General features: G+C 31.3%; 1 protein-coding gene across 1 annotated transcript; it reads left to right on the forward strand.

Annotated features, from left to right (window-relative positions):
* Positions 1-5,001: 5,001 nt before the first annotated feature.
* LOC113380676 (lipase 3-like) lies at positions 5,002-35,648 on the forward strand. Its single transcript, XM_026619827.1, has 11 exons — positions 5,002-5,256; positions 6,265-6,379; positions 6,705-6,949; positions 18,251-18,467; positions 18,527-18,644; positions 18,717-18,813; positions 21,696-21,845; positions 21,928-22,083; positions 22,147-22,231; positions 34,445-34,587; positions 35,499-35,648. The coding sequence occupies exons 1-11, from the start codon at positions 5,002-5,004 to the stop codon at positions 35,646-35,648; spliced, it is 1,731 nt and encodes a 576-aa protein (XP_026475612.1).
* Positions 35,649-72,089: the final 36,441 nt, after the last annotated feature.

Below are 72,089 nucleotides of genomic sequence, written 5' to 3' on the forward strand. Positions count from 1 at the left end.
TAGAGACATACCGATTTTAGAAAATTCAACATTAGCCACTTTTGCCGACGACACTTCAATACTCATCAGGAATCAAAACGCATCTAAAGCATCTGAACAAACTCAAAGATATTTAAATATTTTACAAAAATGGTTGGAAAAATGGAAAATTAATGTTAATGAAGATAAATGTGTACATGTAACGTTTACTTTACGTCATAATACATGCCCCACAGTCTACCTAAACAGTCCCAAAATCAGATGTGGTAAAGTACTTGGGTATGCATTTAGATAAGAAATTAACATGGAGACATCATATTAATAAAACAAAGAATCAAATTAAACAGAAAATGGAAGAACTATATTGGCTAATAAACCAAAACTCTGCAGAGAACAAATTACTATTGTATAAGTGTGTAATGAAACCAATTTGGATGTATGGCGTAGAGTTATGGGGCACTGCTTCAAAATCAAATATTGCAATAAAATATTGCAAGAATGCAAAATAAAATTCTAAGATCAATTTTAAACGCACCATGGTATGTGACGAACTTTATTTTAAAATCGAAATGAAACTGAAAATGTTAACAGTCCGGCAAACTTAATCCATAGAAATAAATTAGAGACCCACACAAACCCAATAGTTGCAGACATCTTACTACCGCATGACAATAGAAGACTGAAAAGGATATGGCCATTCGATTTTATGTAAACTAAGTAAGATATATCACTGGATTATCTTATATAATATCATACTTATTTAAATGTACAGTTTAGCTCATAGAAATTATTTTTGTATTTCTGATTGTTAAAATAAAGTGAAAAAAAAATTACCTAAAGTTTAAATCTTAGATAACCGTTAGATATTTTATTATTTAGTTGTTTCTAATTAATTAGTAACAAAAATTTGATTTGATTATTTTTAACTATATTTTGTCATAATTGAAAAATTTAATAATCGCTATTGAAATATAATTTAATCAGTTTATTAAATATCTAAAACACTTGGTAAAAATTGAATCAAAATGTTCGCGCCAGAATCTCGTTAGATATCGCCAGACGACATTTGTCAGAATCAGACAATATTTTAGTCTCTGGCAATCCCTAAAGAAAAAGATTTTGGATGTAAACGCTAATCATGCGGGGTCTTGCGCTGGCTTGTCACGTAAGCCGTTTTACTTGTGTTTTCCACAGTAGTTTTGTGGTATATTTCCGAGTATTGAATATTATTTTATTAAATAAATACATTATTAATCGCAGCCAGTGTTACTTATTTGTGTTCTTGAAGTTAATTTCTTCCTCAGCATCCAATTTCAAGGTATCTGAGAAATCCGAACTTCAAGCCGCCATCCGACTGGGCCGCCGACCAAGCAGAGAACAACAAGTATTTTTCAATTATACAAAATCCTCGGAATAGCTGTTGATATTAGCTGACAATAGGCTATTCCGAAAAGGTCTAACCAACCCCATCCGTAACATTGGTCCTTCGACGCCTCATCCCAATTTTGATTAGAATTTATTGAATATATTAAGGAAATAAAATCCAAGATGGCACCTAAATTTGACGTGGGTGCAGAGATTGACCGATTGACAGCTAAAAGCGAAATGTATTATTCAATAATGCAAGAAACCTATGACATTTATCAACAAATTACCAATACTTCAAGTAAGTTAAATTTCTTGAAAATTTATACTTTATTGAGAATGCACGAGAACAATGCATAAAATTAAGCGACGAAATTAACAAATGAAGGCATTTAGAGGATCCGAGTTTTGTACCTGAGTATGCCGACATAAAGGCCTTGGAAACTTTGTACGCAAAGATCAAGCATGTAGAAACAATGTTAGATAATCAGAATATTAGTAATTTGTCAATACCGGACAGTGTTCCAAAACATCATTTACCATCCATAGAAGTTCCCAAATTTTCCGGCCATATACAACCTTGGCCTTTATTTTATGAAACATTTAAAGCATTAATTCATAAAAATACAAGATTAGATAACGTATCCAAATTTCATTTTTTAAAAAGGTGCGTTAGAAGGTTCGGTATTAAACATTTTTCATTCCATACTACCAACTGCAAATAATTATTCTATTTTATAGGAAGCACTATTAAAAAAATACCAGAATAAATGATATTTAGCCACCACTTACTTCAAACAGCTCTTCGTTTAAAACCATTACATCTTCACAAATAGATATATTTCTACAGCAATTCGATGCAGCTGTCCAAGCCCTTTGACAATTAAACATTCAAGATTCATTTGACTTTATGATAACATCTATGAAATTCTCAAAACTCGATCCCGTTTTGCAAGAGAAATTTGAATATTCTTATCAAGGAGAATTTCCTAAATACCAAGATCTCCTCCAATTTCTCCATAAGTCGCAACAAGCAAAAAATCAAATTTATGGTATGACAAGTAGAACTAACAATTACACATATGATACGCAAAAGGATAAAAATTCTTAGGATATATGTGAGGAACAGCATCATACATTGTTGCATACTGATGAGAATCTTGCAAATACGAATCAGAGTAATCCGTCGAATTCGAAATCTAATAATACAGTTTTATGCGTTTTCAACAACAACAAACTGGCACATAATGTAACCATATTGCCAACTGCGGTAACCAAAGTTTTCACAGAAAATGAAAATATTTTTTTACGTGCGATAATTGATTCAGCAAGTGATAGGCATTTTGTCACATTAACTTGGTGCTTAAAAGCTTATTCACAAATTAAACCAGTTTCAGTCAAAGTGATTGGATTAGGTAATGCACCACAAAACGTGATAGGATTGGTCAACTTCACTTTAAAATCCTCAATCAATTGCCAGCATGTGCATATGTTGTGCACGAAATTGTGAGAAAACAACCACAAACCACGATTCCAGTTTCATCAATTCAATCATTCTTGAAGTACCTCTTAGCGGATCCGATTGGGTTATATAATTATGGGTTCGATATCAACTTTACTTCAACCTTCAAGTACTTTTATGAAATATTATTAAAACTAAGTACTTCCATGCAATATTATTAAAAATGCATGACGTCCTTTCTTATATACTATGTCTCCATATAACGCTTCACTTTCGATCAAAATGCAGCCTTTGGTGTTTCCAGAACTACCCGAACACTTGATCCGACCTAAGAATTGGTTATGTTTTGTGGGATTATTGAGAACGAATTTATTTATACTTTGTCTTCTCGAAGTATTAATATTTTCTGTAAGAAACAAAGAAAAAAAAAACACTCTTCATTCCTTTCGTCTTTTATTAAATTCAGAAGAGTTTGAACGTCATTTCAATAAATTATTTGTTTCTCGTAATATTGGATAAAGACTCAAAGGTTGATGCCTTGTTGAGCTCAGTGTTGTTCCTCAGCTCCTTGCACCTTGATTGGCTTTGTCCGATTTGCCTGCTCCATTGGATGCAAGGAAGAGTAGAAGTTTCCTAGGTGTGATCGATAGTGGTGAATTTTATGAAGTCTTCGAGTCTTTAGTATCCAAGTTCTTGGTAGGGGGAGATTTTAATAGCAAACACACTTTTAATAGCATTGGGGATCCAGGCTAATAAATCCCAAAGGAAGACAAATGTTTATTGTTATTCAGCAACAAAATTATTTGTGATCCCAGAAAACAGCCTGATTTATTGTTTTTTTTTATAACTAACGATATAAACCCATCTTACGCAGAAGTACATTCTAGTTATGATCTTTCTTCCAAACATTCGCCAATAATAGCCAGTATCAGATACACTTTTTCTAATTTCTCTCGCAATCCAAGATTTTGCAATAAAAAGACAAACTGGGAAATATTTCGTACTAGAGTTGTTAACAATATAAATCGTCAAACAAGGCTGAAAACCGAGACAGAAATCGAAACTGCAATCGAATTACTCAATAAAATTATTCTTGAATCATCGTCTCATTCAGGTATATCCTTGAAGATTAAGAAGTTAATTGCCAATAAAAGGAAGTTCAGGCAAAAATGGAAAAACAGACACACACCCTTAGACAGAAATATTTTTAATAATTTAAACAATAAGCTCAAAACTAAGCTTAAATAATTAAATTATATTGGCTTCGTCAACTACGTGTCTTTCCTCAATCGCTTCGATAATTCTATTCAGCGTCCCATTAAGTCTAGAAATAAGCCGTGCATCAGAAATCCACCTATACGGAATGAAACAGCCGGTTGCTGGGCAAGAGATAACAAGGAAAAAGCAGAACTTTTTGCTAAGTATCTTAGTTCAGTTTTTCAACCGCATGCAGCTGAATCTAATATATATATAACTTGTATCCACAGTCTCACTCACCACATAATTCTGTCAACTTCAAGAAAAAAAATTACTCTCTGAAGAAGATTGTTTTAGTAATTGCTAAACTGAATAGTACAAAATCTCCTGGGATTGACAATATTTCATCCAAAATGTTAAAAGAATCACCAATTAAAGCGTATATTTTCATAACTTACATATTTAATTCAATGCTGAGATTGAAATACTGGCCTAAGTTTTTTAAAATATCCGTTATTGAAATGATACCGAAAAACGGAAAAGATACAAGTATGGTTACGTCCTACGGACCAATTAATCTTTTACCCATTCTGTCGAAGGTTTTTGAGAAACTATTGCTTGAAGATATAGTATCCGAATGTAATATATTACCTTGTCATCAATTTGGATTTCGCAATCAGCATTCTACGATCCAACAGTGCTACAGAATTGTGAATTCAACTCACAAAACTTTCGAATCCAAAAAATATTGCTAAGCAGTGTTTCTCAATGTAAGCCAGGCTTTCGATAAAGTATGGCATGAAGGCCTTTTAACAAAAATTTAATGGTTGCTGCCGCCTTGCTTTCATAAAATTTTGGAATCGTACTTAACTAACAGATGATATAAAGATAGAAATAATTGTAAATCTTCAACACTTTTACCCATAAAATCGAGTGTTCCGCAAGGGAGCGCTTTAGGTCCTTTTTTGTACCTCACATATTCAAGTGATTTTCCAACCATGACGAGCTCTACGACTGCTACTTTTGTTGACGATATTGCGATTTTGGCTAGCAATGAAAATCCTACTCTTGCTTCTAATATCATACAAAATCATCTCAATGAAATAGAAACCTGGACAAAGAAATGGCGCATCAAAATTAATGACACAAAGTCAACTCATTTTACCTTCACGCTTAATAAGCTAACTTGTCAAACTGTGTACATAAATGAAAGACAAAAAATACCAATCTTTCGTTCGTCAGCTACCGAGCAGGTAAGACCTCCCGGTAAATATTGTCAAGTGTACAAGTTGAATAGTTTATGTGAAATTACGCAATGCTTATTATCTAGTTCTAGTGAATTCAGAAAAACATACACTAACATCAGTGCAGTGTTTTAAAAAGTCATAACAAATGTTACTCGTAAGGGTATACATTTTGTACAATCGTACAGTTTATAAATATATTAGAACCAACAGAAAATTATAATATAACAGAACTTCAATGTTCACTACCACTAGTAGAAACGAACGAAGTACTTTATTATACTTCACACACCAATAGTGAATTTGTTCAACGACATCTCGAAAGAATAAAACATAATACGCAATCAACAGAACCTGCACACAAATGAAAACAATATGAAACTAGACTCTGACCCCTCAACTCTGAGGCAGACACACAAACCGTTCGTTATCAAATGCAATAAACAACCTTTGAACTCTGCTGAATCTTCGAGGCAGGTACCAAAATTTATTGTTAAACATAAAAAGTAAAATAAAAACATTGAAAATAATGCGGAATTAGTCAGTGAACCTTCTACTTCGGGACTGATTTCTAAATCGTCCACTGTAAATAACAACAAACAAAATATGAATCATATTGAAAACAATTTGGAATTAGATACCAAATCGTTAGCTGCTTGTCAGGTAGCCAATCCGTCCGCTTAAATGCAGTTCACAAAATCTTGACAGCAATCAAGAATGGAAAGTTGCTATGAATAAAAAACGACACCAAAGTGAATCATTATCTAATAATGACACTGCAAAGAAAGTGACCTCCAAGGATTATTGGATCAATCCGACTCCCACAAAAAATTATAGTAAAGTTTTAGCAAAAAATACCGCCTTACCGTCAGAAACTCGAAAGAAAAAAAAACACAATCCAGCAGGCCTCCTCCAATATTTATCCATAAAGTAGGAGTTATCAAACCGCTAGTGCAATTCGAAGACGAAGCCCAGAAACAATATAGCCTAAAACTGATCAGTTCTTCTCATTCTCAGGTAAAAATCAATCTGGAAAATAGCAAATCTTTACAAAATTCTAAAGGTACTAAAGGAGAAAGATACACAACTACACTCATTCCAAGAAAAAAGCAAACGAACGATCAAAATTGTGGTAAAAAATCTACGTTACAGCACGGACACCAAATTGCTTAAAGACAAAATTGAAGAGTTAGGTCACAAAATAGTTCATATCGCAAACATAAAAAGCATAATTTCAAAATATCCTTCGAATATGCCTACAGTTGAATTAGAAAAAAATCCGAAAAATAAAGACTTTTATTAAATCGATTACTTATACAGAACTAAAGTGCAAATCGAATCTAAGACGTTTTCAATATACACGCTGTCAAAGGTACGGCCACACAAGAAATTACTGTCTCCGCACCCCAAGACGCGTGAAATGTGCTCAAGATCATTGTACAAAATCGTGTAAATAGGAAAAAAGGTCGATCAAGTCAAATGTGCCCTTTGTGGAGAGGATAACCCCGCCAAATACAAAGGCTGTAGCATCTATAGAGAACATTTCCAAAGAAAATATCCTCCTTTACGACAAAAATCCACCACGATTCCAAACTCTACTTCAAATCATATCCTAAGACCAGGATTAACTTTCGCATTGCCAGAAACAGTGCAACACTACCCGAAGACGCAACGAACACAATCAACAACAACATCGGCTACAGTAATAACACTGATAACAATACAAATAATATAACAAACGACCTTACCGAACTAAAAAATATGGCAAAATTATTGACAGAACAAATGTGCACAATGCTTAATTTACACACGACTATTTTAAAAAATAACAAATAATAATGTCTATACAACTAAAAATTTGCTTATGGAATTCGAACGGCTTGAGCAATCATGTCCAAGAACTTAAATATTTTCTATCGAACAATAACATAGATATTATGTTAATTACAGAAAATCAGTTTTCAAAATCTTTCGAAAGCCTTGGAAATATGTTCATTGCTGGCGGAGATTTTAATGCTAAACACACATTCTGGGGTTCGAGATTGATCACCCCGAGAGGCCGACAATTATATAATGCGGTTAGTAATAATGACCTCAGAGCATTTTCAACGGGTAAGCCCACTTACTGGCCAGGTGATTTAAACAAAATTCCAGATCTTATTGATTTTTTCAATCCTTCTATACTCGACTCAAACACCGGCCAAAATTTCAAGTTCTATCACAAATAAATTCACATATTGGAACCTTTTCTAAAAAGAGGTAGAAAGCAATATAACTTGTAATATTCGTCTGAAAAGCGAAACTGATTTGAATAATGGACTAAAAAACTTTACAAATATAATTCTTGAAGCAGTCAAGACATCAACTCCACAAATGGATCATTCAAACAACCACTCCCTGCCAATTGACATTAAAAAAACTATAGCACATAAAAGAACACTACTAAAAATTTGGCAAATCTGGTAATTTGCCAATCACCCGAAGACAAACAAAAATTCAACGGAGCGTGCAAGGATCTCAAAGTATTAATAATAAATTATAAAAATGATTCTTTTAAAAATTATCTGCATAATCTTTCAGGATGCAGTGATACAAATTATTCTCTCTGGAGAGCGACCAAAAAACTAAAACGACCCACTATACCTATTCACCATTAAGAAAATCAGATGGTTCTTGAGCAAGAAGTCCTAAAAAAAAACTGATGAATTTGCCGAACGTTTACGCCTCACTTTTCAGCCCTACCCGAGTACATGCGATCCAAATGAAACTACGTTTATCTACGAATTTCTACAGAACACGCCGTTGACTGTAACCCAGCCTGTTTAACGATTCACAGTAAATAAAGTAAAGCAACAAATCCTGAAAGCCAATGCAAAAAAATCTCCAGGACTAGATAAAATTTCTATCACCTTGTTGAAAAAATGACCCGATCAAGCTATTAGAATGATTACAATAATTTTCAACTCAATACTGAGGCTAAAAACTTTTCCCCAGGTATGGAAAATAGCAAAAATCATTTTAATTACTAAACCAGGAAAGTACCCTCATCTCCTTTCATCTTACAGGCCGATCAGTTTGCTGCTCTGCATTTCAAAACTTTTTGAAAAACTGATCCTTTGGCGAATCAAAGTTATCCTGCAGGATCAAGATTTAATTCAAAGCCACCAATTCGGGTTCCGCGACAAACATTCTACTATAGAGCTAGTCCATAGGATTGTAAATATCCCGCAGCTTTCTAAGATCTCATGAAGGCATTTGACAAAGTCTGGCACACAGGCCTAATGTACAAATTGTGAAGATGTCTTTCAGATACTTTATTACAACTGATAAAATCCTATCTACAAAATAGAATTTTTTTGTCAGTATAGCTAATACAAACTCAAATATCACTAATATATATTCTGGGGTGCCTTAATTTATACAGCAGATTTTCCTATCTCTACGGACGCAAGTGTAACCACATTTGCTAATGATACGTGTATTATGCCGTAAACAAATTCTATTGACAGCATCGTGCAATCTTCAGCAACATCTCAACAAAGCTGAAAAATGGTTTTCACTGTAGCAAATACAGGTCAACAGCTCAAGATCGGTCCATGTAACATTCACACTACGCAATCAAATATGCCCTGAGGTTGAACTTCAATACAATGATTCCTTCCAAGGAGTCGGTGAAATACCTTGGCATCCACCTGGACAGGAAATTAAATTGGAAAATACATATAATTAATAAAAAACAGCAATTAGATTAAATCTTTAAAAAAATTGACTGGCTACTAAATAAAAATTCTGAACTCTCAGTTTACAATAAACTGTTAATATACAAATATTAAACGCTCCTCGCTACACCCCCTTCATGAATCATCCATCAAGACACAGGCTTGCTCACAATAAAGGAACAAATTTCAGTGGTTGCTTCTAAACACAAAAATAGGATTGACGTACATCTCGATGAATTGGCCAGCAGCTTTTACCTGGATGGTCAGCCCACCAGATTGAAAAGAAAGTTGCCACAAGACCTTATATATAGTTATATTTGAATATTTGTTGTTTTTTGTTTGCCTTTCTTTTTTTTTTTTCTTTTTTATTAATATGTATTATATATACCTAGTAGACACGCCGCTGGGTGTTGCTACTATCTTCTGGTTTATATTGTAAGATATTTATTGTTAGCAATCTCAGCTTAATGTTAATGCTCATGTAAAACAGATTGCAGAATAAATTAAATAAAAAAATACCAATCAGAGACACAGCTAAGTACTTGAGTATTCACACGGATCGCAGATTAACCAGGAAGCCGCATACCGCGGCCAAAATAAAACAAATTATACTTACAATTTCAAAATTAAATTGGCTTACTGGTCGAAAATCAAAATTATCATTAGATAATAATCTTCTAATTTATAAGACGTATGGAATCCAACTGTGTTGATGTTGTAGTGATTCAAATGTGGGACTTGTTCAACGATTACAATCTAAAACACTAAGGACGATTACTGATGCCCCTGTTAGCAACAAAATCATACATGATGACCTCAACAGCTCTTTTGTAGTGGATGTCATCAAGAATACCAATACTAGACATCATACTAAAATTCACGATCATCCTAAAGCAACTTTGGCTCATCTGCTTGATAATCCACCTATGTGAAGACTACGCAAGAAACAGCCTATAGACTTAATGTAAAAATTGTTTTCCATAGTCAATTGCTTATTGGAGCAATTACTACAATTTGTTATTTTCATTTTTTATTTATTTATTTTCAATCCATTTTTATTAATTTATTTATTATTATTATTATTATTTTTATTTTTTTGTTTATTTCTGTGATTATTTTTATTATTTTTATGTATAATTTAGCCATATAACTCACAGAGTATGTAAAAAACTCTGATTGTTATATAATATGAATGAATAATAAAAACTGTTTTAAATGTTTCTTTTACATTTCTACATTTAAATGAATTTTTGGATAGGAGAAGAAAAATGTACAGCTTTCTAATGATGCTAATTTATAAGCAGTCGAAAGTGCCGTACTGGTAGGAAATGGAAAATGAAAAATTATTTTCACCTTTTCATGCACTAACAAATAATCTTTTCACATTATTTGTTATGAACAAAGACAAGATCAGTGTAAATAGAATGACATTAACATTTTTTTGATATCTTTTATATTTCCAGCAAAAAGTAAAATTGAAAAGGGTGCCACTTTTACATGTTTTCATTAATATCTCGGCCAAATGATGAGATAGGAAGTTGAAAATTGGTATATTGTATTTTTTCGAAAAGACCTATAAAATGGTATCAAAATCATTTAAACACCAGGGTGAGGCCGATTCTGTATGTAAACACGTCCTAATCCTTTGTTTAAATTTAATTTTATTCTTCACAAATGTGTTTTTAATGAAAAACTAATACAATGAAATGTTATTACGTCAAAATTAGCAACATTATGCAAGAACATTGCAAAATTTGTTTTTGTTTCGTGCAAAATAATAAAATTGTAATTATGTAACGTGCTTTAAATCTATATCGTGTTGTAAACAATATCCGAGTCCAAGTATATATTGTCTATAAACTAATTTTTAATTAAATTATATATATATATATATATATATATATATATATATATATATATAAACTAGTTTGGTGCGTTTTCAGGTTTCTAGAATAAATTTTGTTTATAATTATTGGTATTTACATACGCAACAATCAACAAATAACAAATAGCGCAAAAATAATTCTATAAATAACTAATTTTTTATGCATATTGATGAAAGAACAAGCAATTATTATAACAGTGATAAAAAATAACATTTCTTTGGTAAAGAAATTAAAATTGTTAAGGAAACAAAGTGCTAATTCCTTTTCTTGTCAGCTTGATATCAAGCCGTAGAAATTTAAATTTTTGCTTAAAATTCAATTTTGTACAAATTGCATAAAAGTTTTTTCACTTATATTAAATGGTTTTAAAGATTTGTGGAAATAATTTAATGTTTTTGTGTAGGTAGAAATATAAAAGAGTTTATTGGACCTATAGTGTAAAAGGGGCTTTTGCAAGACGTTATTGAAGTCTTGATATAATTATTTTATCAGTGAGGAAAAATAACAATTCATTGGTAATGAAATTAAATTTTTTTCTAATTTTATTCACCTTAATTAATAAAAAAAATTCACTTCTGTCAGCTTGATATCAAGCTGTAAGCTTATTAGTTTTTACTTAAAACTAATTAAATTAAATTTGCTTAAAACTCATTTATTAATGCATATAATTTCTGACAAAAATAAGTTGTATTCTGCCTTCCCTGTCAGCTTGATATTAAGCAGTAAGAATATTATAAATTAGTTTTTGTACAAGGCGCACACAAACTTTGTTTTATGAAATTAAACGTTTTTGTGTAGGTAGAAAAAGAAAAAAAAACTAAATTGGATCCATAAAGGGCAAAAAGGGGATTCTGCACAATGACACATTGATTGAAAATTAAAGGTCTGGTTATGGAAAAACATATGATAAATATATCTGTTAGAAAAAATAAAATTTGTTTGGTAATGAAATTAAACATTTTTCTAATTTTATTTACCTTAAGCAATGAGAAAAAAAAGTTCTATTTTTTCTTATCTGACAGCTTGATATCAAGCGACAATAATATTATAAATTAATTTTTGTACAAGTTATATAAAAGTTTTATCTACTTATAAGAACTGATTTTAATGATTCTGTGAAACTAAACTAATACTCTTGTATAGGTAGAAACAAAAAGGAAATCCGAATTGGACCAATATTCGGACGTCAATTAAGGAAATTTGAAGGTCTGAAAGGTTTACAGGCAATTGGCGAGTTATACAAAGAGAAAATTCACAGAAATTGAAATTTTATGCAGAAGGAGTTAGGAATGTAAAAAGTGGTAAAAAAATTGGTAAATAAAATATGGTGCCCACACAGAATCCACCAATAATAATACTTTTTTGCCAAAAAAGGTATAAATTATTCGTTAATCTAAAATCACATTTTGTTTAGTTGAATAACTGAAATAATGTGTTATTAAAATCTCTGTCTACTCGTATTTAAATAACTGAATATTTTATATTAAAAAGCTTTATGTATCTGAATACTAATATTTAATTTGTCATTATAATAATCTGTTCATTTAAATAACTGAATATAGATTATTCAGTAAACTTTGTCTATTGAAATTATTCAATACTAATTATTATTAATAACTATAAATTATTTATTTACACCAAAAGTACCAAATAATGTATATTTATTTAAAAATTGAAATTTTTTGCTATTAAACAAAGCTTAGTATGTATATTTATTAACTTCATGGGGTTAAGATATACTAATCGCAAAAAAATCGAAAATATTTTTTTTTGCATATCTTTACGTTTTAAGGTCTTCTAAACATTTTGGCTTATCTTAAAAAAAAGGATAATGTGTGTGTATGTATGTGTGTGTGTGTGCGGATGCAAGTTTTCGTCGCCGATTTCGAAAACATGGATCAACTAATTTAAAATCGCGATTGATTTGAAAAAAGTTCAATATTTACAAATTATCAATATTGTTCAATATTAACAAAAAATAATTTTTTTAAAAAGGTCAATTCTTTCAGTTTTTAAAAATCACAAACATCGACTTTTTTCAGAGTTTTCTGTCTTTTTTAAAAATATTAATTTTTGGCACGGGAAGATCCTTAAGGCAAGATACCATGCACCACCACTTTATTTATTTATCCATAAATTTTATCAATTCGATCAATTACTATAATTGTAAGTGGCATTTTAAATCAAGCTGCAAAAAGTGTATGTCCTAAGGCCTTCATTCCAAACACAAATTATTTTATATAATTGTACCACTTTTCTGTGAGCCGATAATATTTAAAGATAAAATTAGCAAATTGGCAAATTAGCAAATTTTCTGACAAAAACAAACATTTATAAAAATTATTGCATCCTTCAATTACTTTCTTATAATCCATCTCTGATAACATACAACAATTTCAAGGTAAGTTTCAAAGGTTTCAAGTTCAAGATTTCATTAATAAACAGAAAAGAAAAATACGTAAATAATTGTTGTAAACATCATCATTATTAAATTATTATATTATTACATCAATGTAAAACGAGTATATTGTTTATAACAATTTATTATTATATATATAAGGAGAGTAGGAATATGAAACGAATCAGTCGAATCGATAATATGGATAAATAAATATTTTGTTTAATAACAAAGAATTTCAATTATTTAAATAAATAGGCAATATTGTTGTTTTTGGTGTTTTTAAATAATTTCAATAGACAAAGTTTTCCGAATAATACAGTTATTTAAATGGACAGATGTTTTAAATAACACATTATTACAGTTATTTAAATAAATAGACAGAGATTTTTAATAACAAATTAAATTGTAGTTATTCAGATGAATGAAGTTTTTTTAATAATTAATTTCAGGTAAAAAATAGACAGAGTTTTTTTATAAACAAAAGACAAATGAAGTTATTTGAATATAAATATTTAATTCTTTAAAAAATAGACAAATTGCTCAAAATGTAAAAACAGCAGTACATTGTTATTTTTTGTGCTTATAAATAAAAATATATAAAGTCAACGGATTGTTGATAAAAAAATTGGATTTTAACAAATTTAATACAGTTTACTGATAATTTATAATTTTAAATTGTAAAATATTTTTTTTAATAAATTAATAATATTAGCAGCATCATAATAATAAAAATCAATAACAAATTTGAAGATTTTTTTCTTATTACTTAAGTTAATATTTATTTAATTTTAAACGTATTTATATATTTTAATTAGGTGTAAATATTTTATAATATAATTGTGAAACCTTCAAACAATTTTATAAATATTAATGTAGTATTAAGAAGATTAAATTCAAACTATAAAAATTAGTGAATAGTAATAAAGTCACAACTTTTACCTGTAGTTTATAAATAAAGCCATTAGTTTCAAACAAGTATAAATAATATTAGAAAAATGTTCACTAAAAATAAATTAATTAGTTGTTTGAATATATTTTGTTGTTTAATGTGGTTTTTGCCTGAAGCAATGTCCTTATACACCAAAACAACGGTAAGTAATTTTAATTTACAGGAATATATAAAATTAAACAATATTGTTTATTGTTTGTATGTGTGTGTATATATCATATATAAAATTATCGTGTCACAAGGTTCGTTCCCCGAAACGGCTTTACCGATTATTACCAAATTTGATATGCGTATTCAGTAGGCCTGTGAATCGGTAACTATCTATTTTTCATATTCCTAAGTACTAAGGGTAGTTCATCACCCTTAATTTTTTTTTGTAAGTTTTGGACATTTTTTTTGTTTTTATTTTTTTATAATGTGGCTTTAAAAATACATACAACACTGAAAATTTAGTTTTTCAACCAACCCTTATTTTTCTATAGCCATTTTAGTAACACAATATATTTTTATCATTGAATATTTTTGATATAATTTCAGTTCAGGTTATTGAGGTTGAAGAAAAGCAGAAATTTTACTTTAAATTACAATTTATTTGTTCAAGGTTTGTCCTCCCCTAACATTTTTTTTAAATTTTTGACCAATTTTTTTCTTTGAACTTTCTATAATTTGAAATTGAAAAATACATTGAACTCTTTTTACTATGAAAAACTAATTATTTTTATCAAGAGTTGTCCACCCTTATTTTTTAAATTTTGGAATCAATTTTCTTTTAGTTTTAATTTCCCCTTATTTGACATAATTTTAGTTGAGATTTTTTTGAGCATATGAAAATGGTTAAATGTTACTTTAAAACACAATTTATACACATTTGACACATTTTTTTCATTACGAGATCATTTTTTTATTATAATTTTTAACTTCCCGTAGGGCAAGTTATAGTAATCGCAAAAAAAAAAATGAAAATGAAAATTTTTATATATCTTTACGTTTGAAAGGTTTCTGAACATTTTGGCATACCTTAGAAAAAATGGATGTATGTGTGTGTGTGTGCGTGTGTGTGTGCGGATACAAATTTTCGTCGACGATTTCGGAAATACCGATCAACCGATTTAAATAATTCAAAAAACATTATTATTCGATTCGTATTGATAAGGAGATGTGCTGATTAGTTTTTGGCGAAGGCAGGTCTAGCCGTTCCGAAGATACGGGACAAAAAGTGCTAAAAACGGTAACTCAGTTTTTAAGAGATCGGAGCGTCCGATTTTAATAATTCAAAAAACATTTTACTTGTATTGACAAGATGAATAACTGATCAAATTTTCATGAAGGCAGGTCTAGCGGTTTCGGACATCTAATAAACAAAAAAAAAAGGCATTTGGCGGTCAAAAATGATCATTAGACATATGCACATCAGATTATCAGATATTTTATAGAGATTTTAACAATAAGTATCAATTTTGTTTACATTCCTATGGGTTCCGTACCCATGTTTATTCGTTAGATGACGACCCGGCGCTTACGCGCTTTGACATTTTGTCTCTATGCAGTTAAAGCAGTACAATTGCTTTGAAAAAAAGTTCAGAATTTCCAAAATATGTCAAAATGAAGAAAACATTTTTTTTTCCAAAAAAATTGTTTTTTTTTTCAAAAAAGGTAATTATTTGTCAAATTTCTAGTTTCTCAAAAATTTAATTTTTTCGAAGTAAATTTTTTTCAAAAATGTTAATCATTTTTAAAAAAATAATAATATTTAGTACGGGAAGTACCAGCAATTTGCCTTAAGGCTAGATGCCATGCGCACCACTAGTTTAATGCGGAATTAAAAGATTACATACATTCTTTTTACTTCAAAATACTATTTATTTTTATCAAAGGTTGTCCACCCTCAATATTTTTTTTAAATTCATTTGATTTTAATTTTATTTAATTCAAAATTGAAAAATAAATGGAACTCTTTTTACTTCAATAAACTATATATTTTTATCAAGGGTTGTCCACCACAAACTTTTTTTTAACTTTGAAGGAGAAGTTTATGTTTTCATAAAAAATCCGAATCGCTAATTTTATGTTTCCTCGACGTTTCAAGCCAATCTGAATCGAATGAGACCAAATTTGGAAAAAGTATGTGTGTGTGCGTGTATGTGAACAGATTTTTTGCCGTAAATCAACGTTTTCTCAAAAACGGCTAGACCGATTTCAAAAATTTAAAAGCCATTCGATGTATTTCGACGAGGACTAGCAGTTTTGTGCAACGATAGGCCAAGCCGTTTTTTTATAAATAGCAGAAAAGAGAAAAAAATATCTTATAGATATAGATCATATTAAAATATTACGCCCCTACGGCAACTCATTTAACTTTAAAAATCCGTCAAAGTTTGCAAAAATTAGTATCGTTTTTTTGGCATTTGTCAAAATTAGACCTTTCATCGACGTTTCTCAGTTTTGTGCGACGATCGGCCAGGCGTTTCTTTGTAATTTGGAAAAAAGTGTTAAACTTTTCGTCCACTTTTAATATCATACTACCGAATCAATTTTAAAAAATCAAAAACTGTTCGAAAGATATTAGTTGGGAATGATACTGATTAGTTTTAGGTGAAAATCTATCAAGCCGTTTTCTTGTAATTAACTGCTGAAAAAAAATTTAAGCCGATTTTTATGGAATTTTTTTTACTGAACTTACTGAAATATAACGCCTTACGACAAGTAGTTTATTTTTAAAAATTCATCAAAGTTTTAGAAAATGAGTAGTTTTTTTGACGTTTGTGAAATTTAAAATTAGTCGATTTACTTGGTATAACGATAGAGCACTTGACCTTAATAAACATACTAAACCATTAAAGTCCTACGAAAACTGGTTCAATTATAAAAATAGTTGATTTTTGAAAATTTGCTTTTAGAAAATACTTCGAGTTAACGTGTTCGTTCGTTTGGAATATGTGTAAAAAATCTACTCGAAATACTTTTAATCACTCATAAATTAATTTAATTTATATTGATTAATTCGATTATTTACACATGTTGGAAAGTTCATGTATCTTGCCTCAAGGCGAAACACCAACTAGTTAAATTTTAGAATCAATTTTTATTTAATTTTAATGTTCATAATTCGGAATTAAAAAATGTACACAACTTTAAATTTTCACCCTCCTTCCGCAAATCTCTATTTCATAATAGCCATTTTAGTAATCGAATAATTTTTCACCACGCTTCCAATCAGTGAGCGTTTCATTTACCGAATATTTCATTTATATTATTTTAACCTTGTGACAAAGCATTAATTTTACTTAAAAAAACAATTTATTTTTATCAAGAGTTGTTCACCCCTCCTACTTTCTCATTGTACAAATATTTTCCGATGTGCACAAACAGTTGACACAAAGATGATAAATGGTTTTGCAAAGAGAGCAATTTTTGCAAAGAATTAGAGATTGAATATTAAAATCTGAAGATACAACTGTTTTTGATAGAAAACTATAGGTACCATATAAACCATATAAATTGATATGGCAAAGCTGTAAATTTTCCCACAATCTAATTTTTTTTCAATCTCAGTCAGTTCGCTGGGAATGCTACATAAGAATATAATTTAAAAATGAATTATCTTATTTTGATTCGTAATTCAAAAATATATGAAATAATAAAAACACGGCATTGCATAAAAATGCGCCTGATCGCCCGGCAAATATGAAGATATTTTCATAATTTCTAATACCAAGAACAAGCATAAAAAAACGTTACCATGACAACGCTATTTTATGAGCTCTGTTACGGCAGAGCTCCCATAAATGTGCCAATTCAATTTAAATAGAATCAGTTTTGAGATTACGTTGGCTCTAGCAAAGACTAATAAAGAACATTTATATGTGACGTGCTTTGCAGTGGGTAAACTATTCATATATTTTTTGTTAGCTGCTCTTTTTACTTATGCACCGCATTTGCAATTAGTTAGTTATTTTCGTACTAAACATTTAACACCAGGAATATGTTTTATGGCAAAACAACAATTACCAGGCCAGCTCACAAAATCTTATTAATTTTTTATTTTTAGGCTGACTTTATACAAGAATTCGGTTACCCTGTAGAACAGTATAACGTGACAACAAAAGATGGTTATATTTTATCTCTGCACAGAATACCGCGTTCACCAAAAAATGATCCTTTCCTAAAAACTTTTCAAAATTCTGACAATAAAGTGGTGCTGTTGATACCAGGATTATTTTCAAGTTCTGCTGATTTTGTCCTGATGGGACCTAACAAATCATTAGGTAAAATGATAAATGCAATTTTCTTTGAAAAGTATTTAAACAGATTTTTTATGTTTTAGCTTTGTTTTTATCAGACCATGGTTATGATGTCTGGTTAGGCAATAATAGAGGTAATAAATATTCGCGGATGCACCAAACTTTGGATCCTGATAGTAATCTTGAATATTGGGACTTCAGGTATAATAGTCAATATAGAAACTACAATTGAATATATAAATAAATTAATAAATGATATTAATTTTAAATTAGTTGGCATGAAATGGGAACAGAAGATCTGCCGACAATTATCGATTTTGTTTTGAATGTTACTGGGCAGTCCAAGTTGGATTATATTGGGCACTCACAGGTAATAAGTAAAATAGAATATTTTGCCACAAGTTTATCCATAACTATGTGTTAAGAGCTTTGATCCTGCAACCATAATGTGCCAATTACTATTTCCGTCTCAGGCAGCTTGATATCAAGCAGTAATTAAAGCTATTTCACTCAAAATTATAGATCTAAATATGCTTTCAAGTGAATATCACTATTAATCTAATAATAGTATCATCGCAAAGAAAATGGATAAAACAAGTTTACTTTCCAATATGTTAAAAATTTATGTCAAATTGCCTTTGGACGCATTTTTTTTGAGTAGATGTTTTGTGTAAAGAATGTCATTGTCGTAAAGTAAATCTTGGTCAGAGTGATTCACGATGTCCTGCCGCTGTATTATGCGCTGCCAGACCTTCGTCTTGTGCCCATATTATGCCATCCAGCAAAACCTTGGCTTGATCCTTTGCATCAATGACTAGGTTCGGCTTGTGATTGGTCCATATCATTCATTTCGTCATCTTCAAAGGATAGGACTTCAAAACAGGCATCGACTTCTTCAAGGTTCAAGTATTAATTTACTATGTTGTTCTGGTTTTCAAATTTCGTTGTTTAAGTTTAAGAAACAATTATTTTTCCTGCGGTTTTGGCAATAGCGGGTGACTAGAATGTGTCTGAAGAGTTTTCAGTCCTATCCGTTAAATTAGATCCGTTAAATTGAAGCTTGGGCCGAGAGGTGAGAAACAAATTCTTAATGGGTATTTGAATTATACACCCAAGTCTCGCTATACGGCCGCTCTTTATACGGCCTTTCGCTATAACGGCCCTCTTTAATTAAGGTACGTTTTTGATATACGGCCTAAAATGTTTTGCTATAACGGCTTTTTTTCTCTATGTCAATATATGGTTTTTTTTTTTTGTATTTTTTGTATAGCGAAGGAAATGCTTTTACGCATCCCAGACCGGTCTTCTGCCTGGGTATGTCGGACTCTATACCGCCCTGGTATAATACCGACTAAAACTTCCGCTTTGCCCTTGCCTCTGGTCCCCACGGAAACCGCCGTTAGGCATTACTTCGTGGGGGGAGGGTCTAGAATGATATAAATTCCTAACTTGTTAAATCAATGTTATAAATTCATTAACATTATACTTATCTTTTAAATGGGCGAAGTCCCATTCGCCCTTTCTCTCTCTATAGGACGCAGGTCCATTAAAACGTCTCTCGCAAATCTGTCTATGGCGTTCCAAGCAGCATCACTTGTCAGCATCACTTCAACAACATTACCTGGGGTAATTGTGCGTCTCAATGTCTCCTCCACATCATCCCGTAGAGTTTACTTCGCCGTGCTTGCGACTTAGCCAGACTTTGATGTTAGGAATGAGACGATGCGTCCATCTGCCCTTTACTGCGACATCCCACAGACGCTGCCATCGGTCAATGCTGTTCTGCCGTTATTCTAATCTTAACTTTTCAGGACTCAGTTGTTGTTGACTTTGACGCACACTGCTTCCGCCGATATTGTGCGAAATGCGCAAGCAATTCTTATAGCACTGAGACGGTATAAGGGCCCTGCCATTCTCCTCGATTTTTGAGATTTAAGAGCATCACCCCATATGGAGATACCATATGGCAGCACAGAAGTAACAACTGACGATAGTAATATCCTTCTGGTTTGTTTAGGACCTCCAATATTAGGCATCAGTCGATAACTAACTAACTATTGACGCCTTAGCACTAACGTGTCAATATATTGTGTAATCTCGGTTTTGTGCTGGATCTACTTGCAGCTGATAGGGAACCCCTTTCATATGAGGAACTCATTCAGTTGCAAGCAGAGCCGGCAATTGATGAAGATACAGAATCTGTTGTATCCAAACAGCTAACATCAAAAATCATGTCGAGCGCTTTTTCATATTTTGAACAAGGAATAAACATCCTCCTTGAAAACGATCCTGACGTCGAACGTAGCGCTAATGTGTTTCGAGAAATTAACTCAGCCATTAGCTGTTATAAATCACTAAAGGAAGAAATAGACAAGAAGGCAAGACAAACAACTTTAGACAAATTTTTCAAACCACCAGTGCAAAATGATTGTGACAGTAATCTGTAGGTTTTAGTTGTTTCATTTTTATTTAAAAATTGTGTAAATTTATAATTTTTGTTCTTGTTATATGTTTCTAATTTAAACAAAATAAAAAAATAAAATGCATTTTGAATGATAAACCATATTATATATTTATTAAATTTGGAACCGATCCCATTGAATTTGTATGAATACGTATTAGAATAATTGATTCGTTATACGGCTTTTCGCTTTACGGCCAAGTCCCGCGGAACGTATCTAGGCCGTAAAGCAAGGTTTGGGTGTACTAAGTTCTTGATTAATAGGTAACACAGCAAAACCATCATTACTATGCCTTCTGCTTATGTTTCCTAGAGGCTGGGCTAGAGAAGGTTTTCCTATCGGCAGGTAAATTTTGATCCGCTATGTCGTTATCAGGCGCCGAAGGCTTGACTATTAGTTTACTAATAGTGGGACCAAAAGAATTTGTAGGCTGTTTCTTTACATTTGTCAAACTACGTAAGAGTAATATGCAGCGTGTCCGCGACTTTTAAAAGTGCTCCTAATTGATCTAGAGTAATGTTCACTTGGCCCCGATACATATAATCCATCATTGCTTTAAGTTTCTGGTACTCAACATTCTTCAATATAAATATAGGGTATTTGCCATATTAAAGCCTCAACAGAGAAACAAAACATGGGCTGCAGGCAGATAAAACTACTTTGTGCGTTCTCATGTACTTTTCTTCAGCCGCTAATGTACAATCCACTAACGTTCATTATTGTTCCTACTTTCAAACGTATCAAACAATATTTTACAAGACAAATACTCAACTAATTCATTATTTTTTAGGGTACATGTGTATTTTTCGTGATGGCATCGACAAAACCTGAATACAATCAGAAAATCAGATCAATGCATGCCCTGGCTCCGTCCATCTTCATGTCGCACATGAAAAGCAACGCGCTGAACTGGGCGAACGTTTTAATGGACACAGTACATGTGAGAAAATATTTATGGTTGCTAATAATTTATCTACGACACCTACAAATGTTATATTTAATACTTATCATCGTACTTTCAGGCTACCGAAAATAATTCAAGAGAGATGTTGCGTTATGATGGACGCATCAGTGTAAGTCTTCGAAAATTTTGCATAATGAGTAAGTTTTCTACGAGAATGTGTTATGAGATTATATCAGACATGATCGGACGCGATGAGGAACAACTGGATCTCATTGTGAGTAAAATATAAATATATTCTATAAATAAAACAGTGACTAATCTTTGTTGGTACTTCTAGGGCATTATTCCATTAATTTATCACAATTCGCCTGCAGGATCTTCTACAAATCAGATATTACACTTTTGGCAAAATTATAATACAGGTAGGCAAATCGATTTTTAGTCAGAAACTACTGTTTGAATCTTTAGGAAAAATAAACAGTTCGTTATTTGAATCCATAAGTAATAATTATACTTGGTTTTCCAGTTTTCCAGTTACAATTTAATGTGAATGTAGCCTCTCAAGGACTACATTTAATTAAAACCAACAGTTTAAAATATATTCCACAAGAAAAATACATCACAAAGCATAAATTGTTGTCTTGCCAAATATTGAGTCAAATTTAAAGCATATTTCAAGCAACAAAGCTCATTCGGTATTGAGTTCTCCAAGTGAACAGATCGTGGAATAATCGAAACAAATTTAATTCTTTCAAAATGGGCTCGCCCATAGGTAAGCGGTTAAGAGCGACGGGACTTGTTTCAGAGGTCCCGGGTTCGATACCCACTTCGAGCAGCCTGTTGTCAGGCAACAGTGACAACGATTTTCACTTGGAAATAGAAATAGCAATATGTTTCCAAGTGAAAATAGCCCTCACCCGGCATTGTTGTACCATACTTGCCCTTTTACAGAGATTGTAATAAAAATTTATCATACAGAGATGTGACAACTGTTTGGGTTGCCATCTGTAATAAAACAAACGTAGTTTGTAAGATATTAATCACAACAGCTCATAGAACCCAAAAGTTCTGATCGCTGTTCAAATAAAATTAAAAAAAAATCTTTTAAAATTACATAATGGAATCAGGGCCATACGGCAAAACCGATGGCCAGTCGGACGACATAGACAGTGTGTATAAAATCGGTTTAAGTGTAGCAGGCGATACGAGTAAATTATTAACATCGGAAACGATAAAAAATGCTATTAGCTAAATTAATAATATGGAAAGTGATTTAACTAAAGTGAATAAAAAAGAAACTAGTGGGGTGTATGGCATCGTGCCTTAAGGCAAATTGCTGGAACTTCCCGTACCGTAACAAAATGTTCGAGGAATACTGAATGTTTTCAAACAGATTATTATAAATATTGTAACATTATTGTAATTATTTTCGATATACAAAAAAAAAAAAAAAAAATTATAAAATTTTTTTTTTCAAAATCAATTATTTTCTTAAGACAAGCAGAAAGTCCTTTGAATCATTTAAATCGGACGCTTAGTTCTCTCAAAAACTTTTTACATATTTAGCTCCGTATCTTCGAAATGGCTGGGACTCCCTTTGCCAAAAACTAAAATAATAAACCCTTCTACTAGTCATTACTAATTGAATGTTTTTTAAATCATTCAAATCGGATACTCCGTTCTCTCAAAAAGTCGATTTCTATTTTCTGCACTCGTTGCTCCGTATTTCCGAAACGGCTGGACCTGCCTTCGCCAAAAACTAATCAGCTCTTTTCCCTATCAATAGGAATCGAATGTTTTTTGAACCATTCAAATCGGTTGATCCGTGCGCCCAAAAACGTGACTGGAAATTTGTATCCATACATACATACACACACACACACACACACACATACACACACACATCCATTTTTTCTGAAGTATGCCAAAATGTTCAGAAACCTTCAAAACGTCGAGAAATGTAAAAATTTTCAATTCCGATTTTCGGCCCATTACAATAACTTACTCTACGGGAAGTTAATAAATAGTAAAACAATAAAACAGTTAATGATAGTGTAGCTAATAAAAAAAATAATACACAAAATTGGGCAGAAGAAATGGAAGAAGGCGAAAATAATAATGATCAAAATGTAAGTAAAAATGAAAATAATGATAAAAATAATGATATGAACTCAAATATAAAAGGCGATAATTACAAAACAATGAAGTACTCCGAGAATGATATGGGTCCATTTACCATATATGTTGAATCAGTAGACAAAGATAAAAATACAGTACATCAAATGACATTAGGCGGAATATTATTTAGCAGTTTACCTCAATATAAAAACGATATTACAGAAATAAAATCCATAGGCATTAACAAAATTAAAATTACGTTTAATACATATGACGCAGCCAATAAAATAATTAATGAGAAATTATTAATGGAAAAGAAATTAAAAGCATAATTACCTATTTCTATGTTGATTAGGAAGGGTGTTATATATGACGTCGGCACCGAAATGACTGAATCAGATATTATGGAAAATATATAATCAGAAATTCCTGTTCTAGATATCAACGCTGTCGTTGCATCTATCAAGCTCCAGTTACATGTATATGCTGCTGTCGAGCGATGGACGAAAAAATGGCGCATTGTTATTAACGAGAGCAAATCTTGCCATATTACATTTTCTTTAAACAAACTAAAATGTCATGAGGTTTACTTCAATTGCCAGAAAATTCCACCAGCTGAAAATGTTAAATATCTGGGAATATATTTGGATCGAAAACTTTCATGGAAAACCCACATTATGGCTAAAATAAAACAAATGAAACAGAAGATTGCAGACCTGAATTAGCTAATGAGGCGCATATCAATCCTATCGCTTGACAACAAGCTACTGATATATAAATCTGTAATAAAGCCCATCTGGACCTACGGTATAGAGCTTTGGGGTTGCGCCAGCATGTCTAACATTGTTTTAATGCAACGGATGCAATTCAAAATCTTAAGGCAGATCACCGACGCACCTTGGTATGTAAGTAATAAAATCATCCATGACGACCTCAATATTCCTTTTATTAAGGATGTAATTAGTAGCATAAGTTCAATCCATCATTCCAAGCTAGAAAACCATCCAAATCATCTTATAGCACCTCTACTTATGACTCCGTCTACTAGAAGGTTGAAGAGAAAAATTCTTTTGGACTTGACATAACATAGTGAGCTGTTCATTGGAACAGTTTCATGAATTAATTAGTTTACATTATAATTTTACCTTTAGTTTTAATTATGTTATGAGTTGTAATTATTATTATTTTTTTTCTATTTTTATTTTAATTTATTATATATTATTGTAATTATATCAGCTCTGTAACTCATAGAGTCATTCTGAATCTGATTGTTATAATTAATAAAATAAAAAAAATAAAAAAAGATATTAAAAGAATAAAAAAACAAAACAATGCTTTAAGTACCAACAAGGGTATGCGTGATAACGTTCAGAGGTCAACGTTTACCTAACCGTGTTTCGATATACGCTGTCAAATACAGGGTCGAAACATACAACAAAGTGACACAATGTTTCAAATGCCAAGGAATGGGCCACGTGACCAGTCAATGTAAAGGTAAAGCGAGATGCAGCTATTGTGCACAAGAACACAGTTTCAAGGATTGTGTAAATAAAGAAAAGAATCCGGTTTGTGCGTTATGCAATGGGGAGCATCAAGCCATTGATAAGAAGTGTCAAAAATATTTGTATCATGTTGAAATTAGAAATATAATGAACGAAAATAATATAAGTTTAAAGAAGCCAGAGCATTTATGAACAACAGAATATATGCCAACGTTATAAGTCCGGACATAGAAACTAGAAGCAAAATGAAATTTCCTGAATTGCCCAATGCGCAGCTGGAAAAACATGTAGTAATAAATCAACAGCCAGTAACCACGAAGCCTTCAGTAGCAATATCTAAACAGACATATAGAAATAACAATTCCATAAACGCAACAAATGATAGTGATAACAACAAAACAATTGAAAATATGCCCAGTACACAGGAGTGAAGCAGGTACAAATTTAAGTACAATATTAATACAAAACAAAAATCTTCCTCATATGAAAATAGTGAGAGAGTTGAAATACCATTTGATAAGTTAATTGAAGAAACAATTCAGAACATTAAAAAGAAAAAAGATTATACATCAAGAATTATGAAAGAGTTAATTAAAGATATGAATAGATGACAAAAATGATATAAATATTATAATATACGAGTATATATTACAAATATATATATTAGATATATTACAAATAAATGTCTGAAAAAATAAAAATACTACAAATTAATTGCAGATCTGTTACAGCTAATAATGCCAGTATTGAACATTTCCTTTATGAGAATGAAATTTCAATCGCGGCTTTCACGGAAACATGGTTTAAACTTGAATATTAATACTCTTTTTTCAGAGGATATCGAACGTTTCGCAAAGGCAGGGAAGATGGATATGGAGGAGCAGCAATCATTGTGAGGAATTTCCTTCAGTCAACAATAATGAGAATATACAAATATGCGCTGCCATTATTAAAACAGATATTCCATTTTGCATTCTTTCAGTATACTGCTCTACTAAAACAGAATTAGATTTTTCAGATATCAAGGACACAAACTCAACAATCAACACGAGTTTTTAATTACCGGCGATTTTAATTGTCATCATATGGCATGGGGTAGCAAATACAATAGCAGGGAAGGTAATATGTTATATGAAATCATAGAGGACAACGCAATACTAATTCTTAATGATGAACGTCCAACTACAGTAGCAAATAAATACAGGAGTACTACGAACTTAGATCTAACACTGTACTCAGGAAATTTTATAGATGCAACTAAATGGGATGTATGCCAAGAAGTATTGGGATCGGATCATTTGCCTATAATAATAACTTTGGAGATAAAGGCCTTCAGTCATAAGAACGCGCCCTACAAAAAAGTGGAATATAAAATTTGCTAACTGGCAGGGATTTTCCCGAGAAATTATGAAGTACATCCAAATAAGGCAAATCTCAGAAGATATAACAGCAAGATATAAACGTATGATACAGATTACCGAAAAATCTGCTGAGAAAAATATAAAACAATATAAAGAAATAAAGAGACCGATTTTTAGGCCTGCCATATCAAGGGATCAAGATTGCGAAAAGCCATTTCAGATAGAAGAAGAACATATAAAAAGATGCGTCAGCACTGTAATTACGAAAACTTCATACAATACCAAAAAATCAATGCACGCACTAAAAGGTTTTTAAAAAACAAGAAAAAAGAAAGTTGGCTGAACTTTATTAATTCCATCAATAAGAACATGAGTACCGCAGTAATTTGGAACAAAATTAAACACTTTAAAAATAAAAATAACATTATAAACACAACACAAAAAATTAGAAAAGAAATTGGGCAATCGTAAAGAAAATATAGGAGTACATTGTGAAGAAAACGCACTGACAAGGAATTTCAAATTAGAAGAATCAGAAGATGCATTAAAAATGAGGAAAAATACGTCTCCTGGATATTATAAAATACCGCATACGATGATAAAAAATTGGACTACGGAAATAAAAATTGAATTACTAACTGTATTCAACCAAATCATAACAAATAATTGGATTCCCGAAGAGTGGAGGAAAATTATAATAGTTCCATGTATCAAGCCACACAGAATACCAATGGAAATAGACTCATATCGACCCATTTCCTTAATATCATGCATCGCAAAAACTTTTGAAAGAATTATAAAAGAGAGAATAGATAGATATATTGAAAATAAAGAAGTCTTAAATAATTCCATGTTTGGTTTCCGGAGAGGGAAAAGTACGTTCGACTTACTGATTAACAAATGATATACATGTATCCAACTCGTATAATCATTATATGTTGGTAGTCTCGATGGACATAGAAAAGGCGTGTGATAATGTAGATCACAATATACTGGAGAAAAAAATTAAAACATTTGAATTTACCACACAAATTAATTAATGTGATAATTAATTTACTATTTTTTATACAATTATACATTCGAACCGACTCCGGTTTAATTGAGTCTAGAGTTATGAACAAAGGTCTCACTAAAGGTTCAATATGGAGCCCCATCTTATTCAATATATACATGGCAGACTTTAAAGTAGTAACAGAACTGAATATTAAAAAAATGCAATATGCAGATGACATTTATCTGTATGTATCTTGTCCAACTATAGATAGATGTATTTCATCGATGAACAAAGCCATCAAGGAAAGCAGAAAATGGTTATTGGACAATAACCTGAATTTATCACACGATATGTTTTCTGCAGCTATCTATACCAGGCATAGAAAAGAACATACTATCAGACAAATAAGGATAGGATGCCAGGAGATGCAAATAAAAGAAAATATTGAAGTACTGGGCATCAATTTGGATAGGAAAATGAATTTTAAAAAGCATGAATGAATTTTAAAAAGCAAGATGATATATTAAGCAATTGTGAAACAGGATTAAATGTTTCACAAAAAAAGTTGGACAGGATTCAATATTCGGCGATAAGAACATGTTTGGGGGCATTTCGATCACCTCCAACGAATGCATTAAGGGGTTAGGGGTACTTGCAGGCACGAAAAAATGAGTGTTTTCAGTATTTTTTTTTGTTATTAAACGATGTTTTTCTACAAAAATATTAATACAGCATTATTATACAATGTTTTGACTTGATGTAACAAAAATTTCAGAAAAAAAAATCAATATTCCCAAAGTTATAGCAGTTTTTGTTGACCCTGTTTCGAAGAACGGTCCTGGCGGTGACCATCATAACTCCTTGGAGATTCATCTAAAATCAATCAAATTAAAAAAATAGTTTTATGAATAGTTAATCCCGGGCCGAATCGAAGGTTTTCTTTTTTTTGCAAAAATTAACAAAATGGCAGCATCAGAAAGAAAAAATCTAGATTTTTGGGTAAAAAATCAACAGTTAATTGGTCTTAAAAAATTCAAATTTTTGAAAAAATAAAAATCCTTCGATCAGGCACGAGTTTATTATGTATTCTAAAAGCTGTATGAATTTCATTAAAATTTACTAAGTGGTTTTCGAGTTACAGTGGTCACCGTTTCAAAAAACATAGTTTTGAGAAAAACGCGTTTAAAGTTTCACATTGGATTTACGTACAGAAATTCGAATTATTGAATTACTTAAACCGAGTCATCTATATCTGGGCCATATAATAGTTTATCAGTAATTGTGCAAGTTTCCAAAATTTCCATTTGCTGTTGCCTACAAAGCATTCTGGCCTCCTGAGTGTTCTCGTTGACGCGCTGATTTGCCACTTTCACACGTGCAGCATCCAATTTTTCAGCATACCAATGGGAATTATACCCACAATTAGGTTCAAGGGTATCCATAATAAATAATAGTAATTAGGTATATGCATTCAGCAATTTGTACGATAGTAAAGCCCGGTGCACACGACGCCAGTATTCCTTGTAATATGATTTCTATCGTAACAGGATTTCTAGCGAGCAAGAATTTTGCGCCAGATTTTCACTTATTTTATGATTAATATTAATTTCGTACATTTTCAAATAGATTATTATAAATATATACTGTGAATTTCACAATTTATATTTTATAGGTCTAAAATACACTAATGCTTATAAGTGTACAAACAGAGAATTGTATGAATTGTAAACAAAAACATGTACGTATCGCATCTGATTAGAATTAAGTGAAATAATAATAATTAAAAGATAATAAAATGCTTCAGTTTAAGGGACACAACTAGTGTGAAATTCTCAAACTGTAGTCGAATTTTCATATTTTTTCATATTTCGATAGGTTATACCTTTAAAAATAACATACCAAAATTTCAAATCGATATCTTAAATAGTTTTTGAGTCACAGCCATTTAAAGAGTATATAGTATAACGATCATTTTATCTTTAAACGCGTTTTTCTCGAAACAGCATTTTTCGAATTTGCTGCAGCGATTACTCAAAAACAAATGATCCGATCACTATCAATTTTTTTGTACATGCTTTATATATAGTTCTCGTAAAATAAACTATCGATTTTTTGATAGGATCAAAAATCGAATTTTGGAAGTCCAAAAACTTTTTTATAAAAAACGCCGCCATTTAATCAATTTTTGATTTCTGTTTTATCATAGTTCATTTTACAGACAACATTATCTAGTTTAACGATTTTTTTTTTTGGATTTGATCCACGTAGAAGGCCGGAATCACTGCAGCAGTGAAAGGCCTTTTTTGTGCCGTTGGAGATATACGATAACTTAAAAGATATTTAGTTTTTTTCTTCAAAAATTTTGAGATGTGCTGATTAGTTTTTGGCAAAGGCAGGTCCAGCAATTACGGAGATAAAGAGCAATGAGTGCAGAAAATTTAAATCGAGTTTTTGAGAGAACGGAGCATCCGATTTGAATGATCTAAAAACATTCAACTAGTAATGATTGGGAGAAGTGGTAATTAGTTTTTGGCAAAGGCAGGCCCAGCCCATTTCGAAGATACAGTGCTAAATGTACAAAAAATTTTTTTTGTATATCGAAAATAATTCAGATTTTTATTTTAATTCTGTTCTAATATACTTTAAACAAATAATTTCAACTTTCCAATTCAGTTTATATAATTCTTATAAATATTAGACAATGTACAATATTTATAATAATCTATTTTAAAACATTTAATATTCCTCGATCATTTCGTTACGGTACGGGAAGTTTCAGCAATTTGCTTTAAGGCACGATGCCATACACCCAACTAATTTTTTTTTAATTTTGAGTGTTTTTGCAAATTTCGAAATTTTTGAAATAAAACGATTTGAATTTTTTTGTAATTTTTTGGAAATTTTGAATTTTTTTGATATTTCAGATAAAATTACGAAAATTTGAAAAAAATGCATATTTAAATTTTTTCGGAAATTTGAATATTTTAAAATTACTGAACTGCCTTTCCTAAACTAATCATTTATTCACGCCGCTCAACGCCGCTATATATACACAATAGCTATTTACAAAATAAAAACTAAACGCTTCCAAAATCGAAGTAAATGAATCAAGTACGCATTGATATTTTCATGTCAAAATACAGCTTTTCTATTGGACACTGAAGGTATCGGCCACGAGATCGTTCATCTATCGCCGACATAGGACATGCTTTATTCGTAAAATACGGCAGGAATTTGCAAGGACTGAAGTTGTTATGAAATCAAATTCCGACGTTGTTAAGGCAACGGTTTTACTTAGAAATTATGATGAGTATACCGCCGTTGTGAATGCGTGAAATCTAGCAGGCCAGATCGCAAATTATGTCGCGCAAGATCGTAAATTATGGTTTATCATGTCGTTCCTAGGGTAACAAACAAACAAAAACTGTCCAGCATGAAAACTGGCGTCGTGTGCACCGGGCTTAAAACTAGTATTCACGGTTTCTAGGTATATTTTTTACACTAGTTGGTTGAAGGGTTTAATTTTTTCTGATTATGGATTTAATCTTGAACTACTGAATCTGAAAGTAAATTATCGGATAAAGTAAAATTGAGATCGCCGTAAATCGGTTTGAAAGCTTTTAAAATATCAGGAGGTGAGGGAGAATGATCTTGAGTATAAGTATCGAGCTCTCCACTTGCGTCAACGCGCTAGTAAGAGTCCAATAACTCAAAAAGTAATCATCGGATCAACTTGAAATTTTCAGAGAATATTTTCAAGATGTTACCCTTAATGAAAATGCAAAAAAATAAAAATCGATTTTTCAAAAATCCCAAGTACCCCTAACCCCTTAATAGCTGAAGCAGGTGAATTTCTACTAAGCATTAGAAAGCAGATCCTATCAAATAGATTCTTAATACAAAAATATAATGGAGCATGTGATGATATACCCAAACAATTAGAAGTATTAGCGAGGCTACATTTTACCAATCCATTCTGGAGATATTACATACGAAAAGTATGTAATCTTATATATAAAAATGGAGCTCTCTTTCAAATGTCCGAATAAAACTCGAAAACGGCTGAATCGATTTGGCCAGTCTTAGTCTTGAAAAATTCGTGCCAATCCAGAGAAAGTCCAAAAGGTGAGAAATTATTTCAAATCCGCGTAGAAACTTTACATTTTTAATTTGAAAATTTTTGTAGAAGTTGACAGATGATGTTCGATTACGTTGGATACGATGTTTTACGCGAATATTATTTATTTATGATAAATTTGTAGTAAGTAGTTTTATTTATATACAAAAACGTTAGTAAACGGGCCGTAAGTGTTACTAGAGACTCAAAATATAAACTTTTTTGATATGTTAATATAAAAATGCACTTTTTTGAATATTTTTCTCAAACACGGTGCTCTGAAAGATCTCATTGGTATAATTATATACTTATTGGTATTTATAAAACATTTTCTAGGTTATATTATTTTTTATTTATCTTATTTAAATTCAGAACCTAAATTTGGTATCGATCAAATGGACATTTTGTCGAATAACATTTTTCCAGTTATAATTTCCCAGAATTTATCGCAAAATAGATATTAATATATGAAGGTCCGGGATTAAAAAGGTCCACCACCGATGTGCCAAAAATCAGTAAAGTTAAGCATTGTTTAACAACAATATTTGAAAATAGAGGAAAAAAGATGTACAGCCAGCTACAAACTCGATTTGAAAACGATAATCTTTGAAATTGCGGAGATAAACGGTAATCTTTGAAAATCCATAATAAAAGTATTTTTTTCCATTGGTAGTTTTAGCATTAGTTAAAAATGTAATTATTTTGTAAAATACCTTTAAAATTATAATAAGGCTTTAAACCTTTTGCCACCTGCCCGTTACAAGTTACCCCGCCTATAGGATAAAAAGGTCTAGATAACAAATTTTTGGAAGACATAAAAAAAGCACATTTCTACAATGATGAAGTAGAAGTCAGTTTACTGAACGTAGTCAGATAATTGTTCGTTTGATATGTCTTATTTGTTGTGATATAATTGTTATGGTTCATATTTGCTCAAAGTCAAATTGGACCTTTGTGCCTCGCCTTGCTCTACTTATATACTTTTTATTAAATTTACTTTAATTCATTCATTTAAGTCAAAGAAGAAATACTTAATTCATTTTCTATCTCTCCTCGCAGAAATTTGATTTTTTTTTATTAACTCAGTAGAATTATTTACAATTATAAACAAAATCCTGAATCCAAAAAGAATATGAAAGACCTGAAACGTAATCAATAAGTCGAAAGACCAAAAAAAGACTTGGATAGGATTCTACCATGTTTTCTATAGAAAGTGTATAAAACTTCCAGACAAAATATAGACAAACTGATGTGGTTTATTGTTTTGATAATATAGCATTCAAACAACACATTCTTATGCACTAAAAGTATTAATATTTTTGATTTTCTAGAAATTGTTTAGAATATACCTTACCTAGCAAAACAACGTTTGCCGGGTCAGCTAGTAATGAATGAAAAGATGCCAATTTATCACCTTGCTAATGAATACACATCAATAAAATATTGCATAGTAATGGATATGGATTTAACTCACTTGATACTTCTAAATGATACCGCAAAAAATAAAGAATTTCAAAATAATGTGGCTAGAAGATGGCTAGGATATATACACATTTACACAGACGGATCCAAAGTAGGGTACAGTTGTGGTTGCGCTATATTTGTGCCATATCACAATTTTAGCAAGAGAATTAAACTACCAAATTAAGCGTCTAATTTCACAGCAGAAATGGTGGTTATATACTATGGTGTAAATTATGCGTGGGAGAAAAACATGACGAAAACAATTATATTTAGTGACAGCAAAGCATGTCTATCAGCGATAGCGAATCCAAATAGAAGATCAAATGACATGATAATAGAAATCATAAATAAAATGAATGCAATAAATAATGGCATAAATTCCTTAATATTAACTTGGATCAGGGGACATTCAGGTATCACAGGAAATGAGATTGCTGATATCCTTGCAAAAGAAGCTGGTCAAATTGGAGTAGAATGTGAAAAAATACCTGCTTTGGAGCTGAAAAATTTAATTAAAGAGCGGAGCATAGATGTGTGGCAAAAAGACTTCTCAACGTTAACAAAGAGCAAGGGTATAATTTATGCTCTGACAAAAAAAAAGGTATCTCAAACAACCTGGTTCAAAAATGATACAAGCAGTAGGAATTTCGTATCAACAATTACAAAATTAAGGCTGGGGCATACAATGTGCAAGATTTATCTCTGGAGGTCTGGAGACGAACCGGAGACAATAGATCATATATTCTGGGAATTCAGAATGTATGAGAATTCAAGAAGAATTATGTATCAGAAATTGCAAAAAAAATATTATATTTCCAGCAAACACACAAATCTTAATATCTAGTAATAATGTGGATTTATATAAAATTTTATATAGTTTTATAAATAATAATAAAATTAATGTATAAATACACAAAAATGTAAAATTATAACTGGCGTGATGATCGCAAGATCCACAGCCATGTTAAATAAATAAAATAAAAAAGCAACAAATAGTAGCTTTACATTGATACATTTTTCCTTTATTTATGAATTTAAATAACTTAATTTTTTATATAAGTCTATTTATACCTTTCTAGGAAAGTTCAACATGTTCGACCACGGTTTGGAAAAGAACAAAGTGGTCTATGGCCAGGAAAAGCCACCGAGCTATAAATTGAGCAATGTTTTATGCAAAGTTTATTTATATTATGGTGAAAATGATCTCATGACTGGATACGAGGTAAACAGAACATGTATATTGAATCATTAATTAATAAAAAACAGCCAGGCTTATCTTTACCAAAAACTAATCAGCACGATTCACAATTATATAACATCCTATTAGTTGCAGATTTCTAAATTCACGGTTATTTTATTTTAAATAATTTAAATATAACAATTGCATTATATATAGGTAAAACCTTAATAAACTTGTAATTAAGTTTGAAGTTTAGTCATCCCTTAGTGTAATTTATTGGTTACATTTTTTTATATCTGGCTTTATTTTGATAAAATTCATCTTTATACAAATGTATTTTGAAAAACCAGTAAAAACTTAATATAATTGTCTACAAATCTGTATACAACTTTAATATATTTTCAAACAAAATTGAATAAAAAGAATATTGTGATTTTGATATTTAGTTATGCATTAGTGGGCAATATTGGTTGCAGTTCTCTATATTTGGAAATATTTTGACACCATTTATCATTTTATGCAATATGATATATCGTTAAAAAGAATATAAAATTATCTATCCAAATTTAGCAAATTGTATCTGTTGGAACAAAATTATATAAAAATAGTTCGTTAAACTTTGATATCGAATTTTTCATGCGGCACTCATATCGTTTTAGCATCCACGTGTTTGTTTATAATTACATTTATTTAGTTAGAATTGAATTAAATATATTAAAATTAGTATATATCATTAGAAACTATAATCTAATCTAATCCAATGAAGTTATCTATTCTTACGTATATAAAGATTTGAAACGATTAAAACAAAATTGTATAAGAAATGGTTACTCTTTGAATTTTGAATAGAATGTGAATTTGTAAATTGAGAAGTTGATTATTATCAATATTTTAATTAAATATTATTATTATTAATTTTAAGCTAATCGAGAGTTTTTTTTTTAAATTTATAGGATATTGAAAAATTAGCATCAAATCTAGGACAATATCCAGTGATGTATAATATCTCAGAACCAAATTTTAATCATCTAGACTTCATCTGGGCCAAAGATGTGGAAGCTTTGGTAAACCAAAAGGTTTTAGCCAATCTACTCAAACAATAATTCAAAACTTATTTATTTTTTGTTTATTATTATATAATATTGTAATAAGAATTACAAAAATAGATTTAAGCCATTCAACTCCCTTTGCATAAATTTTGAACTAATTCTCCAAAATTTGTATCTATCTAAAAAATAGTGTGAATAAAAAAATCAGTAATATATTATGCATAAACTTTATGGCCATACTATTTATATAATTTTTTCATTAAGATATATATGAATAATCACCAAATTGAGCAAATCCCACCGAATGAAATCTTATAAAATTATAGAAGAAACGGTGATTAATATAAAAATATTATATATTTTTATGTATTAATAAATTTAGGATATAGTTTGGAAGTTTTTTTTTACAAAGTTTGAAATAAACTTTTTTATATTCTGGATTTTTTAATATTCTTATGGAAATCTTATTATAATCCAATAAGGTTTTTATTACATTCTTATTGGGGTTTTTATAGAAATAATGTTATTAAATAAAAAAATACATGAGGTATACTGAGGGACCGACCGCTTTGAAAAATTTTATCCACACATACATACGCACATACCTTCATTTTTTAAGGTATGCAAAAATATTATAAATGTGTATCAACGCAGAACACAAGTATATATATATATATATATATATATATATATATATATATATATATATATATATATATTAGGGTGGTCCTTATCAAGGACATTTTCGAATTTCTTTGCTCCCAGGGGCGCAATTGCTTCCAAATCAATAAAAAATGATTCTCTAAAAGTTTTAGCTCTTTTTATAAACATTTAGATAGAGCGCACAATAAAAATTACTTGCATATATTTGTTACTAAAGTTACTAATTTCGGTAAATTCGTACGTCATCTGTGATCATTGATCGTGAACTCAAATCTTATGATACATAAGAATATTTATAAACCACATAACATGCACAAAACCACTTAATAAATACACGTGAGCTGTTCTATAAAGCTATTCATCATGGCATCAAGAATAATTTTGCAGCAAAATATTTATTTAATGTTTGATGTTTGATGTTGATACTCAAATTGTCAGTAATAAATTACCATCAAAGTTACAAGTGCTGAAAGTGTTTTTTTATTACATACGTATTCTTAAATTTATTTTACATGAAAGTGCTGAACTTTGTATAGATGAAGTAAAAATATTTTGGCAAAAGGCTCAGATACCTACTAGAAGAAAAGATCATTGTATACAGTATTTGTTGAAATTACATGAACAATATAAGATTATCAAAAAAAGTGTAAACAGAGACACAAATAAAACTAAGGAGGACGAATTTAAATTATCATTGTTGAATTTGTTCGAGATTGCTCATGCGAATGTGGAAAAAATGGTCAACGAACCTATAATGCATTTTTTAAATGAGCAACGAAAAGATGGTATAATTGGTTTCATAGCTATTATTGAGTCTGTGATGATAATGAACAAGTACAAAAAATGAAGGATGAACTACTACAGCTACGGCGGGAAAAATCGGAGAGAGAAAAAGCTCAATACGGTAAAGTTGATTTTAAAATAATTTATAAATTGTTGTACCTTAATTTTAATCATAAATTTTTATTTTTATACATTTCATGTTAATTGAATAGAGCTACGTCGAGAAAAATCGGAGAGAGAAAAAGTTCAATACGGTAAAGTTCATTTTAAAATAATTTATAAAATGTTGTACCTTAATTTTAATCATACATTTTTATTTTTATACATTTCATGTAATTGAATAGATGACTTTGTGGAATTCACGTCAAGCAGTGAAGTGGAAGGTGCAATTCCGTTGAGTCAGAAAACAAAATCATCTATATCAAATTTTTTTAATGAACTGGTAGTTCCTCAGCACCAAGAACCGATACAATCTCGTGGAACAATAAATATCATAGAGGAATGCTGTACATTTGATTATGGCTTTACGTTCATCATTAAATATTGATGTAAATCCGTTAATAGTAAATAAAACATCTATACACCGAATTAGAGGAAAAATACGTGCAAAAAAGTCGAACAAATCAAAGAACTGTTTAAAATTGAGGACTTGAATGCTAGTGTTCTACACTAGGATGGAAAATTTTTAAAACTTCAAGCGGAGAAAATAAAGAAAGACTCCCAGTTGTATTGAGTTGGACAAATAGAAAAAATGTTAGCGATCCCAGTATTAGATGATGGTAAAGAGACAGTCCCAAGCTAATGCAATGTTTGACGCTATTAATGATTGGGGTATTTCAGACAATATCAAAGCTCTTTGCTGTGATACTACTGCTGCAAATCTAGGTTCCAACAAAGGAGCTGCAGTTTTGCTTGAACAGTTGCTTGAAAAACAACTACTGTATTTGCCTTGTAGGCATCACATATTTGAACTTATTTTAAGAGCTGTTTTTGAACTTAAAATACCTGTAACTTCAGGACCAGGCGTACCTTTGTTTAAAAGATTCCGAGAGCACTGGAAAGAAATTGATAAAAGTCAATATTCTACTAGCTTTGAAGACTTGTATGTGCAAAACATAATACAAAATCACATCGAAGACATAAATCTATTTATCCAAAAGCAACTAGATTCTGAACAACCAAGAGAAGACTATAGGGAACTTTTGGAGCTTGTTCAGATATTTATTGGTAAAGTTCCTTCAGTTTTTCAAAAGATTTGAAATAAATACAGACTTTTTAAATTCAAATCCGTCTGAGTGGTATCAAAATGAAAATTACCAGAGGGGCTTGCTATTGGTAAGAAATTTGAAAGTGGTTAATGATATTGCTGAGCGAGCAGTGAAGTTAATTGAGGAATATCAGAACATACTGAGTAAGAAACCAGAGCAGCAACAATTTATCATACAATTCTTACAAGAATATAAACAATATTATACCGATACTAGAAAAAATGCAATCATTTTAAATATGAATGAAAGAAATGATGAAAGCTAATTATCCAAATGATATGCAGCATCATCATCATATTTTATAAATCAATATTATATAAATAAAAATTTTACGACAAAAATTTGATGTATTTTATAAAATAAGTATTTACTTAATAATTATACTTGATAATATTAATAGTTGTAGAATAATTAAAACTTTAAAAAAAGTATTAGCGCTTGTAACTTTGATGGTAATTTATTACTGACAATTTGAGTATCAATATCACCAATTAAATAAATATTTTGCTGCAAAATTATTCTTGATGCCATGATGAATAGATTTATAGAACAGCTCACATGTATTTAATAAGAGGCTATGTGCATGTTGTGTGGTTTATAAATATTCTTATGTATCATAAGATTTGAGTTCACAATCAATGATCACAGATGGCGCAAGAATTTACCGAAATTAGTAAATTTAGTAACAAATATATGCAAGTAATTTTTATTGTGCGCATTATCTAAATGTTTATAAAAAGGAAGCAATTACGCCCCTGGGAGCAAAGAAATTCGAAAATGTCCTTATTAAGGACCACCCTAATATATATATATATATATATATATATATATATATATATATATATATATATATATATATATTAGGTTGGGCCGAATCATTATTGTAGTAAAATTAAGCGATATGGGCACCTTTTCATATGAAATATATGTGTTATTTAAATGAATTTTGACTTCAAAACCATATATCGCAAATAACTCTTTAGCCAGCGAAATTTTCAATAAAATACTGTTTTTAATAAGTTAATATATTAATTTAGGCATGTGAATAATTCAAATTGTGAGTTATATTTTAATTGATAGTTTGTACGGGGGTTTTTAAATCGGGTTTAGTTTGTTGTTATTTATTTCCATCAGAGTGCGCTAGTATTTTTTTATTATAATTCTCGAAGTTTCGAAAAGAATATATTAATGTGAAAAACTCGCATTAATCTTCATTCAGTTCTCCAGTTAGACGTGAAGTATCAATGGCGAATTCTTATTTAAATTCAGGCGCAAGTGCCAGTAATTTGAATCATATGCGCTCGCATGATCAAATTACATTTGGGGAAGCAGGAGAATTTACTGGAGTAAATCTTCCGACAAGTATGGAAATTATCAGGTATTATTTTTATTTGGCCGAAGAATCAAAAAAACAAAATAAAATGTTTTCATATAAAACATTTACTCCAAATGTGGTAACGAAATTGATTCAGACGTGGGAAAAAATTGATATTCCAATTATGGAGAAACGAAGTATCGCTAGAAAATTGAACCGATTGATTGATAAATATAAAGTCTACCCAAGCATCATTTCAGGAGTTTGTAGAATCCACGAAAGAATTATTTTATATTGGAAAATGCAAATGCGATTTGCGAAGAATACTGTGTTCCTGCGGACTGATCCCAGCACACTTACAAGCGTTTATGATGGATCAACATAATGAGAGGAAATCTACGATACCAGAATATATTATAAAAATTGAAGATAAAGTATCAGCATCTACAATAACTAGCGATATTACTCCAGGTGAGACATATACTCCTGATGTTGGTTTTGAGTTTAAAAGCAGTTTGAAAAGTTCACAAAATACTTCTCATATAAAACGTGGACCATATAGTCGAAGATACAAAGCTCCAAACTATGCCTTAATATGCGACAGATTTGCAATCTCTGATAGAGTTGGTTCTGCCGTGGTGACAGCAATCCTGAAAGACCTGGACATAAAGGATGATTGGGGCAATCCTGTCATTATGGATAAAAATAAAAGCGTTCGCGAGAGGCAGAAAAATAGGCAAGCTCTACTCAAACGATATGATTCTTCTGAATTAATAGCATTTTCATTCGACGGCCGAAAAAATGATTCTATTACCATGGAAAAAATCGATAAGAAGTTTCACCCACGAATGATTAAAGAAGCGCATTTAGTTATTTTAAAGGAACCGAATTGCCAATTGTTGGGTTACACAAAATTGGAAAATGAAGATTCGGAAAGTAAAGTAATCAAATTGAACGAGTTTTTCGCCGATAAAGGAATAGCTCTCGATTCTTTGATAGGCATATGTTGCGATGGTGAACCAGCAAATACAGGCGTAAAAAATGGGATTTTACGTCGATTTGAAATTCAGTTAAATAGGCCTCTTCATTGGTTTGTGTGTCTTCTCCACTTTAACGAACTTCCACTTCGGCATTTATTTAACTATTTGGAAAAATCATTGACCACTGGACCACGAACAAAAACCGGAATATTAAGCAAACAAATTGAAACATGCGAAAATATACCGGTGAGTTATAACATATTTACTATTTGTTAATACTTTATGTTCAAATTCAATATAATTTATTTTTTCTTATTTACTTCCAGCCGGTAACAGACTTTGAAACGATCCCACTTGAAAATTTGGCTGATTTAAGTCCTGTTGAATCGACAACTGACTCAAGTTATTTAATAAAAATAACTAAAGCAGTTGCTTCTGGAGAAGTATCGACAGACTTAGCTAACAAGAAACCGGGGCCAATAGCACATTCCCGATGGCTCACAAAGGCTAGTAGGTTACTTCGGTTATATGTAACTACTAATAAGCCATCCAAAAATTTGAAAATTCTGGCAAACTACGTGATGATAGTATATATTCCAATGTACTTTAACATTAAATATTACAACTCTGTGGTGTACGGTAGTATATTATTTTATAAATTTATTAGCTGGACGCAATATTTAGACTCGAATTTAAGACAAATTGTGAACAATGTTGCTAAAGAAAACGCGTACTATGCTCACTCGGAAAATATTTTATTAGCAATGTTGTTCGATAATAAAAAGGAAATACGAGATTCAGCTATAAGAAAAATCTTATATTACCGTAATAATGTGGAAGACCTGACGCAATTGAGAGATTACAAAACACCCGAAATAAATTTCGAATGCACCGACTATACTAATATGATAGATATGGACGATTATTCAAATATATTCGAACCAGCCTTCACGCTAAATATACCTCATGAACATCTAGTACAATATCTACAAAGCAATGAGTGCCCATGGAGTGACCCTAAAATTCCCGTCCACATTCAGGGAACTGAGAGACATGTTCAATTACTGGCTAACGTATCAAAACGCGTATTAGAGCGAAATCGCGATGGAGTTATGACTGCAACACTACAATCTCGTAAAAAGCATCCTCGACTGGAAAGCAAGCAAGATTTCAGATATTAGTTTTTTGTAATTGTATTAGCTAAATGTAAGAAATTTTATTTTAAATAAAAATATAACTTAAAGAAATAAAAATGTGTTATTTAAACCATGACATGTAAATAAATAATATAATAAATATATGTTATTCCTAAAAACCCAAAAACAATATTTTTCTACAAAAGAAGTTTGACCTGTTTCGATGCAAGATTCTAGGTTACGCTTTCTCGCGTTTTCACTAGTTTTTATCGATTTTCTCCGAAACGGTAAAAGATACGAAAAAACTTTGTTCGTACGAAAGATGCAGAATAAAATTACGAATAAAATGATATATAAATGGTTAAGTGTGTTCATATAATTTTTTCGAGATTTTCTAATATTTCTTTGCTAAGAACAAAATTTCAAGTCAGTTATCTCTATGGCAACTTTTCGGACACATCGCGCTTCAAGTCAGTTATCTCTATGGCAACTTTTCGGACACATCGCGCTTCAAGTCAGTTATCCCTATGGTAACTTTTCGGATACATCGCGCTTCAAGTCAGTTATCTCTATGGCAACTTTTCGGACACATCGCGCTTCAAGTCAGTTATCCCTATGGTAACTTTTCGGATACATCGCGCTTCAAGTCAGTTATCCCTATGGTAACTTTTCGGATACATCGCGCTTCAAGTCAGTTATCCCTATGGTAACTTTTCGGATACATCGCGCTTCAAGTCAGTTATCTCTATGGCAACTTTTCGGATGTTTTGCGAAATAATATGTATAAATACTGAATATTTTGTTATAAAAGATTTGAAATATTTGTAGATTGAAAATTATTACTGATTTAGAGTATGATACAAAATTAAATAGAAATATCAACTTGCACGTATTTTGTACATTGACAACTTACACGTATTTTACATAATTGTCAACTTGCACGTATTTTACATAATTGTCAACTTGCACGTATTCAAAAAGCCGAGAAATGTTCTTAACCTGTTTCGATGCAAGATTCTAGGTTACGCTTCTTTGCTAATGCCCCCTAACAGTTTACTTGATGTAGTTCGCGGTACCCGAGAAATATTTTAACCTGTTTCGATGCAAGATTCTAGGTTACGCTTCTTCGCTAATGTCCCCTAACAGTTTACTTGATGTAGTTCGCGGTACCCGAGAAATATTTTAACCTGTTTCGATGCAAGATTCTAGGTTACGCTTCTTCGCTAATGTCCCCTAACAGTTTACTTGATGTAGTTCGCGGTACCCGAGAAATATTTTAACCTGTTTCGATGCAAGATTCTAGGTTACGCTTCTTCGCTAATGTCCCCTAACAGTTCAACAATATGTCTCTGAATTTGAAAAGTGGCTCAATAAGTGTAAAATTAAAATAAATGAAACAAAATCTAGCCATATAACCATCACAACAAGAACCCTAGACTGCCCAAGCGTAAAAATAAACAACATAGAAATACCGAAATATGAGAGTGTAAAATACCTTGGGATTCATCTCGATAGAAAATTAAGCTGGTCAACGCACATCAAAATGAAAAGAAAACAGATAGAGAAGAAGTTCAAAGAGTTGTATTGGCTAATTGGCAGGAGTTCAAATATGTGCTATGAAAACAAACTCCTTATATATAAAACAATAATTATCCCAATCTGGACATACGGCATTGAGCTATGGGCGTGCGCAAGCAATTCAAATATAAAAAAAATACAAGTAGCGCAATCAAAAATTTTAAGATGCATTGTGAACGCACCCTGGTATGTTACAAATGACACCCTACATAAAGACTTAAAAATAAAAACTATTAATGAAATGTTAAAAGAAAGGAGCAAAAGATACCATGAAAAACTACCAGGTCACCCAAACACTTATTTAAAAGAGTTAAGCGAGGAATATCCGACACGCAGATTGAAAAAAAAATGGCCATACGACCTTAAATAAATGTCAAAAATAAAAATATAAAAGAGAGATATCTCATAGGAGATAATCTCTTATATGCATTGAAATCAACATCACATTGTCTTAAAAAATGTATTTAATTTTGATTGACAATAAAAGTATGCCAAAAAAAAAAAAAAAAAAAAAAAAAAAAAAAAAAAAAAAAAAAAAAAATTTAGTGCTCATAGCAGGTTAGCAGAAGAGAAAATATTTTTATTTTGTATATTATTTTATTCATTTTACGTGCAAATTTGGTTGCACATATGCAAAATGCGATAAGAAAAAGAAAAAATCAACACTATAAATATTTATTACCAATAATCGTTAATATATATGACACCAAAAACTCATTTATCCCATATAAATGCATGTAAAATGAATGGTGGTCTAGCCAGACCTTTCCGACCGTTCGAAGGTGTAAAAATATCCGACCGACGGAGGGTTAATCATATCTTAAGTTGTTTTTTTTATTTATTGGCTTTTGATATACATCATAAGGCCAGATGCCATTTTTACAATTGTTTACTACAAATTCTTATTGAATCATTAACTTATAAATAGTTAGTTTAGGTTTATGCTATAGTTCAACCCGTTTTATTTTTATATACAATATGAAAAAGCAGAAGCAATCACATGCAGCCTAAGGAGTACTTTCAAAATTTTGAATGTACATTTTGTCAAAAGATATTGCATGTTCCTTCCTTATTACAAAGGCATATCAAAACTTTTCATTCCTCCGTTCCTGATACACCTTCTACAGACCCCAAACTCCAATGCACGTATTTTAATAATTCCCGAATTATTCCAGAAACATCCCTTGCACTGCATTCTTATGCTCTACCCTCTTCATTAATTCCTTCCACTACTTCTTATTCATGTACCCTTACTGCTTCACAAACTTCTTACACAACTCTTCTTTCTTTGCCAAATCCTTCATCATTTCCTTCTTCACCAATACCAACGACATCCTCCCATTCATATGCTCTTCCTGTTTCACCAATTCCTACGACATCCTTCCATTCATATGCTCTTCCTGCTTCACCAAATCCTTTGACATCCGCTAATTTCAATACTGTTTCCTTTATTCGACAACCATCTTCCCCACTACTTTCCCAATCATCCAGATCGCTCACATTCTTTCCAGTGACCCCAACGAGACCTAGACCCCAGGATAATGCTTCGATGCACTCAGAACATTTTACAGGTATTAAAATATAAGTATTATTTAAATATATTTAATATTACATCCACAAAGATACCATAATTGTTCATTTATAGGTTCTCCAAGGGTTCTCAGGATTACTTGCCCCATTGAGGATTGCGGGAATGCTTACACACGGTACAGCGCACTACAAAAACATATTGAGTGTCATCATCACATCAATATTAAACACGAAGACAAACTGTTCTCTTCGATTAAGGGTTTGTCAACTTTTAATTGTGGAGATTTTCAACAAACATTTCTATAATTTCATCTTTTGCTATAGATTTTTACAGATGGAAAACTGAGATGGAACAGAACAATATTACGTCATATGTAAAGAACACTGCAGCATACAGAACAAAAGACAATTGCTGCACCATTCAATATTATAATTGCCATCGATCACATAGTCACTAAACGAAGGAAACTTGTTCGAGGGGTAGCAAAAGAATTCGGCATGCTTGTTCCTCACCAATTATGTGCAAGGTGTATAATGACGGACATGTTGAAGCTGATTACTGAAAGACACATGTGGGACATGAAAATTTGATAAAATATGTGCGGCTGGATCAAAATTTGATCAGAAACATCAAAGGTATATTTAATTTATTTTCATAAATGCAATATTCACATTGTTGTTAATTCTTTGTCATTAGTAATATATTTTTCCAGATCAAATTAAAGCAGGCTTAGGTGATGACTTTATTATAAACAACATACGTGAAGCTTGTTATAATAAAAAATTACCACTGAGAGCTTCATAATGGAAAATATTGATAGACATAGAAAATTATAAATCAAGGACTATACATAGAATAGAGTAATTGCAAATAACAAAAGAAATATCAATTACAAGTGTATAATTGTATATTGCATATAATAAGAATGAAAACACATAGGCGGCAGATATTAAAAGAGTATTGAGCTTCATCAACCAACTACCATGGACTGCATATTCAAAAAAAACCTTTGAAGTGTTATATTCTATCTATCTACAGCTCCAATTTTGAGTGGTCTGAGTTTTCAATTAAACTGAGATAAACTGAAAAATCCTAACAATGAAAGAACAAATAACTGTATTTGATTATAAATGGATCATTATCCTGAAACAACATTTTGTTGAGAAAATAAATATTCTACTTTGGCATCACTATATATTCAAAAGAAGTAAAAACTTTAATATAATGTATTTCACTATCATTCACTATTATTCACTATTATTCACGGCGTATGTCACTTCGATGATGTTATAAGAAGTTTTTGCGACCCAAATCCAGTAAATGAAAACACATGAAGCGAAGTGACTGGCAACGATGGGATCCAATTCAAAGTCATCGGATATAGCTTTTACGCTCTCCGTGACTCTAGGCGGCCCGTAGTCATCTCTGCCGGAGCTCAAAGAGATACTCTTAGCCACCACTGAGGTTTGAACCAGCACACCTAGTTCTGCGTCGTGTTACATGAATACGTAAAATTTTATGCAATATATTATGTATATATAATTCACACACAAAACACAAAAGCCTCTACACAGGTTGGAAGGATAATTCACAAGAATCCACGTCGAGGACAAGAATAAGTGTCCTGAGTGAGTGCTAAATCTCACTCAGAGTAATAACTATTATTAAATATTAGACAATAGTTTTTGTTGCATTTTCATGTTTTTGAATTAATTAAGTAAAAATCCGTGCATATCACTGTTCATTTGTGTATGCTGTAGAGTATTGTATAGTAATAACATTAATTTAGTATAGTTACAAATTTTTTAGTTAGCAGTCTCTGCTTATTGTTTATAAAAAACAGATCGCAGAATAAAATTAAATAAAAAATAAGAAAAAAAAAGTTTTTAATATTGATTATTAATTGTTTTATAAATGTAGCCCTGAAGACGAGTCAAACTAACATTGTATTGATCGAAACGTATGCTATTGTAAGAAACATTCAGATATATTTTAAATACAGACAATATTTCCTAATAAAACCTGGTAAATATAAATTAGCTATTGATACTCCTCAACAAAGTTCGTTTTGTTTTGAGAAATTTTCGTATGAAGCTTTTTTGCTCCAAAACCGTAACTAGATATATGTAATTTGTTTACGTCAAAAGCCAAATCACATAAAATTGAAAGAGAAGTGGTGCACGTACATGTGGAACACATTCCCTTTTTCAAAATGTATAAATCGTATTGATATAAAAAATAAAATATTCGATCAGAGTATACATGGTTACAAGCAACTTCATAAAAAAGCATACATAGATAAAATATGAATCTAAAACTTGAGCATTATAAACATTGAAACGTATATGGAACTAAAAAATATAAATTAAGTATTTTCGTTTCTAATATAGAAATAGAAACCTTACCAATTACAAAATGCGCAGTCTCTTGTATGCTCGAAAACAAAATATTATGCGACCCTAAATATGTTTAGGTTTAATATAGTGGCAAAATAAAAAAAATGAATGTAAAATTATAAAAAACGTATTTTATTACAGCGATATTATGTGCTATTAGTAACTATAATTGTATTATTAAATTGATTTTCATAATTTTACTTTTATTTTAAAGTTACCACATTGAAACATATGTATGTATTGTAGAAATGTATATGAGTGCCAAATCTAAGTACTAATAAAAAACAAAGAAAATGTTAAATCTTACAAGTCCATACTACAAGTTACATGTGCTGATCATTGAATATTTAAAATTAGTTAAATATAATTCATTGCATTAAGAATAAATTATTCTTCAAGAATTTCTTGATATTTGCAAATATCAATAGGAATTTTTAATGTCGATTTTGAGTGCAAATCGATTTTATTCTATGTTAGTTTTTCCTTATATAATACTCAAGCTACATGACATATTTCAATTTTCTTCTAAATAAATTTAACAAATTTGGTTATATATATTATACACATAAATAACTTGGTAAAGATTGGGAAGAAGTTTTACCAGAATTCAGTTAAGTCAGGCGAAGGTCCAAAGATCTTACAATCACAATTGAATTGGACAAATCAATCTTCACGACTTTGAATAATTTATATAAGTGTTGAAATATCTTCGTTTGCCTATAAGTTATAGCATTTGATCCATGGTTAAGAAGTCCGTACAAATTAAAACTATCTTCCTGATTGATTATGTATTTATTTATTTATTCATAAGCAAGCCGTAATCAATAATAATAGATATTATTTCAGGCTCTTGTCAAGAGTGCATGGTGATGAAAGACTTTGATCAAACACTATTTATATTATTGTGATGTCACCTTTTCCAAATATCTCAAAATTATTAAATGTCAAAATTCTTTAACATTTTATTCAACAGATGGTAATGATTAACGAAAAAAAATAATCTAGTAGCGAAATAGATCCAACAAATAAAAAAGAACTGATGAATTATGAAGTATTCATACTTTGCATCCCCCTCAAATTTGATATCTAGCTACTGAGATAAATCCAGGGCGGTTTTTTTTTATTTGGTCGAAAACTACTTTGAGTAGTTCACAATCATAAAGATAAAGACACGAATGTCTTTGACTGGATTGGAACTAACAAAAGAGATGTTTCAAATAGTTTGGTTTAGCCATCAAATCATTGGCATCACAATAATGATTATAAATCAAATTTGCCTTTTCATTGTCATGTGTGACTTTTCAACAAACAGACCAAGAAAATTGTAAAGATCTTCGGCAATATTATAGTATTATACACTAAATCCTCGTGTTATGCATTTGTCTCAAAGTTAATTCCTTCCATGACATGTTTTATGCTCATGTTATTTCACGTAGGAGCAAAACTATGCTTTCTTCAAATATTCATAACGTCTGTCTTATTGAAATAAATGAGTCATTATAGTAAATATTAATCATATTGCTTACTATTTTGTTTCACTACCAGAAATTCTTAATTGCCTTGGTTCCATTAGAATCGCAAATTAGTATTATATCAACATTCGTTAATAATTTTTGAACCTCAATAAGAGTACTTTTACTTCAATTCAAAAGTCATTATCTTTTGTTTCATTTGCATAATAATTTTTCATTTCATTTATAACACTCCTATCACCAGAATCTATTATTGGAACACTCCTATTTTTAATTTTCCAAATTTGTTTTGTTAGCATTCAACTAATAAAGTTTCTTTATGACTGCTATATATTTTAACTAATTTTATATATTCAAGGACTACTCACAAATTATTTAGTTTTATTATCACAACATTAATTTCGAAAAAAATCACAATTCAAAAAAACTACTGGCACTTCAAAATTAACAATACAATACATACTAACTTACTAACGCGCTCGTTTTTTGGATTTATTTTTGCTGAACCAAGAAACTCATGTACAAATAAAATTATATGTAACTTAGTAGCACATATAACTAAATAGTTCAATATCAACCGGACGATTTAAAAAATAATTAAAAAATTGTCACTTTCTAGCAATTTTCTAGATTTACTAAAACACGAGTTATGCATTTTATGATGTGTATTGGCATGCAACACTCTACCAAATAGAAATAAGAAATTTGAAAAAAAAAACAATTATTTAATTTTAAAATATTTACCAGGCAGTAAATATTTTTCACCTGATGTTTTCAATACATTTAACTTTATAATAATAATTAATAAAACTTTATAAAACTTTATATTCTTTTAATTCAAGATGTATGATTTATATTAATTAATGTTGTCTTCTACAATTCTACTAATATGTTTTTGGATTTTAAGTTCTCTACGTAGTGCACCGCTAGTATTACAACCTGATAATACTGTAATTGCAAGTAATACGTTGATAGAATTCCCATTAAAAAATTGTGTCAAAGAGTATTGTTTCACTTATCTTCAGTTGAATTTTGTACAAATAATGAGATTCATACGTTTTTCTGGACAATATTTACGCATATAATTGGTTTTAGTAAAATACATTGAAACACTCTCTCACATATTCAGTTCTGTTGAGTAAATAAAAAAGAAAATGTATTTAATATTTCTTATACATGGAGTACTTCAAATTATTCTAGAATGTCTCTTAGAAATTCTATAAGTTTACTGATTTGATGATAACAATCATTTGTTTTCAGGTGCGCGTGGCGGTTACAGCCTTCCAAGTCGAAGAGAAAAATTCGCATTGTTATAATTTAAATACTCGTGCTTAGCGCTTGGAAAGTGATAAAGCTGCTCCAATACGAGACATTTGGACAATGTTGAATAGTAATTTACCAAAACATTATAAGCCAACAGAAAATTGGCAATCCACAAGCAACTTTATCCATACCGAGGTGCAACTCATTGTCAGTATACTCCGCGAAACCCCGCTAAATTAACCCGGAAATGGTGAATATATGTGGCACTTAGTGGCACTGCATAATGGATCATGTATTGTATTTGTATTTCTAACTCAAGGATCTTTGAGTTAGAAATTTCGTACGATTAAATTTCTTATAAAGGATCATGTATTGTATTGTATTTCTAACTCAAGAGATAAAAAATTTCTTGAGTTAGTACATGCCGCTTCAGTCTTAAGTTAGAAGAGGTCGAAAATGCAAGTTGTTTCAGTGATATCAAAATAGAGTGTGAGAAACATTTCATCACTCATACTAAACGAAATATTGACGAGAGATTCATCGTACGAAATCCTTTCAGGGTCGAGCAATATCGATTTGGGCTTCTTGAGAAACATTTCAAAAATAATACAGAATTATTTAAGGATTATAAAAAAAATTCTAGATGAATATCTAAGGTTGGGTCAAATGAGGTAGGTTAGCAACATTGCAACGCCAACAAGTTCATATTTCCTGCCTCGCCCATATATATATATATATATATATATATATATATATATATATATAAAGTTATGCCCGATTATTAGACTTTGTTAATATATAAATATATATATATATATATATATATATATATATATATATATATATATATATATATATATTCAGAGTTAAGTTCTAATAATCAGATGTTACATGCTGCAAGACTCTTGTAGCTATTTTGATGTTCAGGCTGAAGTCCTAATCTTAATTCAGTGGACTATGAAAATAAACTAATAGAGTTAAAACACACTGAGCAAACAAAAACAACCAGAATAACATTTACCTAGGTAATAAAATAACTAGACTAAAACACTCTGCGATGCCCTAATTAAACATTTCCTAATAATTTCTAACTAATACGAAACGAAATAATATTGGTTGTGAAGAGACAATATATGATCATGTAACTGTAAAAGAACCGCTTTCGTATATAATTATTTACTTACAATTGGGATTTCTATTTAAATGTCTAAAAGGTGTTTAAATGTGAAAGGTATACTCCTAGACAATATAATAATGGGGACGTTTGACATTTGACAGTTTTGTTGCGAATGTTGGCACATAGGTTTTCTTGTCTTTCAATGTTAGACTTTTTTTTATTTTCGGTTGAGCTTCGTATGTTGACAAAGAAATGTCATGTTCGCAGAGATTAACTCCGTGTACATTTTCCATCATTTTTAAAATCAGCCGGCATGCCAGCGCAATGACAGCTGATATTGAAAAGATGTGTCAGAAAATTGATTCACAAGCATAATAAGAAATTTCAAAAAACATTTTGGCGCCACAATATTACGGAACCAATAAAACGCTTTTAGTTAAATACTGTAACATCCGACACGGCATCCGTTCCATTTTTAGCAAAGAAAATTATGCAAAATATCCTACTGAAGATGAAATAATCAGAAACGATTTTTATGTAGGGTACGGCGGGGCTAGTAGAGCAATCAAAATATCTCGAAAACTATTCGTCGTTGGTATAGGCATGATATGGGGGAAAGAGGGAGGCGAGGGTGAGTAATCACCATGGTAGCCGCTGCACAAGTGAGTCAACCGCACGTGCGTTTTGAATATTTTAAGACCTAAAAGTAAATTTACAATTAATTACGAGTTTTCGTCTGTAGCAGTCAATTGTTATTTGTTTTCAATCAGGTAAGTGTTAATCTTCTATATAATTATAGTACTATGCAGAGAGGTTCTGGTTATAATTATCACAGTTTTTTCATAACGTCACTTTAATTTTGAAATTATGCTTTTATATAATAAATAATCTTTTATAAAATAATCTTCTATATAATTATAGTACTATGCAGAGAGGTTCTGGTTATAATTATCACAGTTTTTTCATAACGTCACTTTAATTTTGAAATTATGCTTTGGGGTAAGTTGAGCATAGTTGAGAACGATGACGGAAAAAGTGTTAATTCCGCCGCTAAAAAATTCGATATCAAACGGATGACTTTAACGAGATATCTGAAACAATTAAATGATGGTGAAGATTCATCCATGGGCTATGCAATACCGAGACAAGTGTTTTCTCTTACACAGGAATATTTACTAAAAAAAATACTTGCCGGAACCAAACAATGAAAAAAAATGAGTCGGTCAACCTAATACAAGTATTTTCCCCGGAAATTGTAAGACCATTCCCAAATGCTGGTGCTAGAAAAGTAGGTACAAACAACAGAAGAAAGAGGAAAGCTGCAATACTAACTGACATACCCGAGAAAAACGCCCTAGAAGAACAACAAAATAAAACTACAAAAAATGTTAAGAAGAACATGGATAATAAAAAGAAAAAGGTCTGTAAAAATTTTGGTATGCTATTTTTAAAGACATAACCTATCGAAATATGGAAAAATTGAAAATTCGATTTTTTAAAAATTTCACACTAGGTGTGCCCCTTAAGAAAAATTGCAAAAAGTGTGCAAATAATCTACTTGGACAATGAATATTGAGATGCAGCAACTTTTAAAATGGTGACGATAAATCCATACCAGTTATGTTCGACAAATAATAGTTCAAATTTTAAATAAATCACGTGTATTTGCCATGATATGTAGTCCTTACCTAACACAACGCTTTCTCATACATTTTTACTTAGGCTTAGATATGCACGGTGAGCATCACTAACTAGGACCAAGTATATTATCATCATCGTCCATTCTAGTTTCAGATTCAAGTACTTACAAACGAGGAGTTGTCTACCTTCGAGAATACCCCCAGGAGCCATATGGGCTCCATATAGGACTTACCGAAGGTTCCTTATCGGTCCCGAACCCGTGCCCCAAGCACCATCCCAAACGTCCCTGAATATGGAGCAATGGGTCAAAGAACAAAGCTGTAGACCTCCAGGTATATGTGAACTTCAATTTGTAAATTAATGTTTCGTATCATCTGTAATATATGTGGAATGATAAAGAATAGTAAGTTTTTTCTTTACCCGAAGATGCAGCTGGTGAACTTTCTACAACATCCATATAGAGGCCCGTTAATGTGGAGCGACCGCGTGGAGAAACAAGCAGGAGATATCCAGGTATGTTTTAATATTAATTGAACATCAAAATGTTACGAAAACATTTATGTTGCGTATCAGCCATAATTAGGATTTGTCGGTTTTCAAAAACCGATTTCAAAAACCGGTTTTTTACGGAAATTATGGAATTCGAAAGCCGGTTTTTTCGTGAAAAAAGTCGGTTTTTACTGTATAAATGGTAAATGACAAATATAGCCAAATATAAAAGATAGATGAAAGCGTTTTGATTCTTGAAATCACATCGGTTCAATAGCATTTGGAATATCTTATCAATCTGCAAGGTTTTGTGTTATGTTTTGTCTAATGCATATATTAATTTTGATTTTTATACCAGATTAAATCAGAGTAACTTCTTGAAAAAGAACTTCCTCTAATAAAACTTTTTTAAAGAAGCCACAAATAAAAGAACAAAAAACTTAGAATTATTATATCAGGTTTTAAAAACAATTAAGCCTAATTTGGTCGCAAGTATGATCGTATTTTCTATTTCAGAAAATTGTGTGAGTAAACAAAGGACACGTCTAAGTAACGATTCGATAGATGTTCTTAGTTTTTTGAAATCATATTTTATCAAACAAAAAAAAAATAACTAGAACGTTTAAAATTAATTAATTAAAATTGCTCGGAATAGAAAATACCCGAAGGTAGCTTAATTGTTTTCAAAACTAAAATTGATATAAACAAGTGTGTCAACACGTATCTAATATTTTTTAAATCTTTTTTTAATTTAATAAATGTTTTTTTATTTAAAAATGTATTATTTTTATTTATTCGAAAACTTTCCTTTCACTATCCTAAAAATATTTTCATTTTTATATGTGAAAATGTTGTATGAATAACGAATCATTATTTTCAAAGTTGTTTATTCAAGATAAACTATTATTTTTTAGTTCTATTAATTAAAATGAAAACAATTGCTTACTATCCTTACTATCCATAAAATTGAACAATAAATAAATTCAGTCAAGTAGTGCTATGATCGCACAAAATTTGCGGATAAATTACAGAATATTCGAGCAAAAATTTATTTTTTATATAAAATTCGAAAACCGGCTAAAACCGGTTTTTTAGTAAAATTAAAATTCGAAAACCGGTTTTCTGAAATGTCGATTTTTGTATAAACCACAGCTTAATATTAGTGGAAAGACAAAGATAATAGTAAGTTCCTTTTTATTTATTTTATTATGTCTAGAACAGAGGTCGGCAACGCGGCGCCCGCGGGCGCCATGGTGCCCCCGATCAACTTTAAATGCGCCCTCGGTTAATGTAAATGTATGATAACCTTAGCGGCTTACACGACTTGTGTTTTGCTCTTTTATTGCTCTGGCAGCTAAGAAGCACGTGTTCGATAGTGAAAAATGACGTCATAGCGGTCATGCCGCTTGTTGTCGGCTTGCTAGGTCTTGCCTTAAGAACGTGTGCTATTTTTGGGGATGGAATCGTCCGTTCGGACCATTCATCAGGAAGCAGTATTTTGTCACATGGTTTAGCACGGTGTCCTACGGCAGTAGTGTGCGATAGTATTTCAAATAGACCACGTGTAGGCAGTGTTTTTAAAACTATCAAGTGATTTTAAAATAATAATGGATAAGTGTAAAAGAATAAGAACATATTATTTTAACGATGAATGGGAACATCTATATAAGCATATTTTGCTATGTGTATGGATTTAAATGATCCAGCTTGCTGGCCTTTAACAATTACCACTAAAATATTGGATATATTAATCGAAAAAAGACCCATATAAAATAAACAATCTACATATCCAATTAATGAATTGGGAAGATCATTTTCATCAAATTATTTCTATAGAAAAATGCCATTTTTTTAACAGCGATCAGAACTTATGAGTTCTATGAGCTGTTGTGATCAATTATCTTACAATTATTATAGATGGCAACCCAAACAGTTGTCCCATCTCTATGTGCTGAATTATTACAATTGTTGTAATAGTGATGACTTTTCACTTCCAAGTGGCATGTTGCCACTACAGCTATGCCCACAAAAGGCCATTTTCACTTGAAATCATATTTGAAATCTATGATTTCAAGTGAAAATTTGGTATCAAGCTGCTTTGATACCGAACCGACCGAAGTTGGATTCGAACCCGGGACTAGAATTTGCTAGCCCACGTTCTTACCACGGGACCACGGCCGGCCCTAAAAATGCCAAATGGTGAAAAATTTGATCGTGAGTGGTTAATCTATTCTCCAAAAACGGATTCCATATTTTGCTTCTGTTGTAAATTATTTGGCAAACAAGAAATAAAATTAGTTAATGAAGGCATCAATGATTGGCAACACACATCTGATAATTTATCTCGTCATGAAAAAACATCGCTGCATATCGGAAATTGACCCATTGGAAAAATTTGGAATTACTTTATTTATGACGCAGAGAAAAAACGATGGTATCAAATTGTCGTACGCATCATATCTGTGGTAAAATTTCTGGCAGTACAGGGTTTAGCGTTTAGAGGTAGCTCGAGCAGATTGTATGAAAACAATAATGAAAATTTTCTAAAGGCAATTGAAATGATAGGAAAATTTGATGATGTTATGGCAGATCACATAAATCGCATTCAACAATTAGTTGCTTTAAAGAACCATATGCCACATTATGCGGGAAATCGCTTCCAAAATGAAATAATTAGTATCCTTGCAGCGCAAATTCAAAAATATATTTTGTCAGCAATAAAAGACGCCAAATATTTTTCAGTATTTTGGATTGTACGCCGGACATGGGACACGTCGAGCAAATTACAATAATTTTGAGATATGTGCATATTCAAAATGACGAAGTAGAAGTGAGAGAAAATTTCGTTGGTTTTTCTCCAGCTCAAAAAAGTACTGGAGAAGCCTTTTACGACTTTTTAATTGAAAAATTAAGCTCTCTTAAATGGATCAAATATGGCTGGAAAACATATTGGATTGCAGAAACGAATTTTGGACAATTATCCACGAGCTTTGTTTATGCCATGCATCGCGCATACATTAAATTTGGTCGTCAATGATGCAGCGAAAGTTTCTTTTTCAACTGTGGATTTTTTTTTAGTAATGTGTCAGCAATATACAATTACTTTTCCGGATCACCTTTTCGATGGCAAATTTAAAAAAAAAAAAACATGTAAAATCGTTAACAGTGAAACAAGTTAGCGTAACCCGGTGGGAATCAAGGATTAAGGCGATTAGACCACTGCGTCATGAATTAGGTGAAATTTTTGACAGCCTAATAGAACTAGCAGAAGAATGTTCAACGCCAATAGGTCAACATGAAGCTAAATGTTTGGCAATGAAAATTAAATCGTACAAATTTATTTGTTCCACAGTAATATGGTACGAAATCTTAGAAAAAGTAAATATTATTATTGAAATGATGCAGACCGTTTCTTGGAATCTTACTTCATGTGCTAAATCTATTATTAATATTTTAATTCTTTTCCAAAGAATTAGAAATGATGAAAATTTCGAAAAGTATTTGAAAATTGCTGATGAATTATGTGAATCACTTGAAATACAACCGGAATTTTCTGTTGAAATTAATCTACGTCGACGCCATAATTTGACTATGAAGGAGCTGAGGATATTCAGTTAACTGCTAAAGAAAATTTCAAAATTATTTTTTTCTATGTAATATTGGATACAGCCATTTCATCTGTTACTACCCGATTTGAAACATTATCCAATTTCGAACAGTCTTTCGGATTTTTATATAAATTTGTTGAAATAGGAGAGGACGACATAAAAAAAAGTTGCTTCGACTTTCATAATAAATTCAAGGATGGCGAATCGTGCGACATAAACGGAGCAGAATTATACGAAGAGTTAATTTCATTGAAAATAATTATAAAAGATAGGAAACAACCCGAAGAACTCCTAAAGTCTTGTCTTGTTTCGTCCTCTGTACTGTTAACATCGTTGTACTTGGTGTCCCTTAAACTGCAATAAAATCTAGCTAATAAAACATGAGTTCTGAAAACACGTGTGTGTGCTACAGTTAATTTGAGTTTATCTGAAGTGCGGTCAATAACATCCAAAAAAAGGACTAATGTCGAACTGTAGTGCGTGTGCGAATCTCGGAAATGACCTGAGCGAGATCAAACTTATGTTAGTGCAGTTACAACGTGAAATAACTGCACTAAAAGAATGCAAATCATACAATAATAAAGCAATAGATGAAGAGCAATTCGAAGCCTTGGTTAATGAAACTTCTGAACCTAATAAGCGTTCGTTTAATCTAATTGTGTATAATGCTAAATAGCCACTAAACGATACTAACAATTATAATACCACATTGATTAATAATATATTTGAAGCGACAATGGGTGTACCTTGCTCGCCGTCATCTTTCGATCTATTCAGATTGGGGAAACCGGACACGCTAAGGACTAAGCCAAGACCGTTAAAAATCGTATTTAAAGACAATAACTTGCCTAAAAAAATTTTACTCAATTACAGAAAACTAAAAGACAATGCTAATCTCAAAAACCTCAATATCACTGAAGATCGGACACCTAGGCAACAAAAATATTATCAGGGATTGAAAGTCGAGCTTCTAGAGCGCGAAAAAATAGTGAAAAAAATCTAAAAATTAAATATATCAATGGCGTTCCACAAATTGTAACTTTAAACTGATTTTGCCCACAGACAGTAATATCATTACATGCTATTATCAGAATGTTCGCGGACTAAATACAAAAATTTCTGTATGCCTGCTCGCAACATGCAACCTGGAAAATGATTTTGTCGCCTTTACTGAAACTTGGCTAAGGAATGATGTACACAACTCCGAATTCTTCTGTGACAGTTTTAATATCTTTAGATGTGATCGATCATATGGTGTTGATTTTTAGGATCTTGTTTTGATTGAATTTGAATTTACTTTTCGAAGGACCATATGTAAAACACTTAATTGAATAACTGTATATATTTATTTTATAAGTTATAATAGTATTTATAACAAATTTAATATGTTTTGATTATGTATTGATTGAATTGACTTTGATTTTTATAATTATCTATTTGATGATTTTTTGTTTTCTATTCGCATAACCGCCTGCTTTGATCGGCGCGAACATGCTCCCGCCTTTGAAATATAGATTTCAAAATGTTTGGTAATCTTCGTGAATGTGAATTAAGTTGTTGTTAGTGGTTTTGGTAATACACATATTCTGTGAACAGCACGCTTGAGTATTCCACCCTTTGTTTTAATTGTTACCACACGCACAATTCCATCGTCTCCTGGGTGCGTTTCAATGATACGTCCTAATTTCCACTGCATTGGAGGTAAATTTTCTTCCTTAATTACTACCATTTCCCCTATTTCAATTTGCTGTGATTGTTGCACTTGCCACTTCGTTCTACATTGTAACTCTGAAATATATTCTTTATGCCAGCGTTTCCAAAAATGTTGTACAAGTTTTTGGAGTCGTTGATATCGAGAAAGTTTATTGTCAGGTATATCAAACACTGACGGATCTGGAGTTGAAATCAAGGATTTTCCAATGAGAAAATGACCAGGAGTTAATGAATCATAATCGTTAGGATCGGAGCTTAAAGGAGAAATTGGTCTTGAATTCAATATTGCTTCGATCTGGGTCAGAACCGTATAAAAATCTTCGAAGGTTAAAATGGCGTTTCCTAATATTCGTTTTAGGTGAGCCTTGCATGACTTTATGGCAGCTTCCCAAATTCCTCCGAAATGAGGAGAATTCGGTGGAATGTGCTTCCATGACACACCTTCGTTTATCATTTTATCAGTAATCTCGTTTTGATTTGACTTTCTTTGTAAAAATTTATACAGTTCCTTTAATCCAGAAGCTGCGCCTATGAAATTCGTTCCATTATCTGAATATATTTCGCGAGGTTTGCCACGTCGTGCCATAAATCGTTTTAATGTTGCCATGAAACTATTCGTCGTTAAATCAGATACTAATTCAATATGAATTGCCTTCGTAACAAAGCATACAAACAAACATATATACGCCTTTAATTTTTTGTACCCCCTTGTTTGACGATCTCTTATTAGGACAGGACCTCCGTAATCTACTCCGCATATAAAAAAAGGTGATTGCGGTGTTACACGACTTTTAGGCAAATTACCCATTAATGGATGGATCAATGTGGGTTTTACTTTAAAACATGTTACACATTTTTGTACGATTGATCTTGTTAAATTTCTACCTCCGATAGGCCAATAGGTATTACGTAACGTATTTAATAGCATTTGTGCTCCGCAGTGATACAATTTTAAATGCTCATGTCTAGCTATCAGAATTGTTAATGGGTGATTCTTTGGTAGTATTATTGGATGGCATTTATCATATGCTAAATTAGAATTTTTTATCCGCCCCCCAACGCGTAAAATTCCATCTCTATCTAGGAATGGAGTTAGTGATTTTAATTTTGAAGATTTGTTTAATGCTCCCTTACTCATAATTATGTCTATGTCATGCTTGAATGTATCATGTTGTGATAGTTTTATTAAGGTTTTTAATGAATCATTGAATTCGTTAATGGTAAGTGGACCATGTAATCTTTTGTTCTTAATCAATTTAGAATTCTGATAGAATCGATAACAGAAGGCTACGACTCGTACTAATTTTTAAATGAAGAATATAATGAAAAAAATTCATTAGTATTGATTTTCGTGCAAATTAAATTTATAACTCTAATTTCTATATCAGTCTCTGGAATCGTAAGGTAATTAGTTGTACGTTGCTGTGTTTCAGTTAAATTTTGTAACCAAAATGGACTTTGCCACCATAAAGATGATTTTAATAAATCATGTGTGAAGCATCCGCGTGAAATGAGATCCGCTGGATTATCTTGCGATCGGACATGAAACCAATTGTTGGCGTCGGTTTTTGTTTGAATATCAGAAACTCTATTGGCAACAAAAGTTTTCCATTTGTAAGACGGAGATTTTATCCACGAAAGGGTTATTGTGGAATCGCTCCAATAGAATTCTTTATCAAACGCGATATTTAATGCCCGTTTTATTTTTTGCGTAAGATTCGCTAATAATTGTGCCGCACAAAGTTCGAGACGCGGGAGTGTGATATTTTTTAATGGCGCTACTCGAGATCTTGACGCTATTAATTTTATTTTAATATCAGAATTGATATCGATAGATCGTACATATATACATGCACCGTAAGCTTGCTCGGATGCGTCAGCAAAACCATGTAATTCGGTGGTTAGACGATTTTCACAAAATATATGTCTTTCAATATTTAAAGTTTTAATAAACTTTATTTCATTGCAAAACTGTTTCCATTTATTTTCTAGTTCTGATGGAATTGTTTCGTCCCATGATAACTTTAATCGCCATAAACTTTGAATTATTAATTTCGGTATAATAATAATTGGAGATAAAAAACCCATAGGATCATATATTTGAGCCGTTGTTGATAAAATTGATCTTTTATTCGCAATTTGATTTATGATTACATTGTTATAATCAAATTTGAAACTATCTGAAACAGAATTCCAATATATGCCTAGTGTTTTAATAGTTTGTTCGCCTATGGTTTTGTTTTTATTGTCCATGTTTAAAAGTTTTGGATAATTTGAATTAAGTTTATAAAGATTAAGTTTTGCTTGATTTAAAATGTTACAAATATTAGTTTTAATAGTAAATAGTTCGGATATTGTATCAGTTCCTGTTAATAGATCGTCAACATAAAAATCATTTCTAATGATTTCGCATTCTCTTTTGAAATTAGTTATGTTTTCTCTAGCTAATTGTTCTAAGCATCGTATGGCTAAAAACGGAGCTGAAGCTGTACCGTATGTGACTGTGTTTAATTGATATATTTTTATTTTGCTATTAAAATTATCCCTCCAGAATATTCGTTGCATCTTTCTGTCATTTTCGTGAACCAAAACCTGTCTGTACATTTTTTCTATATCGCCTGTTAGTACGAATGTATGCCTTCTAAATCTTAATATGATAGAAAAAATATCATTTTGAATTGTGGGTCCAACAAGCTGTACTTCATTCAATGACATACCCGTATCGGATTTACAAGATGCATCGAAAACTACGCGCAATTTCGTGGTTAAACCATCTGGTTTTAGTACTCCATGATGAGGTAAATAGAAACATGTTTTGGGTTCGATAGATTCTTTGACTTCGCTCATGTGACCTAGTGATATATAAGTATCCATAAAATTTTTATAATCAATAAATAGATTTTCGTTTGTTCGTAAACGATTTTCTAGTAAAATATATCGCTTGAATGCTATCTGTTTATTATTCCCTATATTTTTGATGTTATCTGTAAATGGAATTTTTACGATAAATCTTCCGTCATTTGCTCTCGTTGTATTCGAGATAAAATGTTGTTCGCATTGTTGCTCCGTCTTTGTGAAATGTTGAATCTCATTGCACGCTTCCAATTCCCAGAATTTATGTACTTGAGTTTCTAAATTAGATGTATGACAACATGTTGTAAACGAACTGGGGTTGTTGAGGGGTACGCTACCAGCAATGACCCAACCAAACTGTGTATTTTGCAATATTGGTCTATTTTTTCCTAAATGAATGTATCCTTTGCAAAATATACTCCAAAATATTTCCGCACCGATTAATATATCAATTTTGTTGCCTTTATTAAATGTTGGATCAGCTAATTTAACATAATTTGGAATATTCAAAATATTTTTATTGAATGAAATTGTCGGCAAATTATTTGTTATATTATTCAAAATAAAACAAGACACGTCTAATGAGAAGTTGTTAACGCATGATTGTAAAGTAATTACTGTTTTTGAATCAATTTCCGTTGAATTTTGATTGATTCCTTGGACTGACATATTAATCGGATGTTTATGCAGACCAAGTTCATTAGCAAAACTTCGCGTGATGAAATTGGATTGTGATCCCGAATCTAATAGAACTCTACATGCTCTATATTTGTTATTACAATCTAATACTTTTATCAAAGCAGTAGATAAAAGTATTTGACTTGATTCGTTTCCGGAATGACATGAAATATTTTGTGGTGCATTTACAGTTGGTGGTTGGTTTGAATCTGCGTGTGAAAGACTATGGTGATTTGAATTGCAAAAGGTACAGCGACTTAATGATAGGCATTGTTTAACATTATGATTATATCGTAGACAATTAATACATAATTTTAGTTCCTTTGCTTTGTTTAATCTATCTTCTGTAGATAGTGATCGAAATTTTGGGCATTTGTATGCCGAATGATAAGGCCCTTTGCAAAACAAACAAATATTTTTATAATCAGTAGATGCAGCGTAAGATTTTGTTGATTTAACATAATTATTTTTTATGTCCTTAAACTTATTGAAATTTCCGGTTCTTGTCTCAGTTGGGTTTATAGCTTCTAACGTCATACAGCGTTGATTTAGAAAGCTATTGAGTTCGGCAAATGTAACTAATTCTGACCCTCTATTCATGAGCATTTCCCACTCTTGGTGAGTTTTTTTGTCTATTTTTGTCATGATTAAATAATTAATTAGAGCGTCCCACTGGTCTACCGGTTGTTGCAACATTTTTAGACATCTTAAATGCTTATTAAACGTATCTATTAAATTGCGAAGATCCTTACCCGATTCATTGTGCATGGCTGGATGATCAAATAATTTTTAATATGGTTATTTACGATTATTTTCTTGTTTTCAAACCGCGTTTTTAATAAGTCCCACGCAATAATATAATTATCGGCCGTTGCCGGTAGTGATTCTATGAGATTAGCAGCATCCCCCTTTAGGCACGATTTTAAATAATAAAACTTTTGGGCATTGCCTATGTTTGAGTCTTTGTGAATTAAACAAGAAAATGAATCGTAAAATTGTAACCAGTTTAAATAAGAGCCGTCAAACTGAGGCAAATTAATCTGAGGCAATTTAATGTTGTTAAGACTATTTGTCATATTAGAATCATTAAAGTTGTTTGAATTAATATCTGACTTATTTTGTGCTATTTGACTGAATTTTAATAAAGTTGATAGGCACCTTTTATATTTTTCAAAGTATTCATCTAATTCGATATCCATTAACTTATTTATTTCATCTTCGTCTTCTAATAGCGTTGTTATATTGATAATGGTGTTTTCAAATATTTCAAATAATGGCCTTACCTCTTCGACATGGCTGTTTATATCTAAAATATCTAACTCAGAAGTAGGTGTTTCTGCCATTTGTTTGCATATTTTCTCATATCTTGTTAATCGCGATTTCATTCCTCTTTGCTTCAGTTTTAATGATTTTAACGATTCCATTTTGACGTGGATTATAATTGTAAAAATGGTTAGTTTTAAGTGACCTGATTTCTGCTCCTTTGGCTCCAATTGATGTCTTGTATCTTCTTCGACTGCTGGATGTCAATCCGGCTCGAAGGACCAATGATTTTTAGGATCTTGTTTTGATTGAATTTGAATTTACTTTTCGAAGGACCATATGTAAAACACTTAATTGAATAACTGTATATATTTATTTTATAAGTTATAATAGTATTTATAACAAATTTAATATGTTTTGATTATGTATTGATTGAATTGACTTTGATTTTTATAATTATCTATTTGATGATTTTTTGTTTTCTATTCGCATAACCGCCTGCTTTGATCGGCGCGAACAGGTGTCAATAATAAATATCGTGGCGGTGGTGTTCTTCTTGCCGTGAATAAAAATATACTTGTGAACCCTTGGAATTAGACTGTATTCAGTATACGTATACATTAAATTGAAGTAATATGATCATACTATGCAGAAGTTAGAAGTTAGAATTGAATTATCAACAATATTATACATCCGTATATCTATTCTATTTCACACTCTATTCAACGTATTTTTGTAAACTTATATATATTTTATATACTTTGTAATCTAATCTATTAATTTTTACACAATTCAATTTTTATACTATACAATATCTTCCATCGATAGATATTGTTGGCTGCAAGTGCATTCTTAATAAATTGTGTATATTTGTGTTTACAGTATATGTGCCACCTGATGTATCATCTGAAGATTTTGAAATATTTCTTGAACTCTTTGAATCTCATATCTCTGGTAAAGATGTCTTAATTTTAGGTGACTTTAATGTACCTCATTTTGTCCAATATTCGCATAATTTCACTAACACAAAATGTAACTCTATCTATAATTTTATGAATGTCTTAGGTCTCAATCAATATAATCATATTATCAATATTAGTAATAGATTGTTAGATTTAGTTTTTAGCTCATATAACTGCAATATTATCCATGAGAGTATGCTACTTGGACAAATACTATGAATCACCTGATGCTATAGTAGATGCATTTAATTCATACTTTACTAGTGTTAATCAACCCAAGCTAGATATGCCTATTTCGTTTGATCATAACAATAGAGTAATGGTTGATATTGAGAAAATTGATTCTAGTTGTGTGCAAGTTGCAATGGCAAGTTTGAAAAATTCTAAAACATTTGGATTTGACGGTATTCCATCATTTTTTGTACGTGATTGTTCAACTGTTCTTTGTGATCCACTTGCATTTTTATTTAATCTGTCATTGAGTACAAAGACTTTTCCGAACTGTTGGAAGATCGCGCATATAGTACCAATTTTTAAACATGGCGACTCATCTAATATTACTAATTATAGACCCATATCTTTATTATCTAATTTTGCTAAAGTTTTTGAAAAAATTGTATTTAATAAACTAATTCCATCGATAAAATATTTAATTTCTAATAATCAGCATGGTTTTATGCCTGCTCGTTCCACAACTACTAATCTAATATGCATTAAACAATTTCTTGCTGAAAATCTTGACATTAACGGACAAGTTGATATAATTTACACTGATTTTAGTAAAGCTTTTGATAAAATAGATCATAATATACTTCTTGCTAGATTATCTAAAATTGGTTTTAATACTTCACTTACTTATTTCTTTGAAAGCTGTCTTCATAATCGTAAACAGTTCGTTTTTCTTAATGAATTTTTGAGTAACTTTGCAACTGTCAGCTCGGGTGTGCCCCAGGGGTCCACCCTTGGTCCTCTTTTATTTAATATTTTTATCAACGATATATCGGAAGTAATTAATTGTCCTCACCTATTGTTTGCAGATGACCTCAAGTTATATCTTAAAATAAACTCAATAGATGACTGCCTAGTAATGCAATCTCAACTAAATTCATTTCACTCCTGGTGTGTTCAAACTAAACTGGATCTGAATATATCCAAATGCAAAATTATTAGTTTTACAAACAAGCGCGTTCCGACGCATTTTGATTATAAAATTTCTGACACCTGCATAGAAAGGTGTGATAAAATATCTGACTTAGGCATTATATTTGATTCTAGTTTGACTTTTACAGATCACATATCTAATATATGTAGCAAGGCGCATGGGACATTTCCCATAAATGTAAATTTGGGTTTATATTGAAACACACTTTGTAATTCAATAATTTATTTCACTTATTAGTAAGATTTCATAATATTAATTTTGTTTAATTTTGACTGGTTTCGCGAGTCGGGCGGTTAATTATAATAACAAACTTAAAGGAATTATGACTGCTTTCGCTCGTCAAGCGGGTACTTTTTATATGTGCTTTCTTGGTGACGCTTAAAGTTGTACTAACTATTATACCTAATATTTGGGTAAATATTTTTTATTGCCCTGTATGAAGCGAACAGCTTTCTGCTTGTGCGGTGTTGCAGTTTTTTTGAACATTGGAGCAGCAATTCGCTCCATACTGGGGCCCCAACCGCCAACAATCATGGCTTATGTCAGATCTTAAGATATTTGATCAAAATTTAAATTTAAACTAAAATGTATTAAACATATAAAACTTCTTAATTATATAATGATCAAACTTAAAAATGTTTCCTGAAACTTTAATTTAATATACTATCATTTATTATTATTTAACTCTAATCCTTAATGCTATGATCAAATGAAATAAAACTTATCACCTAATTGTTTATTAATTAAAATTGAATTATTAGGTTATATCTAAATAATTTGAAATTTGAAATTGAAATAATCTTATAATTACGTTAATTATTTTTATATTAAATATTAAATGGAAGTGGGCATAATTTTGTGATAGGCCTAGTATATAACCCTTTTGCTGTTTTAATTATTGCGACTCGTATTTTATCGTCTGGTCCCTTTTTTGTCTCAACTACATTCGCGATATTCCATTGGAGAGGTGGGGTATGATCCTCTTTCACTAAAACAATTGTTCCATTCTCAAGATTTGGGTTGGTTTTATACCATTTTTTACGTCCTTGTAGTTGAGACAAGTATTCAGTAGACCAGCGATTCCAAAACATTTGTTTTAAGTTATTGACATCTTGCCAACATTTCAAGATATCATTATTACATTTTGATTGGGGCTCAGGAAATGAGGCTATCACATCATTAATTAAAAAGTGTCCCGGGCTTAAGTATCCGCAATCCGTAACGTCATCGGAAACAGCTATCAATGGACGCGAATTTACTATAGCTTCTACTTGGGTTAGAAATGTGTAATACTCTTCAAATGTCAATATTGTGTTGCCTATTACTCTGCGTATGTGCAATTTAACTAATTTTATAGCCCCTTCCCAAAGACCGCCAAAGTGTGGAGCATGAGCTGGAATGAATTTCCATTCGATGCCCTCCACTGATACGGCTTCGATTAATTTGTTTCTTTCTTGTTCATTCTTAAAATATTTAAAAAGTTCGTGTAAATGGTGCTTTGCCCCTACAAAATTTGTACCATTATCACTATGAATCGTGGCGCAGCGACCTCGTCGAGATATAAAACGTCTTAAAGCGGCTATGAATGCATCTGTAGACAAACTTGTTACTAACTCTAAATGTATCGCCTTGGTAACAAAACAAATAAAAAGCGCAATGTACGATTTGATTAAGGGAGCCTTGCGCAATCTACTTGACTTTAGCATAATTGGGCCGGCGTAGTCGGTTCCTACGTTTAAAAAAGGTCTTACTGGATTAATTCTGCTTAGTGGTAGATCGGACATCAATTGTGTTTGTGTTGTTACCCTGAATTTATAACAAGTGACGCAACTATGAATAACGTTTTTAACCTCTCTTCTACCATTTATCGGCCAGTATTTAAGTCTTATATTAGCGAGAGTAGTTTGGGTTCCTGCATGTAGTAAACGCAAATGTTCTTGCCTAATAATCATTGTTGTTATTGGATGCTTTGCTGGTAAAATTATCGGGTGCATTTGATCGTACGGAATTTTTGCACGCCGTAGTCTCCCGCCCACTCGCAATAAATCGTTCGCACCTACAAACGGATTCAGTTTTAGCAATGATTTTTCAAAAGCGTTGGAGGAGTCTTGACTAATATTTAACTTAGTTAATTCTTTATTATATACTTCCTTTTGCAATTGCCGTATAATCGCATATTTTGATTCATTTAATTCATAAATTTCGAGCGGACCTAATTTTTTATTATTTTTATTTATTTTTCTTATATTAAAAATAAATCTAGAACAATATGCTACAACTCTAATCATTTTTGTAAAATTTGAGAATTTATTATAAATTAAATGAAAAGAGCTTTTTTGTGTTGCAACCAGTGTCACAACTGATTTTCTTTTATCTGGCAATTCTATATTATTGGGAATTGTAAACTTTTTTGGCCAATTATTCGAATTTGCGAGCCAATCAGGACCGTTCCACCATAAGGCTGAATTTTGTAAATCTAAAGGTGTGATTCCGCGACTTATTAAATCCGCTGGATTCTCTTTGGAAGGAACATGTTTCCAAGTGGCGTGTGATGTAAGTTTTTGAATTTCCGATACTCTGTTTGCAACAAAGATTTGCCACGTACAAGGCTCGGAATTTAGCCATGATAACGTTATACTGGAATCGCTCCACAGTACGTTTTCTTTTATCCCGTATTCTAAACTATGGCTTACCTTATTAAATAAGCGAGCTAACAATAGCGCGGCACATAACTCTAGACGCGGTAAGCTAATTTGTTTCAGCGGTGCTACACGCGATTTTGAACATATTAATTTTGAAGAGCATGTCCCATCCTGATAGGTTACGTATAAATATAAACATGCACCATATGCTTTCATTGAAGCATCCGCGAAACCGTGAATTGAGCGTTTTTCTATTGTTTTAAAAAGATTCAATTGCCGAGGTATTGTTAGCTGCTGTAAAATCTCTAATTGTTTCGAAAATAATTGCCAGCTTTTTAATAAATTTTCCGTAACCGGTTCATCCCAATCTTTATTTTCTCTCCACAATTGCTGCATAATAAGTTTTGAAGTTATAACTACCGGAGTAATGAATCCTAACGGATCGAATATGCTAGCTATAGATGCTAAAATTTTTCGTTTGGTTTGTATATTGTCTATAGCTAAAACGTTGTTATAAATTTTAAAATTATCAGATGTAGGTTGCCATATAACCCCTAAAGTTTTAATTATCTTTTCTTTGTCAAACCCTACATTTATATTTTCACCTATATTCTTATCATTAATTAATTCTATATTATTGCTTGACCACTTATGCAATTCAAACCCCCCTTCGGCTAGGAGATCATTAATTTCGGTTATTAATAATTTTGCTTCTTGTAAAGTGTCTGCACCGGAGATTATATCGTCCACGTAACAATCTGACTGTAGAATTTTGGACGCTTTTGGATATATTTCATTATAATCTATAGCTAACTTTTCAAGACATTTCATTGCTAAATATGGCGCGCAATTAGTGCCATACGTTACGGTATTTAGCTTATAGCATCCTACGGGCATTCCGGGCGCCTCACGCCATAAAATTCTCTGGTAGTCCTGATGTTCGGATTTAATTTTAATTTGACGAAACATCTTGACTATGTCCGCCGTAAATACAAATCTATGTGTCCTAAATCTAATTAATATGGTAAACAAATCTTTTTGTAAACGCGGTCCCGGTAGCAGTATGTCATTCAAAGATAGACCGTTTGAAGATTTTGCCGAAGCGTCAAAAACTACTCTTAATTTTGTTGTTAAACTAGCTTCACGAACTATCGCGTGGTGTGGCAAATAATAATAATTATGTTTGTCTAAATTACGATTTTCATTTTCTATTTGAATTTTGTCAATCTTTGTTGCGTGGCCTAATCTTATGTATTCTCTTATAAAATTGTCGTAATCTGCCGCAAGTTTTTTATTATTTGTTAATCTTTTTTCCAAATTCATAAATCTTTTGTACGCTTGTGAATAAGTGGACCCAAGAGAAATACGCGGATCGCTTCTAAATGGTAACGCAACTTCAAATCTACCATTTGAATCCCTACTGACGTTTTGTTCAAATATGTCTTCTGCTCGTAATTCCTCTTGCGATAAGATACACCTTTCATTTAATTCCTCTATTTCCCAAAACTGTTTTAATTGGTCAGTTATATTTTCCTCGGTTGTTAACCCTACGTGCGCAAAAAAAGTCTTATATTCTACCGGACCGCAAAATGACCAACCAAAACTAGTGTTAAATAAAGTTATTTTGTTTTTCAATTTCATTTGCTCATTTTTTAAACTTTCAAAAAATATTTCTGCACCTAATATTAGATCTATTTGTCCCGGCGAGTTGAAATTGGGATCGGCTAGTACGTAATTTTTCGGTATATCCCAATTTGATATGTCAACGCGTACTCCCGGTAAATTATTTGCAATATTTTGCATAACGGTGCAATCTAATGTTTTAGTATAATTGCTAATCCTGGATCCGACTTGTAGAGTTACCGAACCTAAAACATTGGCATTTATACAGCCTATCCCGCCAACCGTTATATTTGTTTTTTTATAGGTTAATTTTAAATTTTCTGCTAAAGATTTTGAAATAATATTTATCTGTGAACCAGAGTCTAGAAGAGCGCGCGCTGTGGTTGTAGTTCTATCGTTTGATACAAGCACTAGAACTGTGGGTAAAAGGGTTTGTTTTTGTTCCGCGTCTGCTATCATAGTCATAGTGCTTGTACTGGGTTTCGCTATATTTAAAGAATCTTCCGATTTATGTAAGACAGAATTATGACGCCTTTTGCAAAACGAACATCTGCGTTTACTATGACATTGTGATATTACATGCGAGGATTTAAGGCAGTTAAAACACAATTGCGTCTTTCGTACAAATTCAGCGCGATCATTTACTTGTAGTTTTAAAAATTCCTCACATTGATTGAGGTAATGTTCTTTGTTACAAAAGGGGCATTTCTGTTTGATAGGTGCAGCGAAATGAATTCTCTGAACCGGAATATTTATATTTGATCGTTGCTCGCGGTTCATATCGTAAGTTGCACAACGCTTTTCTAAGAAGGAAAAAAATTCGTCTAATGACGGTAGATTATTTTTGGAAATGGATGCACCCCACGCCATTTGGGTGTCTATGTCTAACTTTGCCTTTAATATAAATATAAATATGAGATCGGAGAGCTCTACTGAGAGTCTCTCGTTTTTAATCGCGGATATGTGCTGTCTAGATTTGCATAAAAAATTTCTGAGTGACTTGTGGTCTCTATTTTGTGGTTGATTTAGAATTTCTTTTAGTTGCGCGTTAATTAAAATCAATTTATTATCATAGGTACCCACTAACGTATCCCATGCAATTTGAAAATTTGCGTCTGTGATTGATAAATTTTTTATTAAATTGGCGGCTTCTCTTTGTAGTGAGTTTTTTAAATAATGCAACTTTTGAGAATTCGTTAATAATTTATTTTCTATAATTAGGCTAGAAAACATGTCTCTAAATTCCGGCCATTTAGAAAACTCTCCATCAAAATTCGGCAAATGAATTTGAGGGAGCTGAACTTTAGCTGAAGCTGACTCAGACACATTCTGCGCGCATGCATTACTTTGTCTACAACAGTTTTAGCAATGATTTTTCAAAAGCGTTGGAGGAGTCTTGACTAATATTTAACTTAGTTAATTCTTTATTATATACTTCCTTTTGCAATTGCCGTATAATCGCATATTTTGATTCATTTAATTCATAAATTTCGAGCGGACCTAATTTTTTATTATTTTTATTTATTTTTCTTATATTAAAAATAAATCTAGAACAATATGCTACAACTCTAATCATTTTTGTAAAATTTGAGAATTTATTATAAATTAAATGAAAAGAGCTTTTTTGTGTTGCAACCAGTGTCACAACTGATTTTCTTTTATCTGGCAATTCTATATTATTGGGAATTGTAAACTTTTTTGGCCAATTATTCGAATTTGCGAGCCAATCAGGACCGTTCCACCATAAGGCTGAATTTTGTAAATCTAAAGGTGTGATTCCGCGACTTATTAAATCCGCTGGATTCTCTTTGGAAGGAACATGTTTCCAAGTGGCGTGTGATGTAAGTTTTTGAATTTCCGATACTCTGTTTGCAACAAAGATTTGCCACGTACAAGGCTCGGAATTTAGCCATGATAACGTTATACTGGAATCGCTCCACAGTACGTTTTCTTTTATCCCGTATTCTAAACTATGGCTTACCTTATTAAATAAGCGAGCTAACAATAGCGCGGCACATAACTCTAGACGCGGTAAGCTAATTTGTTTCAGCGGTGCTACACGCGATTTTGAACATATTAATTTTGAAGAGCATGTCCCATCCTGATAGGTTACGTATAAATATAAACATGCACCATATGCTTTCATTGAAGCATCCGCGAAACCGTGAATTGAGCGTTTTTCTATTGTTTTAAAAAGATTCAATTGCCGAGGTATTGTTAGCTGCTGTAAAATCTCTAATTGTTTCGAAAATAATTGCCAGCTTTTTAATAAATTTTCCGTAACCGGTTCATCCCAATCTTTATTTTCTCTCCACAATTGCTGCATAATAAGTTTTGAAGTTATAACTACCGGAGTAAT

This window comes from Ctenocephalides felis, unplaced genomic scaffold (genome assembly GCF_003426905.1).
Source record: "Ctenocephalides felis isolate EL2017-DRISC unplaced genomic scaffold, ASM342690v1 CF-g0.4_SCAFFOLD_02304, whole genome shotgun sequence".
In the NCBI taxonomy this organism is placed as follows: Eukaryota; Metazoa; Arthropoda; class Insecta; order Siphonaptera; family Pulicidae; genus Ctenocephalides; species Ctenocephalides felis.

Coding starts and splice junctions, on each gene's coding strand:
- LOC113380676 (XM_026619827.1), top strand. CDS start 5,002: ATGACGAGCTCTACGACTGCTACTTTTGTTGACGATATTGCGATTTTG. Junction 18,468..18,526: donor GGGACCTAACAAATCATTAG/GTAAAATGATAA, acceptor TTTATGTTTTAG/CTTTGTTTTTATCAGACCAT. Junction 34,588..35,498: donor ATCTCATGACTGGATACGAG/GTAAACAGAACA, acceptor TTAAATTTATAG/GATATTGAAAAATTAGCATC.